The 72,089-nt window shown below is 42.1% G+C and overlaps 1 protein-coding gene across 2 annotated transcripts; it reads right to left on the bottom strand.

The window, feature by feature from the left end:
- Window positions 1–3,328: 3,328 nt before the first annotated feature.
- On the bottom strand, window positions 3,329–33,722 carry NDP (norrin cystine knot growth factor NDP). Of its 2 annotated transcripts, none has more exons than XM_048864844.2 (3): window positions 33,405–33,722; window positions 21,344–21,699; window positions 3,329–12,286 (listed from the first exon to the last, which is right to left on the bottom strand). In XM_048864844.2, exons 2-3 carry the CDS (start codon window positions 21,515–21,517, stop codon window positions 12,059–12,061), a joined length of 402 nt encoding a protein of 133 aa, XP_048720801.1. In that variant the 5' UTR covers window positions 21,518–21,699; window positions 33,405–33,722; the 3' UTR covers window positions 3,329–12,058. The 2 variants fall into 2 exon arrangements, with proteins under 2 accessions (XP_048720801.1, XP_048720811.1); XM_048864854.2 differs by lacking the exon at window positions 33,405–33,722 and adding an exon at window positions 32,305–32,529.
- Window positions 33,723–72,089: the final 38,367 nt, after the last annotated feature.

Consider the following 72,089-nt stretch of genomic DNA (forward strand, 5'->3'; position numbering starts at 1 on the left):
CAGTCTGTACCCGCTGCATTCTGCTCCTCCCCCACCATAGACTCCCAGTAGCCACTGCACTCAACACCCGTCCCTCTGCAGTTTAGCCCTGCTGAAGTACAGTACCCGCTGCCCTGTACTCCAAAGGAGAAGGTTGGATATGATACCTGGACATACAGAAATTTTTAATCATCCCGGGACCTTCCCTCTTCATGGGACCCAACCTTCCCCCGTCCCTCTCAGTGCTGGTGTGTTTTTTGTTTGTCTCGCTCCTCTGGTTGTTGTTTTTTAATAAAAGAATTGTGTTGGTTCTAAAGCACTCTATTCCATTAACTGAAAGCAAACAGAGCCCAGCAAAGCAACAGGCAATTTTCTTAAACCTTCACAGTGCATCGTCTGCACCAAGCACAATCACCTCCCAGCATTACAAGCACTGCACTCCCAAGCATAGCCACAAATATTAGTGGCTTTCAGCTTCAAATTGCTGCCTCAAGGCATCCCTGATCCTTATGGCCCTGTGCTGCGCCCCTCTAATAGCTGGTCTCCGACTGTTCAAATTCAACCTCCAGGTGCTGAGCCTCAGCGGTCCAGCCCTGAGTGAAGCTTTCACCCTTCCCTTCACAAATATCACGGAGTGTACAGCATGTGGCTGTAAGCATAGGAGTATTGTCATCGGCCAGGTCCCACCTCCTATATAGGCAGTACCTGTGGGCCTTTAAACAGCCAAAAGCACACTCAACAGCCATTCTGCACTTGCTCAGCCTGTTGTTGAACAGCTCTTTGCTGCTGTCAAGGTGCCTTGTGTGTGGCTTCATAAGCCACGACATTAAGGGGTAGGCAGGGTCTCCCGCGATCACAATGGGCATTTCAACTTCCCCTATGGTGATCTTCTGGTCCAGGAAGAAAGTCCCGGCTTGCAGCTTTTTGAACAGGCCAGTGTTCCGAAAGATGCATGTGTCATGCATCTTTCCTGGCCAGTCTGCGTTAATGTCAGTGAAACACCCACAGTGATCCACAAGCACCTGGAGAACCATAGAGAAATACCCCTTCCAATTAATGTACTTGGTGGCTATGTGGTCTGGTGCCAGAATTGGAATATGCGTGCCATCTATCGCCCCTCTGCAGTTAGGGAAGCCCATTTGTGCAAAGCCATCTGTAGTAAGATGAGGCCCTGAAACATAAACCCTTGATATCAAAGCCCCGCTATGGGACCTAAGGCCTGAGCTAAAGTAATGGTCAAGACGTTGCTAACATAAAGCAAAGTTAAGCTGTGAGCCAGAGGCAGGCCCTGCTCACAGAAGCTGGCAAGGAAAGGGCTGATGTTCCATAAACATATGCTGTTGCACAAACAAATGCCTAAAGTGGATTAGATATCAGAGCCGTACACAAATGGTACAAGAACATTCTTATACCGTCCACATAGATAACAAGGACAGAGGCAAAAGGCTAGTATGATGGATAGAGTTGTTTTGTTCGACCCACCATGTACAAGGTGAGAGGCAGCACCTTCCTGCGTAGAAGGGTGGTGCATTGTTACATAAAGGGGTTGCACCTCAATACGTCAGGAGTGTTATGTAACTTGGTTCTACCTGTGTATAAGAATACATCCCTGGGGCAGTGTCTTTTGTCCGGCCTAGGGGGCAGTGGAAAATCCTGCCACTGACTAAGCTGTGTCCATTGTCAGGGAGCACATAGGGACAAGCAACAAACTGTATATAAGTTATATGAATTGGGGAGTTAGAGATTGTGTTTCTCTTCGACAATAAACCTGGCCAACGTGCCTTTGTACCTTACTAGAGTTTGTGGTCACTGGGGGCTCTGTCAGGGTCTGCTGTGATAGCAATCTGCAGAGCCGGGGCAGCACACAGAGGGACTATACGCATGCAGCTAACTGATATCAATATCGAGCAAGAGCACATCACACCTGTGGCAACTGACAACACCATCCACAATGTCACACACGTTGCCCAGAGTCATGGTCTTTCGGAGCAGGATGCAATTAATGGCCCTACACACTTCCTTGAACACGCATCCAACAGTAGATTTTCCCACTCTGAACTGGTTAGCGACTGATTGGTAGCAGTCTGGAGTAGCCAGCTTCCACAGTGCAATTGCCACACACTTCTCCAATGGCAGGGCAGCTCTCATTTTCATGTCCTTGTGTCGCAGGGCTGGGGCGAGCTCATCACAAGGACCCATGAATGTGGCTTTCCTCATGCGAAAGTTCTGCAGCCACTGCTCGTCATCCCACACATGCATGATGCTGTGATCCCACCACTCAGTGCTTGTTTCCCAAGACCAAAAGCGGCGTTCTACTGTGGTCAGCACCTCCGTGAATGCCACAAGCAATCTTGTGTCGTAGCTACCATAGGCGCCAACTTCCCCACATTCCCCTGGGTGCTCGACCCCCCCCCCCCCGCCCCAGGTCCCACCCCCACTCCACCCCTTCCATGAAGCCATGCCCCTGCCCACCTCTCCCCACCCCTTCCCCACCCCCATTCCAACCCCTTTCCCAAAGTCCCCGCCCCAACTCCGCCCCCTCCCTGCCCCTATTCCAACTCCTTCCCCAAATCCCCACTCTCGCCCTGCCTCTTCCCCTCCTCCTCGTCCTCTGAGCATGCCACGTTCCTACTCCTCCCCTCCGCCCCCCCCCAGAGATGCTGTTGGCAGCAGCCGGGTGGGAAGCACTAGGAGGTAGGCGGAAGAGCAGGGACGCGGCACGCTCAGAGGACGAGGAGGGGGGGGGGGTGAGGGGAGCTTGGCTTCCAGTGGGTGCAGAGCATCCACAAATTTTTTCCCGTGGGTGCTCCAGCCCCGGAGCACCCACGGAGTCAGCGCCTATGGTAGCTACTACGAGTGGTGAGATCAATGTCGAACTCCTCTTGCCTCTGTAGTTTAAGGAATAACTCCACTGCCTCTCATGACACGTTAGTCAGAGCGAGCAGCATACTGGTCAACAGTGCGGGATCCATTCCTGCAGACCGAAGAGGCAGAGCACGCAGTACACAAACCGTTGAAAGATGTCACCAAATGCAGATGGAAGCACAGAGATTGCTGGGACACGAAGCAATGCATCATGGGGTATTGGGACAGGACCCAGGATGCCCCGCGACCCCCTCCACCTTCCCACAACTCTTAGCGGTGGAAGAGGAAGAGATGCTCTGTGGGGTAGCTGCCCAGAGTGCACCGCTCCGAATACCACTGCAAGTGCCACAAGTGCCATGCTATTGTGTAGACAGCTGATAGTGTGAACACACAACAGCGGTTTCCCTTCTGCGCTCTCTGAGCGGCACTGTAACTTTCAGTGATGTAACTCTGACAGTGTAGACATACATTGAGACATACAAACTGAGTTAAAGCCACTTTAATTCTAAATAAGAGTGTCCACACAGGGGTCCAAAGTGAATTAAGCGAAAGTGAATTAAGAGCACTTTAATCCTAAATAGGATCTTCCATAAAGGGGTTTAATATAGTTTAACTAATCCACTTTGAAAGTTAATTCAGATTAGCTTTCCTGAATGCCTCCATGTAGCCAGGCCCTTAGCGTTAATTCAGTTAGGGCTTGTCTAGGTTTACAGTTAGTGCAGGACAGACTGGGGTATAAATTTACACCGCGCAATGACTATCCATGTGGAACCGACTGCTCCAGAGTAAAAGTTTCCTAGTGCACTTTGATCTACCCTGCTTTGAAATGGGAGTAGATCAAAGCACACTAGGGTACTGTTAGTACGGGGCAGCAACATCCACGTGGGCAGTTAGTATGCAGCACACTAGTGTAAGGTAGATTTACACCCCAGTCTGCCACACATGAACTGTTCCTCTAGAAAAGCCCTTAGTGTTAATTAAGGAATCTTCTTGGGACAAGTCCCATACTCCATGTTCAATAGAACACAGAACACACTCTTATTGTCCCCAAATACACAGCCATTAATAATAAACTAAAGGAATTAGAGATCACTGTTCCTCCTGTGCCATCTTTGCCTTCCTATGGTTATAGTCAATGGGGAAAGAGCTGCACTTTTTAATATCACACAGGAGTTTAGATGAGGCACGGTTTCCAAATGCCCAGAGCAATAATTTTATTACAGAAGCAATAAACCATGCAAACATCCTGAAGTTATTAAAACAAAAATATCTGTGAATTGACTATAAGGAAGTGGACTAGAGAAAATATAGATTGTGAGTGTACCCACTAGGGACATGAGACTTCCTACAGGGTAAGAGTCTAACTCCTTTTCTCACAGTAAGTAGTGCCTTACTTCTTGAACAACTCACCTGCTTTCATTGAGACCGTTCAATAAGTTAGGTACTAGAGCACGGGAGCAAGGTTGCCCGGATTTGGCCCATACTGAAATTCGATGGATCAGAAGAATGGCTTCTACACTGATGGGCACACAAAGAGCCTGCGTCTCCTCTCAAACATCAGAAGTAACTGGATTAAAATCAGTGGAGTTATGCGGTTTAAAAGCAGTATGAGTGAGACCAGAATCCAGACCCAGTGAGCCGCCAAAAAAAAACTGCAGCGGCAGCTCTTGTGTAGCCACAGGAGACGGTAAGAAACTAAAATAACAACATATTTGAAAAATAGTTGGAGGCCTTCCTTTATCTATAATACTTTAACATACAAACACCTTCCATCACAAAAAAAATCACAAAACAGGTTTTCTACTTTTACAAATTGTCAACAGAGCACACAAAACATTTACTGGTCTATTGAAATAAATACTATCGTCTCAGTGACTGCGTGCTCAGGCCTGCCCTCCTGTACCCTGCTACATGTACATTATGCTGCAGCCATCTTGCTATGGCAACTGTGAAATTCAAACTTTATAGCCTGCGAGATTTCCCATATTTGAAACCTCAGTGCCAAACAGTGATGCTCCTGACAGGATAGTATTATGCACAAAGCCACCTCCAGGTGACCCAATCTGGCAGGTGGTTTTGGTCGTGGCAAGTCATTTTGCTCATGCAGCATTTATAACTCACAAAAGTGTAATTATTCTTTTTGCAAAAGCTCCTTAATTGTCACATGTTGTTATAGCTTTGCAACGTATCTGGCAGATAGCAATACAGTATATACATGTAAATGTGTTATGCACATAGATCCATTAACCTTATTGGCGTATGTAAACATCCCTCTTTCCAAAGCATTTAGAGCATTGTGTTTATATGGATCTAAGTATTTTACGAATGAGCATCAACATTAACCTCTTGCTCCCTAAACCAAAAGGGTTTGAGCGGCCTGAGGTTGTATTGCTCCCAGATCATGAGAATCTGAGCCTCATGTTGCTCAACAGTGACACCCGCTGGTCATTGAAGCAAAACATTGATAGAGCTAAGAGGGAGCTGCCGAGAGACGCCTCGAAAGAACAGACTCAACCATCTAAAAAATTCAGTATTACATATAGCAAGTCTCATTTTTAATGTTACCAAATTGCTTCTACATAAAACAGTGAACTGAGGCTGATTGTTCTTAAGAATCTTACTACTGCTGCAAAATTACAATATTGAAAACCACATATTGATTTCATATTAAAGGAATGGATGCTTTTATGTTTTCAGATGCTTTTTCTATTTGAAAGTAGAGTGCAGACAAAAGAGCCTAGTCCTGATGGAAAATTAGAAAATCATAAAATCCATGTAGCGCTCATGGTTACAGATAAAGGCAAACTGATCTATCTATAGACTAGCTCTTTAACTCTTCCTAGAAGAAGAATATTTGTAAACAGGGGCATCATTTCAGCAAAATTCTGGTGGGAGGCATTCTATGTGATTATGTTATACCCTGCAAAGCTGGGGCTGGGGGGGGGGGCGGGAAATGGAAAACATAATGAAGCAAATAGACCTATGAAAGTTGAGGGGGCAACTGCCCCTGAGTCCCCTAGCAAATGATGCTCTGGTTAGTAAATTACTCAGGGAGTTTTATATTTTTTTTAAATTTTGTTTTTTAAATGAGCCATGTTGTTATTGGTTAATTTTGGTCAGCTGGCTAAAGGAAGGGTTGATTTTTTTCACAGGTAAAAGATTTATGGTGTTTCTTTGAAATCCCTTTTAAATTCCTCACAATGTTCCAAAATGGTCTGTTAACAACATTGGTATTTCTGGAAGATGCATTTCTCTGTGAAGCCCCAATAGGAATGCTTATTCCTACCAATAAGACCCTTGAATGCTGGAGTACTGTCTTCTGATTTATGTAAAGCAGCTTTCTCCTAGCACAAATCACTGAAGGGCCCATATCTGTACAACACCCTGCCTGGCTAAGTAATTTGGAGGCTGTTGATTACCTGTCCAGAATTTCTTTGAGCCACATGTAAAGATTTTGACCCATTCCTCACAGAATACCAGGGATAGACTCATTATTCACATTTCCGACCACCCCTTTTTGCACTTGCACCATATAAGAAGCTGACCTACAGCTAGTTTAAAACACTCTGTACAGCATATTTGTAAGGGCACCTGTTACATCTGTAGTAGTGTAATATCTCTAGTAAAGTTGTCAATCACTTGTGCTGCACTAAGTTTTTTGTTTCAACCTTTGTGTTTCAAACATCTATCGAGTCAAAAAAGGTAAGAAAAATACAGGAGCTCAATATGCTCATGGTGATCTGTTTCAGTCTCCTGCTGGTACTCTGAATTTTTTAAGCTGTTTGGATTTTCTGAAAAATACCTATGCACAGAGCTAGAGGGCAAATTCCCTGCTACGCAGAGCTCTCTTTTCTTTAGGGCCTAATCCCATTCCTCTCAAACTGCATTGCAAACCTTCCATTGACTTTAGTAGCATAGGAAAACGGCACTGAAATACACCAGAAAAGGACACACCAGCATTCTAAGTAGCTCTTCTTCCCAAATCAGATTCTAAAAAGCAGAAGCAGTACTGAAGAAAGACACACACAAGAGCAGGAGACTGGAATATTCCATTGCTGCGGTAACTTCTATTTTTTATTCTTCTTGCCCGTTCACAAAAACACATTTAACTGAAAATTATACACCTCCGTCTGTGTGTCAGTGCAAATCTGCTAGAGTTGCCCTGTCGCACACCTGTCTCTGAGATTATAAAATGTTTTAATTTGTTATTTGATGGATAGTAAGAAGTGCTCATTTAGGTCCTGATCTGAAGCCCATCAAAGACGATGGACTCCCCTTAATGTCAATGAACTTCATATCAGGCCCCTTTATTGTACTTCGCATTGGACAAACAGCAGACACAGGCACTTGATTATGCCAAGCAGAGACAGACAGGCTCAAGGTCTCTTATTTGTAAAAGTTCTCCATGCTCACAAGCCAAGGAAAGGTGTAATTAATGTCCCTGTGGACATCTTCAGGAAAACAGTGAGCTCTTAAGTTAATTGTTATTATTTATATAGGGACTGACCCATCCAAAGCACTTAAACATGCATGTTACTTTAAGCAAACGAGTGGTCCCATTGAAGTGGGGCCATAGTACTCAACATATGCTAGATTATGGTATTTTTATTCTGACACGTTACAACTTCTTTTTAACGGGGTCTCTGATATACAACATTGGCTTATAATGCACTTCTTACACATAAAAAATCCTGATGAAGCTCTTTACTATAGTTCTTTTCCATGCTTCAAGTTTGTGTCTTTCTCTGTCTGGGCTCCATTAGTAAATCATTTTAATGCAATTAGCCCAATTCAAATTGAACTATAGCACTGCTGATACAGTAGTCTATGGTTTTAAAAAGTAAACTAGCATGATGCTGTGTACTGCACCATGGTAGATGTGGATACAGAAGAGATTGTTGGGGGTCTGATTTTGTGGCCCACACATTAGGAACATGATGAAGAGAAAGGAAGAAAGGGGAGGATGAGACAGGAAAGCAGAGAGAGGTGATGATGGCCTTTGGTTGTAGGAGCATCACTTGTTGGGCAAACCACAGAATGTTCTTGGAGGAAGCTGCCCATCCTGCAAGTCTGGTGGATCCTTCTTCAGTAAGGGTCAACCTCAGTGGAAAAAGAAAAACCACACAGACACACACATTCAGATGCTGAGGAGAGGACACTATTGCAAAGAACCTGCCCCTCCTCCTGCCCCTCCGCATTATCTAGACAATTGTCCCTTTCCCTTTCTGTTCTCAAGGAACAACATTATTATAGAGGTACTTAGAGTGTAGTCAAACCTTCAGAACATATCAGAGATGTATCAAGTACAATCTCATGCTAAGGAAAAGTCATTTAATTTTCATATTTTCTCACACGAGTCAAATCCTGTGGTCCTTCATGTTCAAAGATGGTTGCTCTATATGGGGCACTTGAATCCATATTGTTGCACATAACTGATGATTTGTGTACTTTGTTTAGTTGCCTAAAATGGATATAGGTGCTAAATATGGATTTAGGTGCTAAATTTTAGGCACTCATTTAGTGACAGCTACAGTCTGGCTGTAATGATAACCCCCAGGGATGTTAGAGGAGGGAGAATGAACTGTATGACCTTTTTCTTTCTAAACATCATTCAGCCACTGAGTTGTCATGAAGTCCACTATTAATAATCATTTCAATTGTCTAGGACTGGACAATTCCCATGCTACATGAAAACTGGGCCTTCGGCCCTTATCTTCTGAAGTCAATACGAGTTTTACCTGAGGAAGGGCTAAGCAAAAACTGAGTAAGAACTTAAAGATTTTGCTCAGAGTTTGTTATTTACCAATTCAACTTGCTTGCAAATAGGGTTGGCGCCTTCAAGTCCCAACTCTGTTATATTTATCTGACTCTGTAATTAAGTTAAAAAAACTTGAATTGACTCACAATTATTTGCCTGGCAACAGATTTTGAGGTCACAAGGAGATGACTTCACTATAGGATCAAGAGAAGGGGAAGGAATTTTGGGTGTGAGAGAAAGCTTTTGTTAAACCACAAATATCTTCTGAGACCAACTGTCGCAATAATAGCTCTTGCATTGTGATGGAAAAGGGACACAGGACTAAATATATCCCAATTTTTTCTCTCACTATAAATATTCTCTTTTTTCTAAGTTGGCTCTGGTGTGAAAGTCTTTCTTTAAATCCTTCCCCCTGCCCCCTTCTTACCAAAGAGAGAGAGAGCAACAGCACAACCAATGACTTTTTCAATGAGGTATTATTCATCAATCCAGTCCTGTCTAGCTTGAGACATTGGCTACTGTACAGTAAAAGCTCCAAGCAGCAGATCCCCAGCCTGTGTAAATTGTCAGAGCTCTGGTGTCTTCAGTGGAGCTAAGGATCTGCCCCTTGATGTCATGTGGTGGGGGAAAGGGGAGAGACACTGAATACCAGCAGCTGCCCTTAAAATTTTTCCAATCCCTTTGGTAACTAAATAACATGACTTCAGCTCATGCAGAATTCTCTATCTTAAGTACAGGGATACTTTGTATATTTTGAGGTAATAGTATGTAGTTATCAAAGACAAAACTGAAAATGTATTAGGGCAACCACTATAATTTTAGATTATTAATGGTTCAGATAATCAAGGGGATTTTTTACATAATTAATATGGAGACACGGTCCTGTTTTGGATAATGAAGCGTTTTAGGTAATGAAGCCTGGACACACAAAAATGTTCCTGAAGGAGGAGGGGGGGTCTTGTACAAACTAGTTAAGTGATAATACTCCGTACACACTCCTATCTGTCATGTTCAAACTATTCATCAGATATGAAAAGAATCACCATCAGAATGAAATAATGAATCACATCCAATGATCTCATTGTGGTCCTTCAGGCATGGTCCTGGCATTTGACTATGAGCTACACAGCTCATAACAATTTGATTCACGCTTCATCCACAGCTCTAAGAGTTCTTATTTTAAACTGGCCATCAATGACAAGATACTCTCCAGCAGACAGGGGATACTCTTTTCAGTCTATACCATCTATCTGTCACTAATATCTATAAGTGTCTGTGTACATTTGGCCCCAATCATTTTCTATTTTTACTGAATTATATCCTGCTCCAGAATTCAGCTGAGTATATGCCTGCCATTTGTCTCTACTTCCCATAGTGCTCCTGGGACGGTAATGGTCAAGGACATTGGATCTGCCTGGTCAACCACAATAATGCATATGTAATCCATGGAAATGCTCACTTCCCAATTTCAGGCCACTTAATCTGTTTCTTTATATTAGAGAAAGACCTTGGGGAGTCCTTGAGCATGCTCAATGGAATTCCTGTGATGTAATTGCCAAAAGCCTGGTTGCTATATATGGCAATTGTTCAAGACAGATTAGATGGCATACAACAGATGGGCTGTATTCTGGACTTGTCTACCCACTCCCAACCTCTGCCCCTCCTATTCATTATTGTGCAATGACGTTCAGATTACTGCTGGAGTAACACTGGACTTTATGCATATTCCATGTGGGTGTCAGTGTGGATTTGAAGCTGGACTGAATCATGGCATTATGAGCCATGAGCTCTCTACTTCTTTGGCTTTGACTATCTCACATGGAACACCTGTTTAGGTTGATCTGGGTTCAGGGAAGAGATTCTGTAGCAGGTTGACTATCCTACTCAGTATATCGCCATTAAAAGGAGCCAAGATCCAAATAAATTTATGTAGTTTCCATGTTGTGGAAGGCTATGGGTATTTATTGTTCAACTGACCCTCCCAAAAGCTAAATGTTTAAGAGCAGGGCCAGCTTTAACTACAAATAAAGTAATCTGTACCTTAGGGGCACCGTTTCTGAAACTTTGCAGAGATGACCCATGCCTTCCGATGCGGGGGGAGGGAGGTACAGTGAGGGCAGTGGCTTCAGCAGATGTTACTGACCATGCTCAGTCCATGTAAGCATGCTCATTTGCTCAGTACAAGCCAAGCAGCAAATTGGGAGGCCATGTGACCCCCCCCCCCCACACACACACATCATCTCTTTTTACATGCCAGGCAACCTCCTAACTCATGGGCTAGGCCTATTTCCTTGTCCAACAGTGGTCCTAGAGGGGAAGGCAACTGGTGGTCGGATCCTCCCTTGCAGAGAAGCAGCATGATCCAGTAATTAGTACACAGCTGGGATTCAGGCTCTGCCAAGGCCTTGTTGTAGGCAGATCAGTTAACTCCCCTGTGCCTCAGATTCTTTATCTTTAAAACAGGGATAGTGATACTTACTCACTTTGGATGAAGTACTTTGAGATCTATGGATACAAATTATTCCTACATATTGTTATTATTCTGGCAGCTCTGGGATCTGTTCCTCCTGAGGCCAGCCCAGTTTAAGAAGAGATTCTGTTTAAGAGGCTCCATTTTTAAATTGTAAACCAGTACTTAGTTTCTAGTTTTTAATTAGTGCATTTTGTGACAGCTACAGTCTGGCTATAATGATCACCCCTGGGGTATTAGAGGAGAAAGAATGAACTGCATGACCTTTTTCTTCCTAAACGTCACTCAGCCACCAAGTTGTGAGGCAATCCACTACAAATAATCATTTGAACCGTCTAGAGATGGACAATTCCCATGCCTCATTCGCTATCCAGTTTACTTTTCAATTATTTATTCATAATTTCAGCTAAACCACAGTTAAAATTGTCCAGAACTTGTCTGCCAGATCAAGTAACATATATCCCTTACCATCAACGCAGTTCATTTTGAAGGGCAATATAACTAAGAGACAGAGAATAAAATGACACAATAAGCAGTCATATGCAGGAATGGAGTGATCCTGCTTCCAAATGTTCACTTTTGTAGAATATAGTACCTCCAGCAGATGGACCCCCGTTGTTCTCTCTCTGTGTCTTTATTGTTCACTGGCAAAAAAAAAAACTCCCATCAGTCCTTATTCAAAACTCCCAGAGCAGAAGAAAGGCTGAGCCTGAAAATATACCCCCAAAGTATCCTTTCAGGGGGAAAAAAGGGTTCATGTCTCCAGGGTTTTGTCTTCAGCACAGACCAGCAGATGGATGTCTTTGTTTTCACAATCAGCACAATCCAGGGCCCCGGTGTCTTTCATTTTCTACTTCTCAAATCCAACCCAGCTTGATGAGTCCTGGTTGTAGGAATACTTTAATAGTGTGCTGGTGAGCTCTCAGTGGCTGCGATTGCTTTCTGGGAGCAGTGTCCCCCCTCTCCTCATTGCAACTGGTGTCCCCCTAGGAGTTGCACTCTTCACAATGGCAGGATAGGATGTAACGGTACGTAGCAGTGAGCCTCATGCCACCTGAGCAGCGCAACCTCATTGCTTTCAGCTTGGAGGTCTGGGGCCGGCAACAGTGGCAGGTAGAACGGAATGGTTGTTTTAGGACTGTGCTGAAGGAGACCATCGGCTCAGAGCGTGATGTCTGACTGCAGCGTCCCTCGCAGCGAGCCAGCAGCACCATCTGCAAGTTAGAACAGAGAAGAGTTAGGAAACGTACACACTGTGTTAGTGTGTGGCCAGGGAATACAGACATGGAGTTCAATCAAATGTAATTGAATTTAAGTGTCTCAGGATTAACTGGGAAACACCTGGTGGTGGCTCTTGACTACCTAGTATGATGCAGAACAGTAATAATGGACTATGTCCAGTCTAGATTGTTCAATGTTAAGTTGTATTTTATGTACAGTCGTTTAGAAGAAAGCATCATCAGCGTCCTTGAGTTCTGGACATCATCATCCATTGGGGATTTGGGGCCTGGTCTTCAGAAAGCCAGGGCTTGTGTTTCAAATACAGTTGTATGTGCAATTACTGCAACTGTGCCTTGGCCTGAGCTCTCTGAAAATCAAGCCCTGAAATCATAACTGACCAATCAGGTCGTGACTCTTAGTTGGCTAATATTTAGCATTTCTAGTTAATAAAACAGGTGGTCACCAGAGCTAGCTTTTACAGTCTGTGCATCCCTTAGAAAAATAAAGGAGAATTTCAACTTTCTTATTTTTTAAAGTAAGTTTCCAGACCTTTTCTTTGCAAAGATCTCCTTAAAGAGGTAAATCAATATAATGTAATGAAGATATAATGTAATGAAAATATAAACCAATATAAACTCTTTGCTGGGTTTGAAAGCTTATCACTGACTTTTCCTAACAATATTAAAGGCCCACTGGTCTTTCTCTTCTTCCACTGAATGAACTGTGAATAGACGAAGACATGTTACAGACCTGGAAAGAACTAAAGAGCTTCCATGGTGATTACCCATTTATTTCCCTTCCAAACAATCTACTGTCCAGCTGTGGAGAAGAGTAGAAACTGTGTTAGGCCCTGTCCAAAGGACAAAAAAAGGGTGCTTTTTAAAAGCATGTTAGCTAACTCGAGTTAAGGGTTATTTCAAACCACAGTACAGTAGTTAACAGTTTGTGTAGACACAGTCAGTATTTAACAACTTTAAACCTATACCATGGCCAACCAGCATGATTTTACAGCTGGTAATTGCTATGCTTACACGAGGTGTTTCAAACTAGATCAGCAAACTTCAGTTAGCCAAGACAGATTCATAGATTCCAAGGCCAGAAGGGACCATCGTGGTCATCTAGTCTAACACAAGCTATTGAACTTCCCAAAAATTCCTAACTTTGTCTAGCTCCAACTTCCAGCCACCAGACTGTGTTATACCTTTCTCTATTAGACTGAAGAGCCTTCTGTTATCAAATGTTTGTTTCCCACGTAGGTATTTATAGATTGCGATAAAATCACTCCCTAACATTCTCTTTGATTCGAAACAGATTGAGCTCCCTGAGGCACGTTTTCCAATTCTTTATCATTCTTGTTGCTCTTTTTCTGAACCCTCTCCAATTAACATTTTAAGTTTAATTTTTTCCCCAGAATCCTGAGAATGCCTAATTGTGCCACTATATCTTTTATCTGATTGCAAGAATTCTTTTTCAATGATTAATACAAAAGCATTTCAACTGAAATGTTACATGATCCATCATGGGATACATTACCATGTGGTGAAGAATAGCTGCAAATGATGGTGTTCTTAGCATGGGAATGTTTATACATTTTTGGCTCCACTGTCCTAAAAAACAAAATCTTTAATCTCACCTCTCTCTGCCTAATCCTGCCGGTGTCACCAGAAGCACCAGAAAACAATGGAACTGGAGAACGGAACTGGGGACAGGATAAAGATTACACAACATAACTGCAAAGCAGAATTTTTCATGTGCTCGCAAGAAATCTATTCAGAGCTGATACTAATACTAGTCTTCCACAAAAAAGACACTTTTTTTCAATAAAACTGCATTGTAATTGTTTAGTTAGCTTAATACATTTAACATAGTGATTTTAAAACAAAGCATCACATCACACTTTGCAGATCTTACCATTGCAAAATTTTGCTCAGGTATCAATGGAAAGATAGGCTTCCTAGTGCATGGTAATTTTTAAAACTATGTTTTTCCTTACAGCCCCTATTTATAGATTACAGTTGTACATTTTAAGAGTGGCACTGCATCATGGGAATCATAAACTTTGCTGGAAAAAAAAGTAATCAGAATTCACATTTAGATGGCCTTTTAAACTCTTGGACTAACCTGTAACTTAACCGACTCCTCTTAAATTCCCAAACAGCACCAGTATATTTTGGCAGGTGTGCAAATGAGCTGGAAATAGCATGTACTTCAGAAGCTTTGCTTTGCCATTTAATCAATTGCAGCAGCTGTTTATTGCATTGTATACTATAGTGAAATAGAGATTATTACTCCATTAAATAATTAGTAATGATATGATGGCACAGCACACTAACAGAGTAAGTATATATTTAGTAGAAATATATGGGTGTTTTATAACCCAATATCCAGGTGTGAGTTCTCCTCCTCCCCTACATAACCATGTACATGTCATATTTTAATGCTATTCCGGAAGTACTGGGGTGACCATATTTCCCTATGCTGAATATGGGACACCTGTAAATAAATAAATAAATAAATAAATAAAAATGACTCGTATTCAAGTGAGTTCAGTGGCAATCAATCAGAACTACACAGTACAAACATTCAAATTAAAATCAAGTTGACTGAGCCCCTGTTAAAAAGAAATACTGTGTAGTTGGATTCTTTTTATTTACCTTCTTATCTTTAAGGCTTTAGGGTTCACACGAGGAGGGGTGACATACACCCCTTAAATGCCCCACACACACATGAGGAGAGGAGACATACACACACTCCCGTACACCTCTCTCACATGGGGGGAAGGGGGTGATCGACCAACCCAAACCTCCCTGCCTGGTGCTCCCTGCCGTCCACACCTGGCTGGGCCCCCTGGACGGACCCGTCTCTCCTGGTGCCTGGTGCCATGTCTTCCTGAGGCAACACGTGGGGGGGGGCACACAGGGTCACATGCCCCCTGCCCCCGGATTTCTGCAAGGTTCACACCAGAATGTGGCCAGCAGCAGCCTTTCAGCACTGTGTGGGATGGAAGGGACGGGAGCTGCTTCCAGCCACAGGGGAGGAGGACAGGGGGAAGGGATAACCTAGTATGTATCTTTGCAGAGCTCATCTCTTCCCTCCCCCCACCCTCTGTGTGGCTGGAAGCAGCTTGTCCCTTCCTGCCCTCACAGTGTCGAAAGGCAGCTAATACCTCCAGGCTGCTGCTGGCCACCGACATAACCTAGTTTAATCCAACTACAGTGTGGGCAGGAAGGCTGCACTGTGCACCAGGGCCCAGGGAACCTGACTGAAGGGGCTTCAGTGAACCCGGCCAGAAAGGTGGCTCCGCAGGGGAGGGTGCCTAGGGGATGGTGCAGCCCCATGTTCCATGGAGGCAGGACCCAGGGTGGGGGCTGAGGTGCTAAACCCCTGCCCCAGTGGCTGCTGTGGAGCCTGAAATTGCTCCCCCCACCCACCCCCGCCACTCCAGAGCTTAGCTGAGGGGCGGAGAGGCTTCCCCGTGCCAGCGCTGTGCGGGGCTTTGGCACACACAGGGTTCGGCTCCTCCTGGCCAGCAGCCTGGTCCGGAGGGTCTTGGGCTTTCCTGAGGTGCCGGCCCAGCCAGAGGCAGTGGGGGAAGGAAGGAGCCTGCTGGCCAGGCTGTTGGTGAGCTCAGCGCTCTAACCGGGGGCTGGTTCCCCACACAGCACTGGGAGTGGGATGTGCCCCGCTGGGGGGGGCGGGAAATATGGAGGAGCAGCAGAGCGGGGGCGGGGGTGAAGGGGCAAAGCAGGGAGAGGACAGCAAGAGGGGAAGCACATAAAGGGCCGATGGGTGGGCAGCCAAGGCGACACGTAACTGGCTGCTGCCTGGCGCCTGCCCGCACACAACAGCCACTGCAGCGTGCAGCCAGCGCTGGCCAGAAATGGGATGAGGGGGAGCCCAGCTGGCCAAGAGCTGGCACGCAGAGGGACTGTGCTGAAGGACCAGCAGGGGGAGTGGCCATCCCCTCGCGCTGCAGCTTTGCCCCGCCACCAGCCTTGCATACCCACCCCCATCGTTGCCCACTGGACAACTGGATCTGGCCAGTAGTACTGATGGGGGGGGGAGACAGAAAATATGGGACAATTTGCCCGTTTTTAAGAACAACTCAGGACACCTGCAGGAGGGCTTAAATACAGGACTGGCCCTTTAAAAACAGGACGTCTGGTCACCCTAGGAAGTACAGTACCACTTTTCTAATGCAATATAGGAATGACGGGGAGGATCATGATTGCCCCTCTGTACTGGGATTGGATGAGCTAAGCAAAAACCCCATCCTAACTTACAGTCAGCAGAACTCAACTATTCTGAAGGTTGGTTGCAAGGAGCGGGAGTAGTTCTTATAACAAGTTCAGAGATAATTACAAAGGGGCCTAGAGCTTTTCCCTAACGCAAACCATATCCTTTTTGGAATTCAAGCTTTTATTAGTGGTAGTATTTCTCATTTGCACATTTCCCGTGACTGGCTGGGCCTGATGGTGGACATGCTGAAATATGTGTCCTAATTTTACGTCCATAGTACTTCTGGCCTGGCATCGAGCTGGGATTACTGCAAATCTCATGGGATCTTTTTCCACTACCACTATTATCTTAACCATACACTAAAAACTCTTCTTACAGTATGTCTGTATCCAGCCTGGCCTCATTATTCCCAGATGTCACTTGCAGCACTCTTTTGGCACATCCAGAAAGAGTGCCTTATGACAGTAAAGTAATTCAGGAGGTACTGATTTAAGAGTCATTGGGGATTCTGTGCCTTAGGGTCCAATAAGTCTTGGTGGCAGAGGTAAGATGGAAGCTAAGACTGGTCAGGGAATTCAATTCATTATGAGCTGAAACAAATGCTTTGCTTTAGGTCAAAATAGAAGAACCTTGTCTTTTAGGGTTGAATGACCTTCTAGTGCAGGGGTGGCCAACCTGAGCCTGAGAAGGAGCCAGAATTTACCAACTTACAGTGCCAAAGAGCCACCGTAATATGTCAGCAGCCCCGCATCAGCTCCCCCCGGCTCTTCTCCCAGAGCCTCCTGCCACCGGCAGCCCCGCCGATCAGCGCCTCCTCCTCCCTCCCTGCACCTCCTGATCAGCTGTTTAGTAGCATGCAGGAGGCTCGGGGGGGGGGGGGGGGCGAGCGAGGGCACAGCAGGCTCAAGGGAGGAGGTGGGAAGGGGTGGAGTGGGGGCAGGGCCTGTGGCAGAGCCAGGGGTTGAGCAGTGAGCAACCCCCAGCACATTGGAAAGTTGGCACGTGTAGCTCCAGCCCTGAAGTCGGTGCCTATACAACGAGCCACATATTAACTTCTGAAGAGCCGCTTGTGGCTCCGGAGCCACAGATTGGCCACCCCTGTTCTAGTGTCTCTTCTTGGTGTCTCTTCTACATACTGTATATAGCATATTACTATGCTAGTTTCTCAGTCCCGAGGCCTGTGTTCAACATCTGGTTGAGGTCACAAGTAAATGGGATTTGATCAACTGAATTGCATTCAATGGACATATTAAGTGTCACAGAAACACCTTCCAAATGGACCCAACTGGCAGCCTCGAAGGTGAAAACAAAGCACTTGATATATTTTAGGACATAATCCTGCATTAGCCCAGAATGGAGAAGAAAACCTAACAGGGATTTTCCATCTCTAATTTTGATGATTGTATGATGCAGTAGCAGGGTAACACAGATCAGGATATAGGCCCATTAGCAGAACTGTGCAGAAAAGGAGGTGTGCAGTGGAACAAAGCCATCACAGAAAAAAGGATACAAATCTATGGTTGAAATAGATTATCAGTCTGTGTTCTACAAAGAAACAGTACAAGGGGTAAAAAACACACAAAAAACACACAGCTAATCCAACAGAAACTCAGTGTTTCTACACTAAATATAAAGAACATACCATACCTATATATTTCAAACTACTATTTTATCAGACCATATTTTAAGACAGATTCTGAGGCCAATCTGCATAAGGGAATCTAATACTGTGCTAGTAGTGTATGGTAGCTTCAGAATAGTCACTCTCACAGTAGCAATGTCCTGGATCTACAAGATCTTAACAATATGAGCTGGTTGAAAAACAGTTTCATAGGAAATTTTCTTTTTTATTCCATTTTGCAGGGTTTGAAATGGACCCATTTTCCAGCTTACGTGAAAGTTCCCACAAGATTTTTATAGAAACTTTTAAATTCAAATGTTTAACAAAACCATTTTCAAAATTATTATGGAACTTAACGATTGCAAACAAAATTTTGATTAAAAAATAGATGAAGATGTCATGGAAGCTTTTGCGAAATGAAAAATTTCAAAGATGTCACCAATTGTTCCACAAGAAGTTCTGTTTTTGAAGACTCATTTTTCATCAGAAAACCTTTTTGTGCCAAAATATTCCCCCCAACTCTATTAATAGTTAAATAATAAATCTATTAATGAGGCCAGAAGAAAGCAGCACTACATCATCCCAGTGACCGTAAATGCATTATCCAATTAAAAGGGCTGGTATCCCTAAGGATTTAGTGTGAACACATTCCATTTACAATCAGAGAAATCAGATAAACTTTGCAAGATCTTGGACTGAAACCAGTATTGTCAACCTCAAAAATTGAAAAATCATGAGTCACAGCCCTGCCTCCCTACAAAAAATCATGCCATTGGCTTAAAAATAATGATTTTTTCTAAATTTGCCTTTTGATTTCTGAGTCTTTACAGTATACTCACTCCACATTGGCTTTTCTCTGCCACCTGGAGGACTAGAAATTTTTGCTTTCAAGTGAAAGCAGAGATTTTCGTGTGGTCTCTCATCTCCAACATTGGGGATTAAGAAAAACGTCACAATAAAATTGCAAAAGCTGGCAACATTATGAAACTCATACATTCCAATCCAGGATGCCCACAGGGTAAGGGCATAGCAGAAAGAGACACCCAAGCAATACTATAATGAAAACTGCTGGCTCCTTACTGGCAATGGAATTAATCCTGGTGGGCTCCAAAATCCCTGCAGCACAGGAAAGGGAAGGACTGCCAGAGGGGACATGGCTCAGGAGGGAATTAAAGGCTGTGAATGAGCAGGACTAGTAGGCAGGAGCAGCAGCCTAGGAGCTGTGGCTGAGGCTGGGCATTTTAGGTGTTGAAGGGCTGACAGCCTGGCTAGGAGGGACAAGTTGAAGCTGTGGCTGATGGTTAGGGGACCCGGGGACAGGCCTGAATGAAAGGACTAGACTCTTTCCAGGCGATCTGCAGGCCAGTATGTGATTGCCTCCAGGAGAGGGACAGCCTGATCGGAATATCCCCAGCCCGAGACCTGCGGAGCCTCACCTTTATACTCCTGTGCTGAATTGCCCTACAGGCTGAGTTGGGAACCTGTTGTGTTCATCATCTTTTGTTTGTAACTTGAACTGCACTTTGTATTTCTGGCAGCCCTAATAAAGCAACCCTTTCTTATTCATTAGCAACTGTGGGCATTTATGGAAACTCACTGAGGGGAGAGCTTGAAGGGCCTCTTCTCTTTTGTTGATCCAGGGAGCGGAGGAGGCCATTCAAGCAGCCAACAGAGAGCGGGGTGGTCAGCAGAGCTGGGTGAAAATTTTTGGACAAAATTTTTGCCAAAAAATGCAGATCTGGGTCAATCTAAACATTTTGTGAGTTTGTGTGGAATTCGCTAACTTGTTTCAGTTGAAAAACGAACAACAATTCTGAAAAAAATTAAACACTGACATTTTCAACATGACGTTTCTGTTGTTTTATTCAAAATGACTTCTTGTTTTGAATTTTTTGGCAATTTTATTTTTCAAAAAAAGGTTTAAAAAAGCCTCAAAAACACAATGGAACATTTCTTTTGACACAATTATTCCCGTTCCCTGTCCCCCCAATTTTTTGGTTCAGTCATTGAATTTAAAAAATCAGTTAGTCACGCAGTTCTAATGGTCAGACCATTGGCCACATGTTTGAATGCGTGCTGTGCTAACTTTTTCGAAGGAAATTAGGACAGGGAGAAAGGGATCAGTAATGGTTCTCTCACTCTATGTCTTTCTTCGTGCCTCACTTATAATTCATGTCAGAAGCTAATGTAGACTATATACAGAGGCTAATATAACACTTTGGCTCAAAGTTTTCCAAGCTTGAAATTTCAAATGAAAGACAGAAACATGAGTGAATGCAAAACAGCCTAAGCCAAAAGTAGTGATCCCTCTGAAATTTGGTGGAAAAGCAAAATTGAGAGGTGCAAAAATCACGAGAAACTAAATATTAAAAAAATTTGAGTAAAGTTTTTCAGAATCTTTTTCATTACTTTTATATAGCTTAATTCTTTACCTCAAGCACAGCCTGTCAAAATGCATGTCTTTATGCAATCCATATTAACTGAGCTTGACCCAAACCAAAACTGGATCAGAGTCTGTAGGAAGTTTGGACAGTGATGATATGACCTTCACAGCTAGACCCCTCCCTGTAATGGGCTGTGTCAAAATCCTGAGCAGTGTTAGCTAGTGGTCAGAGCACTGGACTTGGACTCAGGAGACCTGGATTCTATTCGTGGGTCTGCCAGCAGCCTGCTGGGTGACCTTGGGCAAGTCACTTCACTGCTCTGTGCCACAGTTTCCCCATCTGTAAAATGGGGATATTGATGCTGCCCTCCATGATAAAGTACTTTGAGATCTCCCAAGGAAGTTTCCTGGTACAGTCCCAACACCAAAGGACAGTTCAGATCTGGATGTGAATTCTGTGGCTCAGGTATCTGTCTACATATCACCATTTCTTCTCATTTCTTCAGAATCAAATATTCCCTCTGAGTGGAAAGTTGAAAGGTGATCTGAGATTCCAACCTTAGGAGCACTGTACAAGCAACTCAGCTTCAATCTTGCTCCTTTTAAAAGTGAATCTGATAACTATTTTGCACAAGTTCACATACTATGCTGTTGAGAAAGCACAGAACTTCTGATCTAAGCATTCAGGTTCCTGCTCTACGTTTTTTGGTACTAATATTTCACATCAGAATAATAATTATTATTAGTTGGTTTCAGAAATATTCTTGATAACAAAGTCCTGGTATCATATTTTAAACAGGTACTTACCTTTGAGTTACACTTGTACAATGGATGACTGATGGAATCAACATAATGATGCCTCATACAGCGACCTGGGTCTGAGTCAGTCATGAATGAACTGTCCGTTTTACTGTCTGTGTCTCCCATTATTGCAAGAAGAGAGAGCATGGAAATTGAAGCCGCTAGTACATGATTTCCCATTGCTGAAGAACTTCTCAATAATAACAGCAGAGGGAGGTAGAGTATTAAAAGAACTCTAAATGCTGGGACTCAGTTCCTTTCAAGGCAGATGAAAAACCTGGTTTAAGTCTCTTGGTTGTCATTGTTCTTTTTAAGTTGGAGTTTTGTTGGGGTTGTAATCCATCAAAGAATCTTCTATGTGGCTGGAACAAAAACAACATAAATTACAGTCCTGACCCCCCCAAAAGCCTGCAAGATAAAAACAAACATAAATAAGGCTCACAGGATTTCTGCTAGCCAAAATATTTTTCACTGCATGAACATCATTTTCACTGTAGGTACAGTATACGAGATGATGACGGAGAAGTTCAAGGCCCTGTTACTTTAAGCACTGCTCTATCATTTTAATAATGATGATATTAACTTTCATTATCACAAGTAATACCAATGCTTTTTACTTTATAATGTCTCCAGTGGGTTCATTTCAATACTGATGGTTTGTAACACAATTTAGGATTTCTGCAAATGAAAGAGCCTGCCTTCACTTAAAATGCTGAAGGGCATATTTCAAGGGACTAAAATAATCTATCTTCTGCATTAAAAGATGGAAATTCTGGCTCAGGTAGCATGTGAAAATGTATTTGGTGGTCTCATCCCCGTCTCTAGTGGTCAGACATCCACATCAACAAGCCATCATACAATTTGGAATAAGCGTCAGTCTCTATTCAAGAGAGGCCTGTGACTGGAATGGAGGGATGTTGCAGGTCAAAGCTGAGGTTACATTAGCAGTGTGCTCTCAGGGTATGTCTACACGGCAATTAAAAACCCCTGGCTGGCCCATGCCAGCTGACTCGGGCTCACAGGGCTTGGGCTAAGAAGCTGTTTAATTGTGGGGTAGATGTTCAGGCTCAGGCTGGATCCCAGGCCCTGGGACCCTCCCCTGCTGAGGGTTCTTGGAGGGGTGGGTCCCAGAGCCCAAGCTCCAGCCTGAGCCCAAGCATCTACCCCACAATTAAACAGCCCCTTAGCCCGAGCCAGTTGGCATGGGCCAGTCAGGGGTTTTTAATTGCAGTGTAGAGATACCCAACAGGGAAGGTTGCAGAGCACCTACCCACATATCTGGTTCTGGTTAGTGGTCTTGGATCTTCACTTTCATGAGCACCAAATTCACACACAGAAAGGTTTAATTTTTTTTTACTTGTTTGCTCATCTGGTTGCGCTTCCTGAGCTTTACTCTCTCCCTGCCATTACTTAAGGAACAAGATCTGAAAAATACATTGAACTGCATAACCTCCAAGTACATCCCAGCGATGCTTTGGGAATACATATCTGCAGATGAAGTCACACAGATAGCCACATGGTCATCTGGATTTCTGGTCCATGTTGGAAAATAGGAGAAATCCCCTGGACAAGAGAACATAGCACCCCCACCAAAACTGTCTGGAACAATGTCCTTACAAGGTAAGTATGACACTTCCCTAAACTTCTCCATCACAATCCCTTGAAAGATCTGTTATGAAGCCAATAGTCTTGAGCTGGCCATTTAATTTTATATTTATTACAGATATAACCTGATGAAACTGTAAATTATTGGACTAAACATAACTTTAGATAGCAAAGGAAGCTGGTAAGCAGCATTAAAATAGGTGGACTTTCTGAACAGATATAGTTGATGTGATAAAAAAAATATTTCTCACAGAGCTTGTTGCCCATTTGATAATATAACTTGGGTTTTTATTGCCTTTCTGCTTTGCTGACTATTTTGTTTAAAGGATGTTGTTAAAAAGATTTCAATATGAAATGAAATTGAAAGGCATCGAAGAACTGCAGAACTAAGTGTTTGTGTGTAGTCTTAGAGGCTGCTTTTACACTTTTGTAAAGAAAGGCGAGTGCATAGCTGTGGTGAGCTGTTCCAGAGTTTATATAAGTTTGCAGCCAATGTTCTTCAGGCTAAACCTGGACACATGAAGTCTCTACCTACAAAGAAATGTAATTCTAAAATGTGAAAAATATTAGTCGGGCTATTCTTGTATTAGATGTAAGGGAAAAAATGCTTTTTTGCTTTCACGGCAATGTTCACTTGCTGATAAAGAAAAGGAAGGATAACTTTAATGTAAACTTGCATATGTTACAGACACCAACTCTTTCCCTTGCCTTGAGATATTTCCCAAGCAAATGGTTTTCAGCTGACGAGAACTGACATTGAAAAAGAGATATTGTACAAGCAAAGCAAAAACTTGAAAACCCTAAAGTCTTTAGGAACTCAGATTTGTTTGTGAACTGTCCTACTGATGTCAATGAAACATTTGCCGAGAATTTAGCAAGATATGACCGAAATCCAAGACATTGAGCTGATCCCTGCGTAGAATAGGAATGTGCCATTGTTTGTCATTAAGATGATCCCTGAGCATTATTTATCACAAAGAATAGAGCACGCAGTCTTTTACTCTTCTTCTTAGCTCCCTCTGCTTACCTAACATAACCAAGCTGGCCAATATATTGTTCTTGGAAAGGTCTCTCTCCAAAATAATTAACTTGTATTACTCACTCAGAAATTCCCTCTCCACCCAAATACATTTACCTCTAACCCCACACCCCCATTTGCACCCCCAGTAAATATATGCCCAGAGGGCCTCAATTTCCACTATATGGGTCCCAACACATTTCCCACCTACGAGCTGCCTTCCATGTCTTCACATTGCTTTGCATGTAGAGTGGTATGACTGTTGAAGTTAATAACTATGGCTAAGACTCAAAGTCCAGACTTGATTTGGGAAGGCCCATCTCCCTGTTTTTTAAGAGATGCTTGGAGGACACAGAGACTAACTAGAAAAACACGACTCATGTAAGCCAGTATCATGGAAAGTAATAGATTGGAATGAAGGGGGAAAAACAGGAAAGGAGAAAATCTGTTAATAAAAGGATATTTTAGAATCTCCCTCCACATTGTCCACACAGAGATCACTTACCTGTAACTGAAGTCTCCTGTAGTCATCACTATACACAGACCTAGGCCCTCCTGTGTCCAAATTCAGCAGCCTGCATGGAACTGTTCCCTACCCCCACCTTTTTTGGGCCCCTGCATACCTTTCTGTCCTGGGACAGGATAGGCAGGGGACAGGAAGAAGAGGCCTACACATTATTTGTACCAACATAGTACACTATCCATGCAAAATGGTAATATAGCTCTCAGTTTGTATTAATATAGCTCTAATAAAGTGATAAAAGGGGAGCAACTATCTTAGGAAATCCTGGAGACACAGCTCCACTGGAACAAGAAGCTACATTTTAATTTGGATGTATGTAGAAGTACATATTTTAAAAAACAAACTAAAGCTATGAACTCATACCTGAAAAATATCTGATTAAAACTAGTTTTCAATGGAGCAGTCAAAAGCACTTCTCAATAAAGGCTAGTTCCCTGCCAAATTTAAATTCCCTGCTTGTCGTATTACAGGACTTTGGTATTATTCCTTTTAAGAGTTTGTGAGCCTTCTAGTGGCACTCAGTGTGTTCTAGGTTTTAGAAGCTGGCAGAACGCAGCCAGAGCAGCAGTTTGTATTCATACTGAGGCCTTGCATATTGGGTATATTTAGTAAACACAGTTATTTGGATCCCATCATGCCATGTGGTTCTTTCATTTTGAGTTTGTTGTGTACACAGCAAAAGACAAGACACTACTCAGAGTTGTGTCAACACTACAGCTGTACAGAAACAAAAAATGTCACAACATTTTCGTTATTATATAAAGAATATATTTTTCACTGTTCTTATACTCAGAAATGATGCACTGATTTTGGTCAGACTTTTTTTTTTTTTTTTTTTTTTTAATGACTTACGGGCAACTTTATTAAGCCTGGAAAAGCTTACATCAAAAAATTAAAGTTTTGGAAAGTTATAAACTCCCCAAATCTGGGTGAGAATGGAACTAGTTAGGCTGTCTAAATTATATAATATATAGTTTATATAGCTATAATTATTTCAAGAGCGAGGCCAGTTAAATAGGCATTATCAAGTTGCCTCATAATTCATTCTTTTAGGGTGCAATTCTCAGTTCCCATGCAAAGAGCAATTAAATGGGCTTGGGATTGGAGGGAGAGTGAAATTATACAGACGTTGAGATAGATAGAAGCAGGACATGGGATAACCATACCCCTTTCCACAGTTGCTGTTACAGTCAATTAGCCCCCAGTAGTGGCATAGCCCGTTGAGCCCCCATAAACTGGATTTGTGGCTAGTTGATCTATGCGGCTGGTAGACTTATAGATGGCCCTCCACAACTCTGCACTCCAACCTGTCCTGTATGCTCCCACAGTGAGCTACTGGGACTCAGCTTTGTGATGGGCTGCAGAGTCCCCAGCTGCAGCATCTCTATAGCCTTACTCCCACCACTGTACTGCTGCACTTGGTCCTTCTATCACCACAAGGGGGCAGCAGCAGCAGAATTTCCCCCTTACCAGATTTATTCTTTCAGTAGTTATCCACTTAAGGTGGGAGTCATTGCATATGTCTAATTCCGAGAATATGCATTTATATTTTAAAATATTGTACCCAATCCTGCCCTCCCTTAAATTAATGGCAAAATGCCCATTGACTTCTATGGACCCAGAGAGTTTATTTAAGTCTATAAATAGATGATGCTGTCTTTCCATTTATTTATTTTTGCATTTCAAATTGTTATGCCCTACAAGTCTCTATATGGTCAGGGATGTGATCAAAACCCCTGCCCTGTGTTGGAGTCAAATTTTAAAATGCCCAATGAGGTCATCTTAAATCAGCTGTGCTACACTCAGCATGAAACAGGTGAATATATAGAACTGACATGGTATAAAAAAGATTTCCATTCACAACTTAAATAGTTTTTCCCCCCCTACCTGAAATGGTGCAAATACCAAATTAAACATCTGAGGCCAGATCCTTGCTGGTGTAAACCAGCATCTCTTCATTGATGTCACGAGGCCTATACTCATTTACATCAGCTGAGATACTGGCCCCACACTGACACATGGCAATCCAGGATAAATTTTGGTTGAAATCCCGGCCTCATTGAAGTCAATGGGAGTTTTGCCATTTATTGCATGGAGCAAGGATTTTACCTATTGTATACAACATTTCAATCAGTGATACTCAGCCCTCAGTGGTTCAGGAACCAAATTAGTGATCAATGTTACCCAAAAGAACCACAGTAGTGTGAATTCATAGTTTTATTTACTATATATATATATAATTCTCGCCGCAGAATAGCTGACCGAGTATCTATTAACTACAATTGGTTAATAATGAAATCACATTGCTTTAATATCCTGGGCTGCAAAGAGCGGCAGGACACACATTAAAGAGGCACTTGCAGCTTGCAAGACTCAGTCTGAGTATCACTGCTTTAAATAATGCACATTTGTTTAGACTGTCCAAATGTGAAGGTCATATCTGCTGATTTCTGCCCACTCTGCTCTCTGTGACTACCCCTGCTCCGGTTTTAATAAACAGATTTCATTTTCCTCGGTAGTGTGCTTTTCAACATTCCTACCATGATTTTGTTTTTAATATATTGAAGTTGGTGGGCCTGATTCTCATTTGCACTAAGGCCACTTGACAACTGACAATGCCCTAGCCATGTAAAGGGCCGTATGTTGGGTATAAATAATTTACTTCCATTTTAACGCCCTGTAATACGAAATGGCCTTAGCGTAACTGAGAATCAGGTCCAGCAACTGTAGAAAAAGAGGCTACTCATTTTAAAATACTTTTTAAAGCCCCCTGCTCTGGAATGATGAAAATGTTAGACACATTAAAGCCTTTTGAGCACTGTGATTTTTGAAAGTCCGTCTCGGTATCTTTAGGAATCTAGTGAGGGACACCGAGAGCCTCAGTTTCCATCCTCTTGTACCAGTTTGAGTTCAGTGCCACCAGCAGAAAACCAGTGTAATGGAATAGTGAAAAAGGCACAAAGGCTCAATAAGGAAAAGACCACTAATTGAAAAGCCAGAGCAGAGAAAATAAGAGCTTGAAAGACAAATAAAGACAGGAGAAAGGTAAATGGGCTAAAGGATCGTCTCCTCTAGCAAAGGAAATACATCTTCTAGCAGTACTGCGACAGTACCATAATTTTCATTGTACCAAACAGTAAATGTAGAATGCTGGGCTTTTAAAAATGGGAAGAAATGATGGACTCTAATGCTGAAGATTCAGAAACTTGAATGTTATGACAGTAATTGAAAGAAACCTCACAGATTTCATTTTCTGATTCAAGGCTTATCTGCTATTCTAATATTGCAGTTCAAAATACCAGTGCATACACGTGGACTAGAAACATTAACAGCACTGTCATATTACAGTGAGAGGAGTGAGGGAAAAGTGAACAGTATTTGCAGCAAATATAGCACAGGGATCCCCGTGCTGCAAACACACATACACATAACTGTATGAACATGAGTTGTGCCATTGAATTTAACAATACTACTACCAAAGACAAAGTATAAGTGTTTACAGGTTTGGGGCCTAGTGCCTGAAGTGGGCCAAACTAAGGTGAATAGCTCTGGAACCAGCTGAATAGCATTCTTTTTAAGTTTGCAGGGGTATTGCCCATCCTTTTGTTGCTGTGGGAAACAGATACAGTCCTTCGTGACTGCAGTCTTGAAATGGTGACCAGAAGCGGGTACTATGGGCTGGCACACTGCCAGTGGACAGAGCCAGACAGAAATGTAGAAAGGGTTTTAATATACTCCCAAAGAAAACCATTGGTGGACAAAAGAGGGGTTGTATTTTTACCCTTTCCCTTCATGATGCCAGGAGTCTTTAAATAGATTCCCCTAGTGACTTGTATACAATAACTCCCATTACAGCCCAGGAGCTGGTCGAGCTTTGTGGCAAAGCCTCAGGCAAGTGCTAATTTTGATAGAGATGCACTAAACTTGTATACTTGTATTATTCTAATTTTGAATGAATTTGGGGCAGTTTAGTAAAGGGTGATCCAGCTCCCACAATGAGGAAAAGTAAAGGGAAGAATACATTTTCACACCTTTTAGTACAGAGGAAATGAACAGCATCATTTATGGGTGAAGCTCGGTGCATAGGATTGATTTTTTTTTTTAATAGGGAATTCTAGCCCTGCATTGAATACACTTCTTTACAATAACTCAGACAAGTGTCTGTTCTCCTAGTGAAAATATTTACATCCAAACTTTTACTTTGGCTTTAGTTTCTATAATTGCCTCTACTTTAGTCTAACAGCTCAACATAATATTTGTACAGTGCCTCTCACAATGGGGTCCTGGTGCCCCGAGGGTCCTGGGTGTGATGGTAATACAATTAATAAATAGTAATAATAATGTCATGAAAAAATACTGTTGACAGAGTTAAAAGTTGCCCTGAGGCCTAGCACTGCTTGACGGCATTCAAACATGTCTATGGTTTATTTTGGAGTGTTACAAAGAGATGGGAATTTCTGATTCTATGGTATTTATTAGGCTAGATGCCTGTTCAGAAAGATGTGATTTTATTTATTTATTTTTAGGTTCCGATCTTTAGTTATTAGCAGCCATCAGAAACACCTTTTCTTCTATCCTCTCCCTAACATGTTCGGGTCCAAATCCTGTACTCCTTAATACTCTCAGTCCTTATTCAGGAAAAATTCCCATTAGTGTCCATAAGAATTTGACCAAGTGAATAAAAAACTGATTAAGAACTGCAGGATTTGGCTCAGGATAGCAATTCATGCATTGTAATAAGAGGACCATCTAGTTCCCACTCAATTTGAATCCCACTGCTATGACAGTGATGCAAGTATCACTGTCCTGGTATGTTTAACCTTTGCCAAACCAAAGCTGGAGCATTAACTCCAATCCTAAACTCCCATGTCTTAAAGGGCAGCATAACCCACACCGCCTCTACATTGCCACTCTAAAGTGGTTTACAGCTCCGTTATAATATGCATGCAGATCTCAGCAGCAGAAACCTTAACAATGATTGATGTAAAAAAAACACGTTACTAGAATAATATTGGTCTTGTGGAATTTCTCATAGCTGTGTTTCCCTTATATCAGCTGGTCTAAGTACTCTTGCAGACAAATGGTGTGATACCGGAAGACAGACTATGTTGCCTACAATAGACGGGGACTCTAGTCAGATATACCACGCCGTATAAATGCAGTAAATAGGATGAGAGCTGATAGTGTTTAGAAGTGGTAGTACCAGTGCTGCCCGAGTTCTATTTGAATTGGATTATGTGAAAAAAGAAGGAATATATAGACTGCCAGCTGCTCAAAGGCTTACTACAACCTTGCTTTTATTGTTCTGCTAAGTTAGAGATGGGGCATCAGAGGGATTCCAAACATACCATTACTGAGAAATGTTAATATGTTCCACACTGACACAGATAAAAAGGAAATAACAGCTGATCAGAGTCAGAGCAGGAGACAGCACCTCTCAACATGCGTGTACAGAATTGTGGGAAATTAGGACAATCCGGTCATCCGCAGAGAGACATGTGAATGAATTAATCTGATTGCATCCAAACTTTTATCCAGGAATTAACATGAGTTAGAATGCAATAAGCATCCAGTGGAAAAGTCAGACAACAGTAAACAAAATAACAAAGGGTAGAGAGAATTTGAATTGGGCACTACTATTCACTCTCACATGAGCCAAGAACAGGAGGACATTCCATGAAATTGAAAGGCAGCAAATTTAAAACTGATGAAAAGGAAACACGCTTACAGCATACAAACAACATACAACCAGCCTGTGGAACTCGAGTCCCCAAGGTATCATTGAGGCCAAGAACTAAGAAGGGTTCAAGAAAGTTTTGGCCATTTATACAGCTAATGTGAGCATCCAGCATTATAATAATAAAGATTTTTAAAGACTTTTTGGAAGGATTACAAACCCTCATGCTTCAGGGCATAAACCAACCTTTAACTGATGAAGTTAGGAAGAAACTTTCCCTGTCGGCAGGTTATTACATAGCTGCTCACTACGGAGTTTTTGATACCTTCCTTTGAAGTAGATGGCTCTAGCTTCTGTCAGAGACAGAATACCCAATAAACTGGGCCAGTGGTCCAATCCAGAATAATCATTCCTATGGTACTAAAACCAAGAGTGCCAATTATCTCCCGAAAATGGCCAAAGTGCAAGGTATTAGAGGCACAGGGACTTTCAATTCAATTCAATTTGAAAAATATGTTTTTTTTTTAAATCTACTATAACATTTGTAAAGATAAATGGCCTGATGACTTAACAACAGCACTGCACTGCATGCTCGTGTCAGAGACATCCAGGTTCAGGAACAATCTCGAGCTTGTCACTTCCTCGTTCTTTTCAGAGCAGATAAATCAGAGAGGTGATGTGATCAGACCTCAGGGGATACAATGAATGGAGTTGACTACATGAGCACTTCTTGTTGAATGAGTCATTGAGCGTGCCTTACATCCCTCCCACCTAAAGGAATGGTGTTGCAATCCCACCAATCAAAGTACAAGGCAAGGATAACCTGGTGATTTCATTGACCCCTAAGGCACATCTGAACCTATGTGGGTTAGACCGACTGCTATTGTGCAGATTACCCATGCTTAGATGGCTGAATGGAAAACTACTACTATAAACAGTAAACAGTACTGGATATAATGAATGGTGATATTGCTATGCTATCCAAGCAAGGGTAATTTACATACATGCATCTGTTTAAAAATAAGTGGTGTGTGAAAAAACTGAATTCTAAGAAGCAGCACTGGCAGGCGATGATCTGAATAATGATCTCATAAAAGAGTGGCACAGTAGCTGGCTGACATCCATAGTTAATTGGCTTCATAATAATAAAATTCCATTTTCATTATGTAAACTTGTAGCAACAAAATCTATTTAATCCCCTTTATGTTTTATCTGAAAGATACTCAATAAGATATTTATCCTAGAACTAAGATTTCATTATTCCAGCAAGAGAATGTCATTTTATATGTCATATGGGCCAGATTGTGAATCTCTAATTCAAGCTGGTAAGCAGCTACTCACCAAAGTAGTTTCATTGAGGTCCATGGAGCTATTCATGTGCATAGCTGCTCATTAGCATGAGTCACAATCTGAGCAAAGTGAGTAGTACTAGCAATGAAAAAAGTAGATTCCACGAAAACAAGTTGTTCTTATAAATAAGGACAAATGCCAGAACAGTATCTGTTATACCCACATGTAGTGACCCTAACAGGCATCTGGGCTGCTTCCATTAGGAAATCATTACATGATGCAGCACTGGTATGAAGTGAATTTGTATTTACTGTTGTTTTAATTTATCACTTGAAATGTGCTCTTTAGTTCCAGTACACACTGTCCCTTGCATGCACCAGTTATGACAGGTTGCATTGGAAGTTACTACAAATTGCTAATAATACTTGGCAGCCATATGACACTCTTCTTCTTTAAAAAGCAGTACAGATATTAACAAATGAACCTTCCCAACACCCCGATGAGGTAGGTACCGTAGAGATGTACTATTATGCCCTTTTTTTTACAGACCAGGAAATTGAGGTAGAGAGTTTAAATCAGCTTCAGAACGAGATTAGAATTCTGGCCCCATGTCCCATGCCCTAATTGCCAGACCACCTCTCTCTCGCTCTCTCTCAAAAATGAATAGTCAACCCATGTAAAACACTTTTCTCACCCAAGCTTTCTTTGCAGGGCTGCTTCATGAATTCCAGGTAATTTCATTAATATAATTAAGGTGAAAATGGAATTCCACATTTTCAGCTGTACATCTCTGTTAGTGTGATTATTGCTATTTAATCTGCTGATTTCAACCTTCCCAGAATTCTTGCGCTCACCTGAATCTCCGCCGCTACGTGGGATTTTTTTCTTTAATCAAGTTCTAATTGGACTTTATCCATTACAATGGACGCCAGTTATACTGTATTCTGATATATTATTCGGTTCACAGCTATAGTCTTCTTTTGTCCCAAGCACATAGACAACAGTTATGTTCATGCTTCTTACAGTGACACTCTTCTTAAAGAGAAATTTTACTCTGCAAAGCAATGATTTCAGTGTACTGAAAGATCCTTTATACCTCCTGGCAAGTTTTTTGAGGTCTTGTAGATTGTCACTGAAAGCAGTGCCCTGCCTTAGCATCCTCCAATTGGAGCTACTGAACACACATCCACACTGCATTATTTGTTGTGCTGAAGGGGTAAGCTGACTACTAAATATACCCCTCTGTGCTCCAGCCAAGACAAACACTGTGGATTTCCTCGTCGCTTTTAGCCAATCAAATATGTACATTAAATCCATCCTAATCCATAACCAGTGCTATGCAATCCATGGCAAAGCTTCCCAGAAGTTTGGTTAAATAATAATGTGCAAATTAAAATTGCCCCTGCAAAGCATGACACACAAAGCTAGAAATAAATATTGCCTATTGTTTCAAATTATTCTAAGCACTCTGGCAGATGACTGGCAAGAGAGCAGCATATATAAGTAGTAATAAAAGTAAACAGTTCCATTTGAAACTAGCAGGCTTGCCTGTGTCCATGGAGCTCTATTGTAATGGGACAAAGACAGTCCTGGAGATACTATAGTTCTTTCTATGAATTCAGGACAGAATTGAGTGCCTCCCTTCCTCCCAAATTCATACAAATGAGAATCAGTGCAAAGTTACAGAAAGAAACGTATTTGATCATTTTATCCAAAACCACAGTACACTGCCTGTTTTTCTTCCCAGAGATTTCACATAGGCATCCTCAGACAGACGTGTAATTAAGGAAATAATAATAAGATGATGTAGGTAGTAGAACTGAAGTCATTTTTTAAATGAATACACTTTATTTCAAACATGCTATTTGGAGAACATGTATTTGTCAGATAAATAAATTAAATGCTCAGTTTAGTAATACCCAAAATATGAGTAAGTGCTTATTTGTGTGCTTACCTTTGGAAAATGTGCCTCTCCTTCCTTCCCTCACACTCTTCTGAGAGCGAAAGAGAGGTCCTGTTACTTCCAAATGCTTTTGTTCTTCTGTCCCTCTGTCACATGGCTTGCCTTTTATATTTGCAACACACAAAAGTTAGGGCTGTTGTTTGAGCGAGAGAGAGGGAGCGAGAGAGGGAGAGAGAATGTCAAATGGAAAAGTGCCATTGCAGTCATATATCAATCAGGCGAGCGGCAGCAGCAGCTCACTGGCAAATGGGAATTCCACAGAAATGTGAAGCTCTTGTTATCTGAGAAATCACTGAACACCACCAGCCAAGCTCGCCTCTTCGGGGACTTCTTATTGGAGAGCCAGGAAAGAAAAGTAAATGCACTTTTTCTCATTTAAATTCAAGCGCTATCTTGTTGTGGCATAAAAGGGAGTGCAGTAAATGTCCTGAATTTACTTCCCTCCTAAATGAACGTACAGTAGCTGAGGTAATACAATGAGCATGAGGTGTAAGATAATTAGAGCTTTGCAATACATAATTTGACAACTTAAGCCTCTGTTTGTGTTTGGAAAACATCCACAAGACAATTGAATTTCCCTGGGTTTATTCATTATCCTTTTTTTTTTTTTGGCCAAAAAATTTTTTTTGGAATTTTTTATTCTACGGACTGACTCCAGATATTCTAAATTCAAGCTGTGTGTTTTTACTGCAATTGGCCAGATAAGTCACACTGTGTTCTCTGATTGAATGAGCAGGCAAGTATTTCCAAAATAAATACATGTGTGTACCAATCTAAAATTCAGTTTCTGCAAATAATCTTCCCTGCAATTTTGAAATTTGCCCTCAAATGCTTGCATAAAGGACATAAGCATTGCCAAAGTGAATTTATTTAAAATTGCAAACAAATATTTTCATTTTTTTAAATTTTCCATTATTCACCCTCTTCTGAAGAGTGTAACCTTTGTTAAATGAAAAGGAGTACTTGTGGCACCTTAGAGACTAACACATTTATTTGAGCATAAGCTTTCGTGAGCTACAGCTATGCTCAAATAAATTGGTTAGTCTCTAAGGTGCCACAAGTACTCCTTTTCTTTTTGTGGATACAGACTAATATGGCTGCTACTCTGAAACCTTTGTTAAATGGTGATTCTTCAATCTGTTTTGTTTAGGCATTCTGACTGAGACATGCAAACATAACCATTCATTCCCTGAGAGACTGAAGACAGATCCAAACTACTGAAAAAATGACACAAATAACAAACGCATCATAAATTTGTCTAGTTACACTCATTTCAGTAGTTGTGAAATCATTGTCTTGCCTTCCCCTAAGGTAAAATATATGTTTCATTCCACTGCCACAGAATGTTAGGTTCCCTATTATTAATCCTATGACATTACAGAAGTACAACAATGCACAAGTAACAACAAAGCTATCTTGCTAATTAAAAATAAATTGATAACTTTGGCTATGGTTCCGGAGCACACCTAACCATTCACAAGATGTACTTGATCAGAATCAATGACGATAAGATGGATGGAGTCCTGAGTTGATAGTGTTTAAACACTAAAGGAAAGTTGGGATTTGATGGATGTTGTTATTAGCTAAATGTCTTATGCTGTAGAAGATCAAACAGCAGATGGAAGTTATGCCTTAAAAATAGAATAATCTAAAAGGGGGATGATTGATGTATGAATAAGCATCATGGCAACAATAAACAGTATTTGGCTTGATTTTCCTTGGAGTCAGATTTGGCTGGAGGTTAAACAACAAATGACTTTAGCTTTATATCCTCAGAATTTGAATTTCAGCCTGCTTTTTGTTTCTTATTTGTTCCTTTCTCTACATCAGCCCATCATTTCTCTCTGATGCCTTCTTGACAATTAACATGTGTGAACAAACTCTGTGACTCCCTCCCAGCTGTCGCCAATATAGTTCCATTGATTACCTCAGTATGGGAAGATGGAAAACATACCCTAGAATCTCTATCTAGAGCACCTTTCGTTTTATTTGAGTGCTGGTGCTTCAGTGATGCTCAGGTACCTCAATTAACCTGACTAGAATAGACTATGTTGTTTTCTAAACCTACCATTTTTATTTAATATAGTTCTTATGAACTTGTAAAACTAAATGTACTCAAAGATTTTTCTTGTTATTGTTGTCAGATCTATAATACAAATTCAGGTCTCTTCAGTTTTCCAATGGAAAGAGAGTGGTACAAGTTTCCATGCTCTGGCTGCTTGCCACAAAGGAATTGCAATATGGAAGATGAGAAACTATTTAAATATTATAAGAATGAAATCTTTCATAAGACATCAGAAACTCATGAGACAATCATTACTAAAAATAACTTTTCCTAGATTCTTGTTTCCTAGATTGATGTTATCTTGGTATGGAACCTTCATGTATCCTATAGCACAGCCTATCTACATGGACTGATAGTTGTCTATTAAGTGCCATGCACACTTATGGTATTAAGTAAATAATAATAGGGGTGTCAGTATTGCTGACATTTTTCACCTAATTTTTAAAAAAAGTTTCTAATTTTTCACCTCCAATTTAGCATCTATTTCTGGGCGCAAATGAGAACATATTGACATTTACCTACCTACCTGACCTTGAAAATCATGTGGTTAAGACTCAGTATATGATAATTTGCCATCCCAGAATTGCATTTCTAGATGATTGCAGGGACAAAATTAGTAGCACAAAATTAGAATCCCCTTTAAAAATATGGTCCATATTTGTTTACAACTCCTAGCTCTTCATGACCATCAATCATTGGTGCTAGTCCTACCATATAAAAAAGGAAATGAGGAGGAAACAAATTAAAAAGGAAGCCTCAAGGACTTGGGGACACATTTCTAAGGGTATTTAGGCACCTAAGATGCAGATGGATGGCTAGTAAGATTTTCAAAAGCACTTAAGTAGGTTAAATGCCTAATGCCCATTGAAATCTATCTGAAAAAATTGGCAATTTAAGTCCTGATCCTGCAATAAACATTCTGGTGGTGGACGCTGCATCCATACGCAGTCCCACTGACTGAAAGGATTCTGTCTACCCGGAGTTTCTTGCAGGATCAGGGCCTTATTTTCTGTTCCGGTACATTCTTCTGTGGCATATTCTTGTACTGGTAATAAACAACTCATATTAACCTATAGAAAGTCATTATTTCAGAATTGCCTATAGTACAGTAGGGTGAAATCCTGGTCCCCACTGATATCAACAGGGCCAAGATTTCACCTTCTGTGCCACAGATTTATTGTGGTATGCATTCAGACTTCTACAGACAAATCAATTTGTTTTTAATGTCAAGTAGTCTCCTACGTTGCCATTCCAAACCCTTTCCTGTGGCAATTTTCCTCTCTCAGCTGTAACATCTCTTTTTAGTTATGGAATTATTTCTCAGAACTAATACCAGGTGTGCTCAGATGGCAACCATTCATCTTGAAAGACGCTGGTGTAAGCGCCGGAGCAATTCAGTTACTCTGTCATGCTGCAGCATCACGAGTGGCTAAAAAGTCCAGTTCTCGAGCAACCGTTCTTGCCACAAATAGCTCAGGCACAAGGCGCAAGGCCAGAGGATGAAACCTGCATGCTACTAGCTTGAGGCCTACTGTACTCTCCTCTCTTTGCTTTCCTCTTGTAGGCTCTTTGACTCCCTGGCACAGTGCAACCCTCCAGCTAGCAAAGCTGCATCTTCTCAGCTTGAGGTGTTGACGCTGAAAGTTTTCAATTTCTTCTTGCAAATGCCCCTGAACCTGAGGCTAGGTCAACCCAGTGGCTTTGGAACATCTGCAAGTTCTCCACACAGGAGATCCTTTCGAATCTGCCCAATGTCCATCCAATGACAAAGCCAACAGAGACATCTGTATTTGAGAGTAGGGACTAGACTTGGCAATTTTACTTTCTCATGGACTTTGTTTTGTTTCCCACTTGATATTTAGAATACAGCCAACATAGGAAGGTGGAAGGTGTTTAGCCTTCTCTCATGCCTGCTGCAGGTAGTCCAGGTCTTGCCACCATACTGCAGAATGCTCAAAATGCACATCTGGTAGACCTGTTTCTTGGTTTTCAATGTTATCCCACGTACACACTTGGTCAGTTAGCCGAACGTGGTCGCTGCCTTTCTGATGTGAGAATTAAGCTAGTCATCTAGAGATAAGGGATCCAATACAGTTGATCATAGATAGCAGAACTTGTGCACAACTTCTATCATGGGGTTAGCTATTGAAATCACTGCAGCAGTCAACACACCTTGTGCCGTCATCATTGTCTTCTTTAGACTGCTGCTTAAGTCCAAATTCATCACAAACTACCACAAAGCTATTGCAAAGTTGCTGAAACTCCTCTTCACTGTGTGTGATAAGCACTGCATTGTCACCAAAAACCAACTTTCTTATCGGCAGGTGTTTGACTTTGCTTTTTTCTCCGATAAGTACAATTTTGAACAGTTTTCCACCTGATGTTGTATGTCAATGTACACCTTCAATGCTAGGTGAAGCAGTGGAGAAAAGAATATACTGAAGAGTGTTGATAGACATGCCTGTTTGACACCACTGTGGATTTCAAAGTTGTCAGATTGATCACCATCATATAAGACTGTAACCTTCATGCCATTATGGAAGGATCAAAATCAGACTGTGGAGGATGCGGGGTGGGGGGAGGCAAACAATTCTCTCTAGCAATTGATGACTAGTCTACAGCCATAGGTTTTAGAGCCCAGAGAATGGAAGGATTCAGATAACTAGTTATCAGTTGAGGAGCCTTTCAACTCTAAATCACTAATTCAAATCCATCCTAGGTCAATACTGACTCAAAGTTTTTCCCAAGGTGGAATATATGGAATCAGTATATTGTTGGTGTTTTCTTTCGTTAGAGAACAGCAGATCTCTACAGCATCCAAAGCACCATCATAACTGTTGTTAATCCATACACTTATTGGTTGCATCAGTAGAAAGGCCAAGAATTGGACAGATATACAGAGCTGTTTTTTAAAATGCAGAAATTCACTTATGCCAAGAAAAAAAATGCATGCCCAGAAAATAATGTGTGTACAATTGGTGCAAGCATTTGAAGATGGCAGGATATAGACGGGTAAGACATGTAGTGGAGTGAAATACTGGTTTGTTATTGAATTGATAAAGGGTGGATTGGGTTAGGGTTCTGAGGTTTGTTTAATTTGTATATCTAAATAATGGCAGGGCACGCAGTGCTCTTGGATGGGCTCTTTTCTATTATTGTTATAGATCCAAATAAATAAATACAATAACATTCCACATCTGCACTTGTACATGCAACTGCTACGACCATGTATACAAGTCAGATGTTGGCAGGTGTAAATATCTAGTTAGGAACCTAGATAATCATGTAAAAGTTGTATCATTCAGTTTGCACTCTCATTTAAATTGCAGTATAGTTGCATGTATATTCAGATCCCCAACTGCACATGAATTTTTGTGTATCCAATTAGGCCTCAGTTATTTGTACAGGCCCACAGGTATGCATTGAACGTCTATGAGTTTCCGAGGGGAGACGTCTACTTTTCAAAACTTCGGTAGAAGAAAGTGTTTTGAAGAATTTATTTAGCTGTCTATACATCTCCTATTAGTCAAGGAATAAGATTGCCCTGGATGACACTGGTGTGAAAGTTGGGTCTGTTCTTACTACTGCTTTCTTAGTACAGGGGCCTGTATTGCTACAAAAGTCAAGAATACCTATTACCTTTTCCAGATACCTGGAAACTCCACCTGTTTCTCACTTATAATTCAGACCCACTTTCACTAATCTCCTAACTGAGATTCCCTTTGAAAAGGAGGCTCCATCACTTCCAGAAAGAGGCTTTTCATTTGCTGTTTCAGACAGGAACAAGGGAGTCAGTTATTCACACCTTGCATGGAACATGCTGGCCAAAGGATACAAATGAAGATCTGTGTGTTGGTGTGTAAAGACAGATGGAGCACCCTCCTCACTAGGCCCATAATGTCTATGTGATGGGGCGGGACTCACCCTGTGGCACCGCCTGCCGGTCGTCCAGGGAATTAGCTCTTTCCAGCCCCGGAGCACCCTCTGCTGGTGTCCTGCCATCGCTGGCCCACGTGTCCCTTCCGGACCCCAGTGCCCTTTTACTTGGGGTGTTGCCCCCTTACAATACCCCCACACGCTTCCTGGGTCTCCCCTCCCTGGGGATCCTCCCACATCCTCTATGCCCACTGGGCCTCAGCCTATGGGCTACTGCCAGTCACCATCTAGCCCCCTTTCTCTGGGGCCAACTGCAGTCTGTACAAGCCAGTCATCCTAGGCAAGGGAGGTTTGGACCGGCTGCCTTCCTCTGGAACCCAGTACCTCTGTGGGGCCTTGAACAAGGCCCTGCACACTGGGGAGTTGCTGGCCTGGAGCTCACCAACCCCTCTGGCCTTTCCCCAGCCCCGCCTCACTCTAGGTACCCTTAGGCTTCCCCGGCAGCTAGGCCCATCTCCCTCCTTGGCTAGAGGGAGACTCCTCTCAGCTCCTGGCTTCCCTAGCCTTTCTAGGTTGAATTGCTGGCTCAAACTGAACCAGGCAAGATGGAGGTCATGCTAATCAGAAGGGGAAAATGTCTTGGAAAACAAGCCAAGTTGCTGACCTCCCTTCCCATCAAAGGCCTCTGTCCCCCATTTGTTAAAGTCAGGTTCTGCTGGACTCATCACGGAGCCTGAACAATCAGAACAAAAAATACATGAATAAAGATGTCATTTTCTGCCTTCATATGCTAGGACATTTGCCCCTTCCTCTCAGAAAGGGTCTAGCCATAGTGATCCATGTCCTCATCACCTCCAAAATGGATTCAGTAATTCATTTTATTTGGGGCTGAAGGTGAAGCAAGTGTCTTTAGCTTGAACTCAATGCAGCAGTCTGCCTCCTCAGTGGGACTAGCCACCATGAGCACATCACCCCTGTGGCTCTGCATCTTTGACTGGCTCCCAGTCTTCTTCAACTGCAAATTCAAGACTTGGGTCCTAAAGTTAAGTTCCTAAAGCCATATTCAGGAGCCTAATCTTAGGCACACAGATTTCAAATGTTGGCCAATATTTCTGTTATATAATGATTACGATTCCCACATTGATCATTGTTGTGTTATTCATTTAATGGGGGAAAGAAAAAGGTACTGCATGTCTATGAATAGGGGACTGAGACTTCTACAACCTCACTATGCCACGTTTTCCCTTCCACTATTCAACTGATGTCGCCTTCCTGAAGTTACCATGAAATAATCAAAATGGTGGAGGCATTAGTATCAGAAAGTAAAATCACCATTCCAATCTGACCAGGACTTTGTTTCACATGGTTGCTGCACATACAAAACCATACAATTCAACAGAAAACTAAAATCAGCCTCAGTTAAACAATTCAGGTTAAAATTGATAGCCCATTTGCACTGCCTACAATCATTGACATGAAGTGCTATTGGAGCAGGAAGTCAGTGATTCTTAATTGACATTAAATGGGAACATCTTTATTGTCAGCTGATATCAAGTGTGCACACTTGTACTTAATGTAAAATAATTAGAGGAAAGGAAATGTCTATCCTTTAAGTGAGTTGATATTATAGTTTATTTATTAATATTATTTAGACTATTAAAAATAATTGAAATTAAATTGTCAGACTTCCAAAATCACACTAGGCATATATGTGTGTAACCTGTGCATGTGAATACACACTGAGCCTTTGCCCTTCAGGTACTTGTACACACACATATGGCCAGTAAGGCACACTGAGAGAAATCTTGGCCCCACTGAAGTCAACAGCAAAATTCCCATTGACTTTAATACAGCCAGGTTTTCACTCACCCCTTATTGGCTATGCATGTGTGCAAATTCACAAAGTTCCGATCTTGCAGATGATCATGCAAGAGATTAACTTTATGCAGGGAGAAGAACACTGAGGTCAAATGGACTAAACACATGCATAACTGTTTGCAGGATCAGGGCCTCAATTTGTGTACATCTTGCCTTTGCACACATGAGCTTGATATGCTCAAATATTTGCACATAATGGCAAGCTTGCAAATCTGTCCCTTAGTGATTCAGACTATAGAAGATGACATTGTGAATCGGCAAAGCTTCATTGATTTCAACAGAATCGTGGAATTTTACACCAACTGAAGACAATGGCCATTGTTTTCTCTGTGACTACTGGATACTCTTATACCTATAGAGGTGAAAATCATTGAACTCTTTTGGAGTATTTCAATTTATTCAGTCAAAATAAAAATGTGAACTTAATTACTACATCATAATATAAGCCTAGAACAATGAATTGAGTAGAAGCTGTTCTGTGTTTCATTTCGAGTGAGTGACCTTTTTTGGCAGCTTGTCCAATTTTTATGAGAAATTTTCAATTTTCAAAGAAAAGGAAGAATATCTTTCCTTTTGACACAGAGTACCTCTCAAACTGCAGCCATAAATCAGAGACAGGCTTTAGGAAGAGAACCAGAATAAAGACTCACGTGACTATAAATGTAGGCATCTTTGAACTTCAAAAAAAAAGCACTTTAAAATAAGGCCACATGGTTGCTTTAAAAAAAACCAACGTGTTGTGACTTTAAGAAATTAGTGGGTTTCCATCCTTTTTGGCTTCCTAAGGGGCCAATCCTGTGAGGAGCTGTGCATGTCCTGAGAGGTTCTAGGGGCCCTCAAGCCCCATGACAGTTAACATTAGGACTCCTCGGTATCTCCCACAAGGTGCTGAGCACTGTGCTGGAGCTAGCTCTAAATCCCTCTCTCCGTGAGGTGCACCGCAAATCTCATAAGAAAACAACCCATTTCAAGTGTTCCGTTAAGGACAACTAAATACATACACTTTCAGTATCCCAGAGAGGAGATGTTGAGGTAAAAGCTGCCCTAAAGCTAGTGTAGCTATTCAGTGGAGGATTCACCTAGTGCAGGAGACTCCTCTGGTGGCACGGAGCCACCGTAGTAGCTCCTTCACCAGCCCTCATTCCTGCCTCTGGCGTAGTGGGCATGTGCAGGGAAAATGGGGCAGAGCAGGGGCATCCTTGCAGCTCGGTGATCCCAGGATACTGAACAGTGTCCGGTGGGAGCTGTTTAATTTAAACATAGTTTTGAGCAGCTCTGTACCCTGGACTGGATAAGAACAGATCCGGTCCAAAGATCAAAGGGAGTGCAAAAAGCACATGTTATCCTCCGCTCCTTCTCAGATTTGCCCATTGTTCCTCGGGCTCAGCTGAGAAACTGGCCCAGTGTATCTAAAAACGTATCGAATACCCCCTCGTCTGAGATTAGATCAGCAGCATTTTCATAGTAAATGACATTTTTCAGAGTTTTATAACTTGATCTTAAAATTCGCACCAGACTAAAGCTTGGAATAAAGTGTTACACATCCAACACAAATAGTTTGATGAATATAAAAAAAATGTTTTTGAAGTGCCACATTTTGCTCTCCTTATTCAATGGGAAATCTAGAGGATAAGGTGAGCAGGTTTTGGCCTTAAGGCTGAAAAACAGTTAGGACTAGATATACATCTGGTGTAAATCAGTTTACCTCTGTTGAAGTGTAATACCCACTTGGGATTTGCCAGCTCTTGGAACTCTGGACTGAGTGGAGTCCCTACCCTACTGACTACAAAAAATAATGGCTACCACAGCTGTTTGACACCATTTCCCAGCAGGCTTGTAGTCATGGGTGGGGGCAGAATGGACTAGGGATGGGTCTTGGGACCAATCTTATTTAACATTTTCATTAATGACCTTGGCACAAAAAGTTGGAGTGTGATAATAAAATCTGCAGATGACACAAAGATGAGAGGTATTGCCAGTACGGAGGAGGACTGGACTATCATACAAGATAGCTGGATGACCTTGAAAACTGGAGTAGTAGAAATGGAGTGAAATGTAATTGTGCAAAGGGCAAGGCCATGCATGTAGGGACTAACAACAAGAATTTTTGCTACAAGCTGGGGACATATCAGTTGGAAGCAAAAAAGGAGTAGAAAGACTAGGTGTATTGGTCGATCACAGGATAACTCTGAGCTGCTGATGTGATGCAAATATGAAAAAAAGGCTAATGGCATCCTGGGATGCATCAGGCGAGGTATTTCCAGTAGGGACAGGGAAGTGTTAGTACCATTGTACAAGGCACTGGTGAGCCCTCACCTGGAATACTGTGTGCAATTCCAGTCTCCCATGTTTAAGAAAGTTGAATTCAAACTGGAACAGGTGCAAAGAAGGATGACCAGAGGAATGGAGAACCTACCTTACAAGAGGAGACTTAAGAAGGCTTATTTAGCCTAACAAAACAAAGGCTGAGGGGAGATATGATCGCTCTCTATAAATACATCAGAGGGATAAATACCAGGGAGGGAGAGGAGTTATTTAAGTTAAGCGCCAGTGTTGGCACAAGAACAAATGAATATAATCTGGTCATCAACAAGTTTAGGCTTGAAATTAGATGAAGGTTTCTAACCATCAGAGCAGTGAAGTGAAACAACCTTCCTAGGGGAGCCGTGGGGGCAAAAACTTAACTGGCTTCAAGAATGAGTTTGATAAGTTTCTCGAGGGATGGTATGATGAGACTGCCTATCATGGCGTGACGCCCATCTGCGGCTGCTCGTACCAATAGCCCCAACAGCCGGTGATGGGACCCTACATGGGGAGGGCTCTCTACAGCGAATTCTTTCCCAGGTGTCGGGCTGGCGCTCAGGGTCTAACTGATCGCCATATTTGGGGTCGGGAAGGAATTTTCCCCCAGGTCAGCAACCCAGGTTTCTTTTTCACGTGCCTCTACAGCACGGGGAACGGGGCACTTGCTGGTTTAAACTAGTGTAAATAGTGGGGGGAGTTTTGTAACTTGAAGTCTTTAAACATGATTTGAGGACTTCAGTAACTCACCCAGAGGCTAGAGGGTCTATTACAGGGCTGGGTGGGTGAGGTTCTGTGACCTGCGACGCGCAGGAGGTCAGACTAGATGATCATGATGATCCCTTCTGGCCTTAAAGTCTATGAGTCTATGAAACTCCTGCTGAGGCCAAAGGGGATGTTTCTGCCTGGTGTGATATGGACAAGCAGTTTGATGGGCCAGAGATGAGCCAGGGCTACTCAGCCCCTCAGTGGCAGGAAACAGCCAGACTCAGAGACAAAGCCACTAATGTTAGTTTCAGCTTTGAGTTTGGGAGCTGAGGGGGAAGCAGAACAGCTCAGGGAGTCTCTGATTAACTCCCCTCCCCACAAAAGGTGACTTTGAATGGCTGTGGGATCTAGTGCATGGGTCAGGCAGTTCCAGCCCTGTGGAGACCAGCGGCCACAGTAGCAGAGATCTGACCTGGCACCAGCTACTGAGAACCGGTTGAGACTGCCACAGGACTCCAGACCAGAGATACAGGAGAGGACCCTGCCCGTCCCAGGGTGAAGACTCTGTCAGAGGACCCTTTTTTGTTTAAGCCGGCCAACATTCACAGGGCTGCAGCATTCATCTCCGGAATCATCCTCAGTGTAGCACCGACCTGGGAAGGTAGAAAGGAGGGAGCTGGGGGTTGGGGAGAGGTGTGAGTGGTGGGAGAAGAGGAATTGGTTGATTTGTTGATGGTTTAGTATTTATTAGTTAACCTAAACCTTTCCCAGACCCTATTTTCCTGCTCCCACTAAAGTCCCCACTTTGTTATGCTGTTATTTTGGGTGTGTCATTTCTTTGCTAGGGTTTGTGTTGAAGTACTTTGTTGTTTCCCGGGTACTGGGTTTTATACTTCTTGCCAGCAGTGATAGCATTGTTCATGCACCCTCGTGCACCGTGAGGAGTCACCTTGAGAGGAGGCATCAGGCTGCACAAAAACGAACCCAGAACCCATCCCTTGTGAGGAGAGGGGAGAAGTCACTCCAAAGAGCAAGGACCAGGCAGGAGGTTTGAGCCACACTTTATGAGTGGGGCTACACAAGTCAGTGGAACTTTGCCAAATACACCAGCTGAGAATCTGACCCTTTGTCTATACACAGATCCACTGAATGATGGTATTTTCAATATAAATTTGCCTAATAAATCAGAATGAAAGGAAAGGAGCAGTTATACTCTTTGGGTAAGACAGACCCAGATTTACCATGTAAGATGAGGTTTATCATGGCAGATTTGAGAGGAAATCATAGCAAGATCTAGGTTTCTTCAAAAAGTTCAGAAGCCATGGGCATCCTAATAATAGATATGGAAACTCATTCACATGTTTTGTACAGCTGATTGGAAAATGAAATTTTATTCCATGGTTACATTCCGATATTTTGGGGGAAAAAAAAAAAGTACTTTCCAAATCAGAGCAAAAAGCCAAAGTTTCAAAATTCCTGTGAGGTTCATATTCTGAAAAGTTTCTATTGACCATGAAAAATGCTTTGTTTCAATAATTTTGAAACATTATAATATTAAACATGAAATAGGATATTTTAATATAATATAAAAGTCAAGATGTAATTAATTACAATGACAAAAAGCTAAAGCTAACATTTTATCTTATTGAAACAAAATATTTCAGCATTGCCAAAACAAAATAAGAAATTCCAAATCATTGCAACTCTTTCCTATCAAAAATTTCTTTGAAATTGACACTTTCCTGCAAAATGTTTCGATTTCAATAAAACTGCATTTTCTGATGGAAAACTGTTCACATAAAAAGTATTGACCAACTCTAATGTTTTGTGATAGCAAAACTACAAGTCAGATCTTCAGCTGATGCAAATTAGCACAGTTCCATTTACTTCAATGGGCCAGTTTACAGCAGCTGAGAATCTGGCTCCATATTCACAGGCGTATCCAAATCACATTTCCATTTCAATTGTTTACATATTAAAGAAAAGCTGTCCTATTTTCATTAAGCATAGCAGCCTCAAACTCCTTACCATGCATGAGCATTAACACATCTCTAAAAACAATTGCATTAATTAAAATTGCCAGTTCTGATTTCCAGCAAAGGCAGCCACCTTGCTAAAATATGTATGTCATTTGTGATGCCGGCATTATGACGGCCCAATGTAAGTGACTATAAACCTGTTGAAGCATAATTCCTTGCACAAGGAGATGCACACTGATCAAGAAGGTTGTTGATAACCTGGAGAGGATTCAGAGAAGAGCCACGAGAATAATTACAGGATTAGAAAACATGCTATATAGTGATCGATTGCAGGAGCTCAATCGGTTTGTCTTACTAAAGAGAAGGTTAAGAGCTAACTTGGTTACAGTCTATAAGTACCTCCACAGGGAGGGAACAAATATTTAATAATGGGCTCTTCAATCTAGCAGAGAAATGATTGGAAATTGGAACTAGACAAATTCAGTCTGGAAATAAGGTGTAAATTGTTAATGGTGAGAGTAATTTACCATTGGAACAACTTTCCAAGGGTCATGGTCGATTCTCCATCACTGACAATTTTAAAATCAAGACTGGACGTTTTTTAAAAAGATGTTCTCTGGGAATTATTTTGGGAAGTTTCATGGCTTGTGTTATACAGGGGGTCAGACAAGTCCCTTCTGGCCTTCAAACCTATGAATTTCTGAATCAAAAAGTATTCCATCAACAAGGGCTGGTGGGAAGTCGTGCCAATAGCTTTGATGTTGTGCAGATCACCTGAAGTTTTCTCTGTGCAGATATTTTCTAAAAGAAAAGAGAGCCAATCAGAGCATCGCAGGAGTGGAATCAGAGAATATTTTCATAGGAAGCATAAAAAAAATCTCAGTTATGAAGGGGATTTAACAAGGAGAAATTACTTCTTCCATAACAACTGTTGTTCCCAGGACCTCGAGAGTGCCTTTATTTCTAAAGCTCAAAAGACAAGGACTTGTTGAGGTTGACAAGCCAGGATGACAGTTAAAATGGTAGGAAAAGAAAGATTACAAACTCTGATAAACAGCTATAAGATCCACCTAAGACTAGAAATCAGAGAGTGAAAAATAAAGCAAATAAAGCTAGCAATTTGTTCGTGTACAAAAGACACAGGTCTTCAAACACAGCCAGCACAATCTCTCCAAACACAAGAGAACAGGCAGGAGAAACATCAGACACAAGAGAAAGCAAGCTGCAGCGCTCATTCATATGCACAGCTCATAACAGTCTCTCTCTCTAACTCCTCAGTTACAGTTGCCACTCAATTAGTAATAAGTTCTAAAAGATAAAACCTGTTTTCCTTCACCAATGTCAAGACAGGCAGGGGCCAGATTAGACAGGAAGTAGGAAAAGCAGTGGCTGGTGCTGGGGAAGGGGAAGCCAAATGTTATGAGCTCAGCACCCTCCATCTCTGGGACTTGCATAGGCTGCAGTGGAGAGGCGATGGGAGTGAGAAGGATAGCCATTGCACAGCTTCTGAGCAACCCTGCAAATAGCAGCTTTTTAACTTGGTGTGCAGGCATTGTTGACCTCAGCTCAACTTTGCTGCAGTCAGATGGTCTGCTGCTGTCAGGATCCTCTACACCTGATGTGGGGAGTGCAAACAGGATTTGCCCTGGAGGGCTAAATCTTCCTCTCAGAGAAATCTGACCTCAGACCTCCTAACTCCCTGCAGATCTCTGCACAAGCAAGGCAAGCTGCCACGCTAGAACATGGATCTTCTTGTAGGTTTAGAGCACTTTTCTCACTTCCTCCCCAAATCTGAATCACGAGGGAGTTTTCAACTTCTCTTCACAATGGAAGAAGCAGCTGTCATATTAGGATTTAGTCGGGGGCAACTCATAACATTCAGGTTCCACTGCAACACCTGGTGTCCTCATGCCCTTCCAAACTTCACGCTGTAATGCTGTAACTTGTCTTGGTGTGTAGTGCACGAGAGGGAAGTGTCCTTCAATGCTGCCCAGCAGTACCTGTTTGGTTCCAACTGGTGCAGGCACCATGCCGTTCTTTATGAGGTGGGGTTTTGCTGTAAAGAACCTCAGAGGTAATCTTAGTAACTGCAGAAATAGTAGTAGTCTGTATTTTCTGGGCTTCTCTTCATTCCTGTTCTGTGCTGCACGGTCTGTGCTTTTATATCTGGGCTTATGACATGACGTCCTGTCTTCAATAGCAGGCCCATGCTTGGTTCCAGATCTCCTCTAGTAGTAGCAGTAGTAGGAGACATGGCAACAGCTTGTGAATCTAATTTAAAGTCTCTCCAGAGTTATCTCCTCTCCTCTGCTTTGTGCAAGGGGAAAAAAAGTCTTCTCAGGACTGATCCAGCCATCATGCTGAAAAATCTGATCAGGGCCCCACAATGTTAGACCAGTACAAGTTGATGAAAATCTGGCACTGTTAACCAGGTGTGTCATCCAACTGCTCTCTCCCCCATGATTGAACGTACCAGTAAAAAAACAGCTTCAACTGCTCTCCCCCAGGCCGTTCATCAGGACTGTTATCACCAACAAAATAGTGAATGCGATTCTGATGTCCAGATCCACTAACTGAAAAGAATATGCAGTTTTAAAAATTAATCAGATAGGCTCCCACTTGTGATGTGACCTGTATGGCCTGTTCAAATGATTGCTCTTCCTGCCATCCAGGAAAGGGTGAGTAAATGGAATTACTTCATGTTTTAACATTTCCAATGGAATGACTTCAGTGACCATCCCTTCCAATGGAGGTCCAAACACCCCATTGAGCAGAGGTGCTGAGCATTCAGTACTCCCAGTCACTTCAGTGAAAGCTAGTAAGTCTCTCAGTGCTTCTGAAAATTAGGTCACTTATTTAGTTATCTAAATATGTATTTAGGAGACTAGTTTTGGACATCTATTTTTGAAAAACTTGGTCTGTGTTCAACCACTTCACTTCTGTTTCCATTCAAGCTGCCCCCTAGATCAAATAAAAAGAGAGGCTAACTTCTCCTTCCCTCCCTTCCTGCATGCTGTGATATTTTCACACAGAACAATACATCAGACACTTCTAAATTACCCTAAAGCACAGTGTCAGTAACCATTAATGGAGATTACTCAACCGTGCCAAGTCAGCTGCTTTTTCCAGTAGATATTGCTTTTTTTAGTCCTTTCTGCTGGGAAGCCCAACCTACCTATTGTTGTTTATTTTTTCTGGTGCTGGGCTCCAGAGTTGATGCAGCAGATTTCATCTGAAATCAGAGTCATTTTTGCATGTTAGGAAATTGTCCAGGCACTAACATGCTTAAATGTCATCTTCTGTTTCTCTGATTTTTCTTGTAAATTACATTATCCAAATCCAGATTTCTTCACAAGACAAAATTCCAAGCTAATATATTTCATTTGTCCACTTTTCTCAGATTTCCGATTTCTGACGTTCAAGTTTGAAATTTGCTGTGAGAATGCCTTCGGGCAACCTCAGAATGGTTTATCTTGTTCCTGGGGTTCTGAGAACGAACTGTTTTGCAGGGGGCAAAAAACACAGAATTTTATTTATTGAATCCCTAATTCTCAAGCATCCAATGTCAAATTGTCATTACCAGCCCAGCTTGACATTTTCTTTTGACATTTGAAGATTAAGTAAGTGATATTTAAATTAGACGGGACCAAGAGACACCAGACACCAGCCAATCCACCCCTTCTTAGGACTTGTCACTATAAGCAAAACCATAGCAATATATTGGAAATATGGCATGGAATATACATATGTACAAGAGACTACAGTTATTAGGTAATCTCCTGTTTTAAGCAAGAGACTCAAAATATTCTCAGTCAATATAAGAAGACTATTTCAAGTGAGCAACTGATTTAATGGGGCCCATGTGTAGTTGCTTAATTATTATTGTTTTGTATTTGTATTAGGTTTCTATGTGTATGGGATGGATAAAATAGACATTTAACCATTATTCTTGGAACTATTTATGATTTTGTTTACTCTCACATTTTAACAGGGATACAATTACAGATGCCATTTATTTGTTTAAAAAATTAAAAGGCAACAATTAGATCCACCCTTTTGAGGAATCTGACCCATAATACTCAGCTGCAGCTTTACTGGAAAAAAAAAACAAAAAAATTTACCCAAAGATATTTCACTCTACAACTGTCTCTGGGATTCACTCAATTTTCACTTGCAAAAGCAACAGATGACTGTTTACTTCTATTTATTCGTTTACATTTTTATCCTGCTGCCTGTGGCTATGAATGCATTGCAGCAAACTGATTAGACTATACATTACCTGCATGAAAACATCTTTGCAGCTTTCTTTTAACTCAAAATTCTTATAGTACATGACAAATAAGAACAAATATATGTCACACTTTAATTTTTTAAAAAAGCACAGGTTGTTTTTATTATAACCTAGATTTAACATCAAACCTGAGCCAAGCCTTGGGGGCTTATAATAAGAGAACTACAGAGAGACCACGGTGATCTGATATAGCTTAAACTGTTTAGTAGCTTGCTAAAAATACAAATAGAAAGCAATGATAGCAGTATTGTCAAACTGTAAACTGTCTAGTGGAATGCGAGAATTATATAAAAAACCCATAATCCATATTGAAATTCATATATTTGTTGAATTTGTCAGCAAAGGGTCGGGGGTTGTTGATTAAATCAAGAAGAGGCATGTAAACACAGACTATTGGAAAGGGCATTCCATGGGGTGCCCTTTGGACAGGACAAGAAGTTGCAGGCTAAAAATAAAAACAAAACACCACCACCAAAACTTATTATATGAATCCACAATATTCTGAATATGCAAAATGTTAAGGGAAACAAACATCAAAAAGTCAGTTAATCTATAAGGATAACGAAAGGCAGATTTGGTCTGTTATACTTTGGTACCTTTTGCCTTTAACACATCTCAATCTACAGACAGTAGAGCCTACACAGGTAATATTGCCGGAAGGCAATGCCCTTACGAAACCTGTGGTGCCTGCAAATTGCAGCTGATTAGCCTAATTCCCTATCAAAAACTCTCATAGTATGTAATATTATACATGACTGGATAAACATAAGTGCGGGGGCATGTCGGAAATATCCAACCTGGCAGGCTACCCACTAGTATTACTAAAGACAAGTAACAGGGCCCTTAGTCAGGAAAGCATCCCTCCTCAAGAAACCATTTCAACATGTGTTTAAGTTAAGCATAGGCATAAGTGCTTTAATGAACTGGGGCCAGGTTAACAACACCCAGCTCCTATTCGCCCAATCACATACACGCTTCCTTCCGACAATAAACAGGAAAGGAGAGGGGTAGAAAATGCACTTAACTTGCAGTTGACTTTGTCTCTTTAATGGGTCCATTCTTAACCATTCCTATCCTAAGCAGAACCACCAACATGTAGCTTTTACTGTGGCTAGATCATGAATGCTACACTGACAGCGGTTTTACATCTGGCATACAGGTGTTTGATTTTGGATTTGCTACCAGATGGCTTTTTTGGAGGGAACTCCCAGAGCTGGGATGCAGGAACAAAGAGTGGGGAGAGAGAGAGGTTGATTACTATTCCTTACTATTATTACCTCTCTCTTAAGTCTTATGTTGTAAAATGCAAGACAAATGAGAGAGAAATAGCATATCAGACGTTTCTAAGACGCGAGTGGTGCAATACTAAATGCACTAAAAAAGATGCTGGGAACCAAGTAAGAAAAAGAACATCAGTACTATTACAATCTATATGTGATCATACCTGATGGGAGATCAGGGTATTGGCTGTAGCACTGCCAAAGGTTGGCTCTTTATTCACCTTGGCCATATATTCTGCACAAGTGTCTAGTGAGGGGCGCCTTGCACCATGTTTTAAGTAAAGATAGGCAAGGTGCCTGAACACTACATAGGAGTGTTGTTATGCATCTTCTGTATACCCTGAAGAGTCACCAGCATGGTAATTGCACAGAGCTTCACTTCAGCACTCAGAAAATTTAGCAGTAGCCAAGGGAAAAATCAGGTGTAGGCAGATTATCAACTACTCCATTGCATTCTCCCTCCCTTGGCACGAATTAGGAACGTACACTGTTCCTGCTTTCTACTCCTCATGGTCTATTTTAAAATATATTTTGGTCTTTCATCATATTTTTCTATTAAAGTCATGGGAAATTAGCGGAGTCCTCTGCACCAGGATCTAAAATGGAGCAGAGGGGTTTAAAGATGTTTGAACGTAAAGACACTGGCCCACCTGGTAATGCAGCGGCAGGCACAGCAGAAAGGTGCAAACCTAAAGGCTGCAAGGAACACGCAACTCCCTGTATCATGTTCTCTCCCCCATCAGATTGCCAGAAACCCTGGCACAACAGCGTAGATAGTAAAGCTGTGGAGATGAGGAACACATTCTGTAAGTACCAAGGACAAGACACAGGAAAGCAACCCATTAGTCTACAGCTGAACTAGAGATCCCAGGAGGCAGGCATATTAGAATCGAGGCATACAGTGTAGAGGAGCATCTTCTGTGCATGGGCAGAAGAGTTTCATAAAATTGGAAAATTATTATTTTTATCATTTTGACAGACATTGATGTTTATTTTTAAGCATTTTTCTCTATTTTATCCATTTCAATTTTCATGGTTGTACAGAATCCTGGGAGGCTGGTCAGACAATAATTATTTAATGACAGCATCCACTGAGATTTAAAACGTTAAAGCTTGACAACTGGTGCTTTAATGGCTGTAAATACCACATGTCAAATATATATAAGATAAATATCCTTGAATCAAACGCTAACAAAAATCCAGTCCTTCCAAGACTATTCATAAGCAACAAGTGATGTGACAGGCAGAGCTGTTGGAAAAAGCTCTTTACTAGGCATGCTGAGTGGCCAATATCATATGCTCATGTAATAGAGTTTGAGAGCAGGCAGTCAGGCCTCTGCACACTTGAGTCCTCTGGTTCCACACCACAGTAGATCGCTCCTGACACCTTGCTCTCTTTCTCTAGTTCCATTCATCATAGGACTGGAAGGGACCTCAAGAGGTCATCTAGTCCAGTCCCCTGCACTCATGGCAGAATTAAGTATTATCTAGACCATCCCTGACAAGTGTTTGTCTAACCTGCTCTTAAAAATCTCCAATGATGGAGATTCCACAACCTCCCTAGAGAATTTATTCCACTGCTTAACCACCTTGACAGTGAGGAAGTTTTTCCTAATGTCCAGCCTAAACCACCCTCGCTGCAATGTAAGCCCATTGCTTCTTGTCCTATCCTCACAGGTTAAGAAGAACAATTTTTCACCCTCTTCCTTGTAACAACCTTTTATGTACTTGAAAACTGTTATCATGTCCCCACTCAGTCTTCTCTTTTCCAGACTAAACAAACCCATTTTTTTCAGTCTTCCCTCATAAGTCATGTTTCCTAGACCTTTAATCATTTTTGTTGCTCCTCTCTAGACTTTCTCCAATTTGCCCACATCTTTCCTGAAATGTGGTGCCCAGAACTGGATTAGTTGAGGCCTATTCAGCGCAGAGTACAGCGGAAGAATTATTTCTTTTGTCTTGCTTACAACACTCCTGCGAATACATCCCAGAATGATGTTCCCTTTTTTTGCAAGTGTTACACTGTTGTCTCATATTCAGCTTGTGATCCAGTCTAACCCCCAGATCCCTTTCTGCAGTCCTCCTTCCTAGGCAGTCATTTCCCATTTTGTATGTGTGCAACTGATTGTTCCTTCCTAAGTGGAGTACTTTGCATTTGTCCTTATTGAATTTCATCCTATTTCCTTCAGACCATTTCTTCAGTTTGTCCAGATGCTACAGGAAAGATGACTGCAGCCCCTCCCTGGGCGGATACAAATGCTGGACAAAAGGAAAACAAACAAGAAGTCAGCAATGGGTGGAGGTTACTGAATGAGCCAGGGCAGATTGGTTAGTTGTGTATGATGGCTGATACAGTGTTTTACCGTCTTACCCTTGGGTCTCATTAACTAACAGATGCATTCCTTGTTTACAGCAACAATTAACTAAATGGGATTTTAAATAGCAGATTCAAGCATAACGTCCTCTGTCTGTGTGTCAGTGCTCACTCCTCAGTCACTGGATTATAAAGGAATACACTTTGTTTTAGGGGAGTAAAGGGGCACACAGACAGAAACGCCACAGTATTCAGTAATCAATAGTACCCAGCTGCAGCTTCTTCCTAGAGTTTCTGAGAGTAACTCTAGGGTGTTTGCAAAGCCATTGCATATATTCTGTGATAAACAGACTCATCCACACCTTGGAGTCTGATCATTGGAAATATCTCCCCCATCAGGCCTACGGCACAGATCTGCTCTGCTGCAAGGGAGGCCCAGGAGCACTAGTCACAGCTTCATTGTGCCAAGACACTTAACGCACTGAAGCTTTCTTCGGTTGCTCTTAAATAAATGAGAACAAGTGCTGCCCTTTCAAGTAAGTTCTAGATTGCCTGGTGCAAATCAGGGGTTCATTTGCACGTCTCACTGCCGCAGGCATAGAGAGCGTAATAATGTTCAGTTGATGGTAGCACGTCATTTTTACTTCCGGTGCCATGTGGATTTGAACACGGCAAAGGTTACCCTCTCTGCCAGGTGGGGGGGGAGGAGAGACCTTTGTCCACTACCATGATGACATCTCCTAACCAAGTTAGTAGGAAGCTGTGCTCAAAATGGTTCCTCCTTTCAGCTGAAGGAGATTGTTTCAGCACCATTTCTGGGCAGGGAGCCCTCAGTAGACTTTCTCTAGAGGGGGTGGAGGATGAGCGTAAAGAAGGAGAAATGCAGCATGTCAAATGAAGCTGCGAGGCCAAAGACCCGACACCCGGTTCTGTGCACGTGCACACACACACACGCTGTTTAGTTCCTGGATTTTGGTTCCTGAAGGATGTCAGCCAGCTGCTCAATTGCACGGGGTTATGGAAGCCACATAGTCAATGAGGTTTCCCCTGACAGAAAAAAATACCAATATAGTAATGCATTTGGAATACTGTACTTCACACCCTTTGTGTATATACCCTTCATACCATGACAGCTCATCTTGGCCTGTTGCTGAAAAACTCAGCCACACATGAGCTTTGCTACGAGGCCCAGTGTCAAACTGAGCAGCTGTGGATAAACAGTGTTATGTTCTGTAGAAAAGGCAAGTGTGATTTAATCTTATAGGGATGGATGGGCACCTTGCAAAAAAAAAAAAATAGTTACACTCCTCCCAGAGCAGAACAGGGACCAAATTGTGAATCTGGTCCCTGCTTCCAGTTCTGGCTCCAGGGGGAAGAACTTGGCCCAGCCCTTTGCTGGCACTGCATTCTCCCCTGCTCCTGCTGGCCAAGCAAGACTGGCTGGTGCAGATGGGGACAGACCCAAAATTCCACCCATTCCCCACATTTGCCTTCCCTCTTGCACAGGAAGGAAAGGAGCTTGCCAGCAGTGGCTGCTCTCCCAGCCAACTCCATGCACTGTGTGATGATGGGGCCTCTGAACTCCCCTGCGCTGGTGCCTTAGGTGGCTCATGACCTGTAAAAAAACAACAACAAAAAAGCCTATTCTGACTGTGGAAGAATGGAGGAAATGCAAATAGCAACAATCCTCACTGTCCCCTGATTTAGTATTGTGGTCAGTGAAATACCAGCTCTCAACAATTCGCTCGCACGTAAGGGATCGGAAAACAAGTCAATTGCCTAATTTTTATCAACAGATCTGTTTTCTAAGTACATTAGCCAAGAACACTGCAGTTTTCATAGAAGGGTCCACAGGCCTGTCCATAAAAAAAACAATGTTGGCAAGTCTAGACATGTGAATCATTAATATATGGGAGCTGCACCAAAAATTGGGCCTGATTCACCACGGTGTTGATGTCAATAGAGTTCCCCTGGCTGAAAGATGGAGTAATGCCGTGATGAATAAGTCTATAATCTATACTGAAAGCATCAGGCACACCTCGACATTATATAAGGAACACAATAACATATTAATAATAATCAATATTTTGGGGCACATTCCCTCTAGAGAGATGACATTTTTGCATCCACACAGTCTTGATTGCAGTAGATTGATTGAAATGTACGGAGAATGTGGTGCTCCAGTTACTCTTAGGAATGAGCCTCTATCCCGGATGAAGCAAAAAAAGAAAAAGTAATCTGAATTTGCATCTGTATTAATGTTTGCATAGGCATGCCTGCCTCTAACCTGTCCGTATGCCAATACTAGACCTGCCAAGTCCAAAGCAAATCTGTAAGCTTGAAGGACTCATTTTCACGTTCCCCTGTGGAGAATGGGAAAAAGGGGGCGGACAGAGATGGCCAAATTCTCTGTTGGCTCAGTGTGTCGTCCCCCCACCCTTGTGCCTAATCTCCATGGGACAAGTGGTCTGACTAGTCTGCTAGGTGTTGCTCTCGCTTGCAAGCTTACAGCTATTTTGAACTTTACTAGGTCTATGGTAGATAATAGAATTATGCCAGCAGAGAATTTGGCCCAGAAAGTGCACTGGTTTATAAATCAGAATCGAAAGGGCTGTTTTAGATATACAAACCACTTGGAGATAGGTTACATGCTCTCAGACTCTGTATCCCGTGTAAGTAGATCTGTGGGGAATCACTTCTTAGTTAAGAACACATTTTACTTAATGAGCCACTAGTAAAAGATTTGTATCTGCTTGGACTCCAATAAAAAATGTCATATCTTGGATCTTGAGTGCTTTCACCAGATAAGCAGCAAATCACCAGACCAGAAACATTTCTGAACAACAGATACACCACCATCCAGCTGGTACATTGTCAGGCAAGGCACACTTGCAGCTCTTCTACTGATGCTTTCAGAAAGGAGAAAAGATTCCGGTTTCTAACAAAAAGCTGTGGGCAGTGAGCCAGCTTTCAAGTCTCTAAACCCAGAGAATGGTTAAAGGCTGCTTCTCTGAGAGAGGAGACCAAGAAGTATGGGCCCGGACCAGACAATGAGAGATTTAACCCTTTGGGGTGCTGATAGAGACCCACAGAGAAGATGAGCATGCCCTAGGTGAATACTAAAATTCACTAAAGATGCAGTTTCTCTCTTTAAGAAGCTGACAATGCTGGACTTTTTTCAGTCCTGCCCTCATGCAGTGAGTTCAAGACAGATTGGGACGTGATAGAAGATAGCCATCAGTGTATGAACGTGCAGTACAATGTCATGGCAAACAATGCTATTTGAATATAGATAAACATTTTAATAGCACCACTCTACATAGCTCTTGTGCAACAGCACAGACAATACCATACACAGTTTCTGGTCCCTACAGTTTAATAAGGGTATAGAAAACGTTGAGAAATTACAAAGAAATTACAAAATGATACGGTAATTAGAATGTAAGACAGACAATAAGAGCCTGAGGGAACTAAATGTCTATAATCTAGGAAAGGTAAGGCGCAATGAGGACTTGATCTGAATCTATACATACCTTCAGGAAACATACACGCAGAAAAGGAATGCTTCCGTCTCTGAAGGTGGCACAACAAGACACAATGGTTAAGAAAGGAAACCTAGATAAGAAGCTATGAAAATGTTCTTCTCTGAACGTTCAGCTGGGTAGCATTAAGGGAAGTGACCCCAGGATTATTGCCACAGATATTAAAAATCAGGCTAGACTTGGCTCTTGGCTCATCCCATGCCTTTCCCTGCTTTGACATGCCTGCCCCAACCTCTCACCTTCATCATTTTCACCCCTTCATAATTTCACAATTTCTGTCACGCTGGAACAGGCCTGCCCTGAGAACAATCTTCCCATTAATGGGTGAAAAGCATCCTCCTTCACTGCACTTTAAAAGCTCCTGAAAACTCACTCTTCTGAGGGAGTGTTCTTTCTCCATTGTCCACTTGCCCCTCTGTGATTGTCTACTGAGCACTTACCTTTCCTAAAGCTATGAACTGACAATAATAACAAATGTTATCTGGCAATAACAGTGATTTTGGGCTAAATAAATACAGACATTAATAGACTAAGACAGGAAATGATCATTCTTCTTTATTAATGCTGAACAAATAAATTATGACAGAAGCCTATGCAGAGAGCCTTGCACCATAGATGTCCATACTCAACTTTCTCTTAAGAAAGACAGAGGAATCAATTTTAGTACTGCCAATGCAGCAAATTTTAGAAGCGTCAAATTCACATTACATTACAATGTCATTTAATCACTTTTTTAAAAAAGTAATTGATAGAATAAAATTTCCAATTACCAAAGAAATGGGCACAACCAATAGTCAATATTTATTCTGTGATCTAATATTAGTATGTCAATTGTGTCATTGCATAGGACAAGGGGCATTATGTCAGTACTGTATATTTTTAGCATATAGCCCTGACAAAAAATGTTTCTGTTGCACCTTGTATTATACACTATGGTAAGTGTACCAATGGTCCAATTCATATAGAAAAACTTTACCTCTGGGTAAATTCCAGAGCACAGGTAAAAATTTAGCATTTTTGGAAATCAAATCCTAGGTATAAAATGAGTTTGCCTAGATCCAGATGAGTGTTAATGAGTTTGAATGCCTTTGAGAGTAATGTGGTGTTTTATTATTATTATTATTATAACATATGTTTGTCTTTTAAAATAGCAGTTGTATAGATATAGCACATAAAACTACAGTAAGGTGGGTGATGGATTAGGAAGCTGAGGGAACCAGGATAACATCAAGTAAATTACACTCTCTCAAATTCAGAAATAAGTTTCAAGTGAACCAGGCTAATTCCACCAGTGGTGAAGGGAAGGATATTGCATAAACGTTTTAGGAGAGTCAAGTCCCTGTGACATTTTTCGACAGAGTATAGCGTTCTCCTGCAGTTTGACTGATCAGCATGGAAATTATTCCAATATCAAAGCATTACACTTTATCCTGTACTGATCCAGCCCTAATTAGAAAAATTCAGCACTCAGATTTATGTACTGGAACTTGACTCCAATATTCTGTAGCAATATTCTGGTTTTTTCATCAACAAGAGGAAGACAAACTATATGGCTATCAATAGTCGCAAAGTAACCATAAGCGTGGACAGAGAAACATTAATAGAAGTCAATCATTTTACCTGTCTAGAGAGTGAGATGTGCAACAATGGTGACACCAGGCTAGATGTCAAGCAATTAATATCAAAAGCAGCAAACAACTTTCATAAACGTGAAAAGATTTGGAAAAGCAGCATGATTGGCCCTGACATAAAAATATGAATGTTTAACCCAGCATCATGTCTATTCTATTTATGGAGCAGAGTAATGAAAAACTAGAATGGAAATTGGTAAGAAGATCAACTCATTCCAAAGTAAATGCCTTTGGAAGATCTTCAGAGTCCATTGGAAAGAGTTTCTTGGAACATCAGAAATTCTAAGCAGAGCAAACCAATCTAAAATATTAAATATGGTAAGACGATGATGAATAACATATTTAGGATACGCTTTAAGGTTGCTGCCAACATGACTTCTGTGGCAAGTGGTAATATGGACACCACTTGGAAAGAGAAAACCTAGAGAAACTTTATGTAGAACAATAGAGAAAGAGGCCAAATCCATCAACATGACTCTCAAAGTCTGAACATCCAAACACAAGACTGAAATAAATAGCAGAATCTGGGGGTGCAGGAGAGGAAGAAAGAATAAGATTCAGAGCAGTCCTCCTTTCCAAGAGAGCCTATCTGCTGTGTGTTGAAGGGAAACATAGTCCGGTTTAGGAACACACAGTTGCCTGAGGTCTGCCCACAAGAAAGGATCCTGTACTTATTCATTAGGTATTGCTTATTGTCCTTTAGCAGGTTTCCAGTTGACAGGACAGTGCACATATCTAGACAGATGTGAATTAATTTTGAGAGTGAGATTTCATGCAGTTTTAAAATTGAAATCCAAATACTTTATATTTGTTGCTTTCCCTTCATCCACTCTTTTAGAGCAAAGACGATGGCCTGGGTTTATTATATAGCTTTCTAAGAGTGTGGGAGAGACTAAGACACATCCTCTACACTCCCCCAATGTGGCTTCCCAAGTTCACCACTCAGAGGGGGCACAACAAGTTCAGGAGAACCATTCCATCCCCCATTCAGGTGGAGAGAGCATAGGCGGATAGGCACACAGATAAGATAGAGACTTGATTTTGCCCCTCAAAGTACCAACCAGCACAGCTGAGCTGGTGCAGGGGGACAAGTAGTCTGCTTACTGGTAAAGGGCAGGAGCTGATTACCTCTCTCTGAAAGCAAGCAGGGAGGGAACCATATTAACTCTGTAATTAAGTAATCAGATTAGTCTGTTAAAGTATGTTCTTTATAAACCCATGATCCTTATTGTTCAAGGTACTATTATTCTCTAGATTTTAAATTATTTTTTCTGTTAATGTTTAATCCATTAATTTACTGGGATAGAAATTCAATTTATATTATGGTAATTGCCAGGATCACACTTCCCTCTTTATTTTATTTTTGAAGATTGGTATTTCATCTGCTTAGCTCCAGCCTTCCATTACTTTCTCAGTTTTCCATGACTTTGCAAAAATAATTTTCAACCACAGCTTCAGAAGGTGCTCAGAACAGTTGGTCTGAAAATGGAAAAGAAATGGCATTTGTTTTGTTTCTGATTTATATCAAAATGTTGTTTTCATTGCCATTTTCTGGGCAGCTCTATTCTTTATTCTAGAATGGAGTCAGACTGCAGAATATCATCTCACTCAGATATTGCGATAGCCTGAGGCAAGTGCAGACCTTCTGGTCCATGCATTATACATCTTACATAAGAATTCTCAGGACTGGTCTACACTAAAAAGTTAGGTCGACCCAGCTACATCACTCACAGGTGTGAAAAAAAGCTGACCCAACCCCTGGAGTAGACAGCGCTTGGTTAATGGAAAAATTCTTCCATCGAACTAGCTACCAGCTCTCGGGGAGGTGGATTACCTCTGCCGACAGAAGAACCTCTCCCATCAACGTAGGTAGTGTCTACATTGAAGCACTACTGTAGTTGTCCCACTGTACTGTTTCACATGTAGCCAAGCTCGGTTTTTCCTAGAAACCACCAGGATTCTGCTGTAAATCTGTATGGCCAAAGATGTGATCCTACATTGGATGAACATGTCATTCCCATCAAAGGAAATGACTGGCTCCACAGATCATCTGCACTTCTAAGCTATGTAAATGTAAGCAGTGTCAGGATGGGCTCCACCCTGACATCTGGTGGTGAGGTGTGGCAAGTTGTGGAAAAGAACTTCAGGGGCCAATCTCATTTGCCTAGGCACACCCACCCCGCCTAGAATGAGGCCATAGCTGCCCAAATGGTCACTTTGGCTGCTGTGGGATCCCCAGTGTCTCTGTTATTGGGGCAGGAAGAATAAATTGATATTACCCTGATTATGGGAATCAAGGACAGGGAACTGTACTTGGCCTTTTGTTATTATGGAGGGACTCACCATCAACTAAGTAGCACTCGCTAGGCAAGGGTCATGGGTTCCAAAACTCTGTGAATTGAGACAGGTTGGGGACAAGTATTAATACTTGGTGGCATGGGCCCCTTGGTGAGGGCCTTACATACTAATTGCACTTCCCCCTCTCTCCACTGTGGAATAGCAGAGCTAATTTTGATTCTATTAGGAGTCTAGTTACAGGCTGCTGAGCTTACTTTGGGCTAATGGTGCACCAGCACTGAGGCTCCCCTACTACAAGCTGAATTCACCTAAGAGCTGAAATCGCTGAGTGTTGTGTTAAGTAGTGGGGGAGGCTGAAGATATATTGTGGGACACGGAGCAGTTTGTGGGATGGCAGGAGCTGCTTGTGGGCCGCGGAGCCGAGCCGAGCGAAGCAGTTCGTGGGGCGGCTGGCGGAGCGGAGCGAAGGCCTATGGAGCTGTGGGGTGGTCAGCTTCAGATCATGTAAGGTGCCCCTTACCTCTCTCTCTCCCCTCCCCCCATCTCCACCGAGGTTGGGAGGTAAAGCTCTGCAGATAAACTTTTGAACTCTGGGGCTGCCCTGGCCAGGGACAGAGACTTTTGGGTCATTGGACTTTTGGGACTTTGGGTGATTTGGGGTTGCTGGACTCAAGAGCCAAAGGGAAAGGACACGCCCCAATTTGCTTGGGGTGGGTTTTTTGCTCATGAGTTGTGTTATGAATCCTGTTGGTGGTGTTTCCCCAACATAATGCCACATTATTTCTCTCTGTTATTAAAAGGCTTTTTGCTACACTCAGACTATGTGCTTGCGAGAGGGGAAGTATTGCCTCTTGGAGGCGCCCAGCGGGGGTGGTATATATTTGTCCCAGGTCACTGGGTGGGGGCTCGAGCCAGTTTGCATTGTGTTATTGGAATGGATCCCCTAGATATTGAACCCGGCCCTTGTTGCTGCCAACTCTGACAGGCAGAAGGGTTACATAAAGCATCATGTATTACCACTAATACACAATTCTGGGGTTGTGCATCTCTTTGGATGCCTTTAAAAGGTTTCTACTCATAAGTAGCAAAAATATCCTCAATTAATCGAAATACCCTCCACTTTTTTCTTCCTCAGGAACAAAACAGCTCCTGCAGATGAGGCCCAAATAAAAAATATTACCAGGATTTTTCAAAACAGAAAAGAGGTATGTGATATTGCACAGTATCTGTTTATTCTACTTCCCATCTTATGTGTTTGTTTCTTATAGCTGTCCACCATTTCAGACCAAGCCAAAGATTTGATTAGCATTCTCAGAATCCTGTTCCACTGTGTGTGGGTACTACTACCACAGGACAGAACCAATAAACAGAAAGCATTGTGGACCTCACAGTCCATGGATACACCCTGGATTGAGCAAAAGCAAACAGGGATGACATAGATCAGTAAGGTTAGCCAAACAGCTCAGGAGTCACAATTAACACAGATGCTGTTTCTAATAAAGTCCTTTCATCCAGTTGATTAAGGTGCTATATAAAACTCCCTTTGGGGTATGGCAGAATTCCTTTTACATTCCTGGCAACATCTCTGCACTCAAGTGGTGGATTAAATATTCAGGATTATGTAACAACTGTTCCTTGCTCTCCTTTTTGTGAGCTTGTTTTGTTGTGGTATTATGCTCCTCTTGTGCTTCATTTAATGGTGCACAGAGAGAACACACTGAGGCAGATCCTCACTGTATACCGGAGTCATTCCACTGAAGTCAGTGGAGCAGCATTGATGTACACCAGCTGAGGGTCTGAGCTTGTGCAATGTACTGATGTACCAAAAGGAAATATGAAGCTGACAGATAAGTTAATCCTCCAGTGTAGGTATCCTTCTGTCTCTATATTACATGTCTGAGGAAAAGGCTTAAATCAAATGGTGTCACAGATATCTTTGTGAAAACTGTAAGTCAGGCCATTAGTTTTTAATCAAAAAATAATATAAATTGCAGATAAAAAAATCCTATTAGGTCATCTTTTCCTTCTCCTTCTACCACAGCTCTTTTCCCGACAATATATATAAAATATTACAGTATAATATGCATTATACAATAAAATATGTATTGTGTAAAACAATATGCATTATACATTTTTAATAACCAATTGATTAATTTTCATTAAAATCCCATAACTGTATGGTAACTTTCCATTGCATATCACATTTCATATAAAGGCATAGTCATAGGTGTATTCTTCTTTTTTTTTCTTCTTCTTCTCTAGGACCTGACTGAAATACAGTTATGACTAAATTCAAGGTGACCTGTAAACAGAGCTGGCCTTACCATAAGGCGAATGGAGGCAGCCGCCTCAGGTCCCAGATTGTGGTGGGGGGTGCCACTAGGACCCAGAGTGTAGAAAATTGTGTCTGCTGCTGGGCCATATGTATTCTCTCTGCTCTAGATGCACATAGATGGTGGAGCGCTGTGCTGGAGGAAGGAGGGCACAAGAGACATGACAGGCAGGCAGGAGAAAAGGTGAGAGGGAATAACAGAAAGCAGCAGGAGCTGCAGGGAGAGAGAGGAGGAGGAGCCTTTTATGTACCTCTCTAGCACCCCCAGGAGCCTGGACTGATTAACACCAGCTTCTCAGGGAGCTTCCTGTTTCCTGCTGCTTCCCTGAACCCACTTGAGAAGAACAGGCAGTCAACTGAAGTAGTAGGAGCCAGTTAGGCCCTTAAGACGCTGATATCTTCCCTCACTCAGGCCCTGCTACCAGCCTGCTTATTTGTCCCCTTCAGTTGAGTGTTGAGAGCCACTATAGCTGGCACAGAACAGCAGTCATAAGTGAAAGAAGAAAACACCCCTCTGGGGCAGCATTCTGTTAAGGAAAAGTTAGCATATGTGCATATGTGACTTCATTTTGGTTTGGGGCCCACCATTGTCTAAAAGCAAACACATCATGCACCAGGAGGAGTGTTCCTTAGATACTGCATTCCTGTGAAAACCTGCCCCCCCTTGTTTCCAGCCTGTCTCAACTCCCAGTTTCTGTTCTTTGTCTGTTCCTAACTCCCTGCCTCCTGGCCTTGATGCGAGCCTCCCATCCTGATAAGAAAGGCTACTGGTGCATTGCTTTAGGACCATGTTGTGCAGTTGAAGTAATGGTTTAGCACGGGGGATGCACTTAGCAGGGATAGGTGGTAGATAAGGGAAGGGTTTGTCTATTGGCTAAGGTTTCCGATGCACGAGGCCAACATGCTGTGCTAAAAGGTATATAATCTCTGTATAACCTGCATTCAGGGTCCCCTCCTGATTAGCAGGGGGGCACCATGCTCGAGAGTAATAAACTTAGTATCTTTGGGAACTCTGCAGTTGTGGACTTTGTTCATGTGCCTCAGCCTAGACTCGAACTGTGCGTGACCTATCGGGTATAATTCGCAGCAGTTCTTGTGCGTGACCTATCAGGTGTAATTCGCAGCAGTTTGTGTGAGTGACCTGTGAGGTATAATTTGCAGCAGCTTGTGTGCGTGACCAGTGAGGTATAATTTGCAGCAGTTTGTGTGCGTGACCAATTAGGTATAATTCGTAACAATTCAGAAAAAGAAAGAAAGCAAAGGAAGCTTTTCTATCTAAGCAGGAAGGAGTTCTCCTGAGATACATAGACATGAACGTTCACAGTGAGCCTTCTAGCCGCAGTGAGGATGTGAGTGGTGAGGAGATACCTGATCTTCCAGTTAGTCAGAGTGCAGGTGACCTGGCAGCTACTGCAGCATCCATATCTACATCTCAAATGGATGTAACCATGCACATTCCTGAAGAAAAGTGTAGATAAGAGAGGAATGTGGTGGAGGTGCAAGAAACAGCTTCTGCTAAGTTTAGTTCCTTAAGTCTAGATGATCCAGGACTGTGGGCCAACTTGAGCAGTAGCCTGAGGGACTTCCTTGTACTGCATGGGCCACAGCAAGTGAAAAACTTCATGTTCCCCAAAGACAATGAAAATAGAAGTTTCCATCCAACACATTGCTGGCGTGACATCCCCAATGGTGACAAAGTGGAGAGTCCATGGCTTATGTACTCAAAAACCCAGAATGCTGCATACTGTTTTTGTTGCAAACTCTTCCAGTCTAATGTTCCAGCCACATTGGGCTCTACAGGAACAAAGGACTGGAAAAATCTGGCTAGAAATCTGGCATGCCATGAGAAGGCAGCAAATCACCACAGAGCATTCCATAGATGGAAAGAGCTTGAGATGAGACTAAGGTTAAAGGCCACCATAGATGATCAGCATCAAGAGAAGATTGCATCAGAGTCTCTTTATTGGCAAAATGTTCTGAAAAGGCTCATTGCCATTCTGAGAATGCTTGCTACCCAAAACCTAGCACTGCGTGGCACTTCAGATCAGCTGTATGTGCCAAACAATGGAAGCTTTCTTAAAATTGTGGAGCTGATGGCTGAGTTTGATGCTGTTCTCCAGGAGCATCTAAGAAGAGTCACCACCCAAGAAATGTACACACACCACTACCTTGGAAAAACAATTCGAAATGAGACCATTACAGTTACTGGCAACAAAAGTCAAAACAGAAGATTGTGGCAGATCTGAAGTCAGCAAGATATTACTCTGTTATTCTGGACTGCACACCTGACATCAGCCATATGGAACAAATGACTTTAACGGTGCGTTTTGTAACAACAACAGAACCTAGTGAAAATGTCCCTGCAATGGTGACTGTCAGAGAGCATTTTCTAGAATGTATTGACATTGATGATACTACAGGAGATGGTATGACAAATGTGCTTCTTAAAAAGCTGGAAGATAACGGGAATTGCGATAGCTGACATGAGAGGTCAGGGCTACGATAATGGTGCCAACATGAGAGGAAAGAAGAGAGGCGTGCAGACACGGATCCGTGAGTTAAACCCTCGAGCTTTTTTTGTCCCATGCAGTTCTCATTCATTGAACTTGGTGGTCAGTGATGCAGCATCAGCTTCTAGTGAGGCTGCTGAATTTTTTAATGTAATTCAAAGCTTCTATGTATTTTTCTCTGCATCAACTCATTGATGGCAAATTTTGAAGCAACATCTGGGAACATCCTCTCTGACACTGAAACCACTGAGTGCCAAACGATGGGAAAGTTGAGTGGTGGCGATAAAGCCTATCAAACACCAAATTGAGACGATAGATGATGCCATAGTTGCCATTATGGAGGATAATGCTATGACAGGAACTGTTTGTGGGAGAACAGTGGCAGAGGGAAATGGAATCACCAGAATAATACATAGTTTCAAATTTCTGTGTAGCTTACTGTTGTGGCATGACATACTGTTTGGAATAAATGTTGTAAACAAGAGACTCCAAGGTGTTGACCTTGATATATCTGGAGCAATGGAACAACTGGGCAAAGCAAAGTCTTCCCTACAGTCTTACTGGTCAGATGAGGGATTTCAAAACATTCTGAAGAGTGCACAGAAGTTGGCAGAGGAACTTCACACTGAAGCTATTTTCCCACCCATTCAAGAATACAAGAATCACTGAAGAAGAAGACATTTTGATTACGAGGCATGGGATAATCCCATAAGAGACCCCAAACAACAATTTGAAGTTGAATTCTTTAACCAGGTGTTAGATTGTGCAATACAGTCAGTTGAAGAATGTTTCATGCAGCTCAAGGAACACAGCAGTATATTTGGGATGTTGTAGGATATTCCAAAACTCCTCACTATACCTGAAGAAGACCTACACGAGTGATTTAGGTGATGAACTGAAAGCCCTTTCAAGATACATTTCAGCAGGGTCAACTCCAAAGGCTGCTCTGGAATATATGTGCACAAATAAGATGACCACCCTCTTTTCAAATGCTTTTGTTGCTCTGCGCATACTTCTAACACTTCCTGTAACAGTTGCCAGTGGAGAACGCAGCTTCTCCAAGCTGACGTTAATAAAAACACATCTACGCTCCACAATGACACAGGAGAGGCTGGTCAGTCTTGCAACCATCTCAGTAGAGCATGGGCTGGCCCAAACTGTGGACCTTCAGCAGGAAGCAGTTCAAATCTTTGCAACCAAGAAGGCATGGAAAGCACCACTTTGATTATTCAAACAGCTAAAAATGTCAGTGTTTACTATGCAGACAAGAAAAGTTACATTTGCTCTTCAGGCGTTTGAAAGTTAAGCGTTACTTAAAAATTTTGAACGAGGCATTTTAAGTTGTTAGTTCTCCTTTATTGGGATAAGTAGCAGAGCAGTACCATGAGAGGAGTAGACCAGGAAGAAGTCAGAATTGAGACCTTTCAAAGTTTTGGCCCAAGTGAGGGGGCATGGGGGCGTCATTTGAGCTCCCCGCCTCAGGTGCCAAAATGTTGTGGGCCGGCTCTGCTTACACAGGATTATTTTTTAAATTGGGCTTTTATCCCTTTTAACTTCTGATGTATAAGAAAGGCCAGAAAGAGTTTGAAGATTTTTTTCTGCTTATTTCTTACCTTAGAAATATCAGAAATGTTAGATTTGGTCTTCCTTTGTTTTGTTGGAAGACCCTCAAGGCCTTTGGGAATAAAGATGGTTTTAGTGAACTCTAACACCTTATTGGAAAGGGTGCAAGGTTTGGCTCTTTTACAGCGGCTACTTTTGTCCAAAATGTTAAGTAATCATTGAAGTTCAATATAAGTTAACTAAAAACAAAAAGCTAAATTCTCTGCTGGTGTCCGAGGGTGAAAAGTGTAAATTCATGGAGTAGAACCCATTTATACCAGCAGAAAATATGGCCCAAAGAATTCTAATGAGGCATCCTTTCCCGTCTCAGTCCCTCAGCTGTCACTCTCTTGGTTGTTGTGATGTCACCGTTTCACTACATCTCCAGTCATACAGGTGAGGGGTTGGAGAGAAGAGTAGTATAGGAAGCTTCTTCCTTTCCCACCCACAGTGGAGCTGTTACCTATACCTGACAATGGGGCGGGTGGGGAGGATATCACTCCAGATTGAAGGCCTGGCCAGGTTTTGATGGCCACTCCCTGCACACCTGCTAGCAGCAGGCAGAAGGCACTAATAGGAGCTAAGCCTGCTCTTTTCAAATGCAGCTGAAAGGCATGTAATGCGGGGTATATTCCCCCTGCCTGCCCTATACAGTCAGAATGCCACAGAACACAGATGTTTGGTCAGAGCAGTTCCACACGCCTTTCGCAGCCCCTCCCACTGTCCCCTTCACACACCTAGCTTAGTGCCCCAAAGAGGAGTGAGGAAACCAACTGAGCCTTTTAGTCCTGAGAGCTGTAAAACATGCCACATCGAAAGTCATACCTTACAAGCAAAGTCAGACACTATGCTTTAGAAAAGAGGGCAGCAGAAGGGTTTTTGTGGAAGGGGATGGTTAAAAGAGATAGGGACTATGATTGTTCCTCAATTAACCTATAACCTCTCAGGTCCGTATATTGTGTGCAGCACATTTTGTATGTGGTAAAAAAAGAACTTGGGGATGAAAGGTTAAATATATACAATTGTAAAGTGTTGCTTGCTAGCATGCCCCTAAAGGAGAGTGGTATCTATGGCATATATATCCTAAGAGAAATTTGTCAGGCTCATTGTATATTTATTTCTAATTCTTCAAAGCCTGTCTCTATTCAGTGTAGACTCTCATTCAACTAATTCACTGTTACGCACAGCTAATGGTGCTGAAAAATATTACCATATCAAACAAATGGTGATTATCACATGAGAAATATTTGCAGTTGTGTGTGTCAGATATTCCAGTCACATCTTATGTAACACAGACTGAATTTAGGGAGAGTAAAGGACTGGTTTAAAATGCGATGGGTGTGCAATGGTTATATATCACATTTTTTCTTATCTTTTCACAAATTTTTGTTTTCATGGAAGATTTCTATTTTCTTGCCAACTTTTAAAAATGTATATGCACAGCATACAAATAATTGCATTTCCTTTGCTATTGCTTCAGATGATGTAAGTAGCACTAGAATTTGTTCTTTCATAATCCAGTTCCTCCTTCAATTTGATCCTACAGTGAAGTAAGAATCCAGCATTTGTGTCTTGATAATTTTGCCATGGAAATGATGTAAGTGTGATTCCACTCTGAAAAGTGAATCTCTGAAAGTGGCATGGGAGGGTTCTGTGTTTATAGTCTCACAGATCAAGGGCCCAATCCAATTTCCAATGAAATCATTGGAAATTGGATCAGGCCCATAATTTGCTTGGTTTATATATAAAAGAAGGCAGGTGAAATCCTGGTTCCATTAGCATCAATGGCAAATCTCCCACTGACTTTAGTAGTACCAAGATTTCACCCTGTGTGTATTTCCAAACTGCCTCCTACGCAACTTTACTTGAAAATCAAGCTGGGTTCTTTCTGGCTTAGTCATCATCAACAGCTCAAGAGTCTATAAGCCAAATTGTGCTCACTTACACCTGTGGAAAGCCATCATCTTCAATGGGGTTGCACAGCTGGTTCTGCAAATGGAATTTTGTTAACAATTATTTGGATGATGTACAAACCAGAATAGACTCCAGCTCACTCTCACAGAGCTGTGCTGGCATTTCAGAGTTAACAGGAGGAAAAAGTGGTAAAAACTTATATTTGTCACTAATGTCAGCCAGCATGACTTTGAATGAACACAGGGAGCAGACAGTCACTTTTCAGAGCAGAACTGCACGTTAATGTTTCATTGGAAGAATACCCAAGGGGAAGAATTGTGCTTGCTTAAAAACAAGTGTCAAACATGGCAGGAAAATGAGTGGGAAACTACAGCTAAAGTGTGATATGTTTGAAGGCTTCCCACAATACGACTTAAAATTAGGCTGCTAATAGTATATATTGAAGTTTGAAGGAACCTTACACAATCAAAGAGAGAAATCAGAGTAATTTGCTCATTCTGGGAGGTTCACTCTGCTTTCTCATGATCCGCGTCCTTTGTTGTCTAGTATTCATCCAAACAAGAAAATATGATTTGGGGTTTAATCAGCTGTCTTGCTTCACTTATCTGAAAAGAGACCCAGTACGGCACTGAGGGCAGCGTAAATCTCTAAACTGGTAACTGGTGAGCAGGTGCTGCATTCCCTCATGCTTCCCAGGAGGCTGAGCGGCCAACCATGGAAGTGAGAGAGCCTATTGTTCCCTAAAATTCAATGTCTCCCATGACATTATGATGAGCCACCTGTACTACCAGTGAGTTTCCCTGGCCACATGTTTTATAGTGAGTTATCACTATCTTTTAATTTTTTTGACTAGGAGGGAAATAAGTCAGACCTTAAATATGGACAGTGAGTGCTTTTCCCCTTCTTAGTGGTGGTGGGTGAAGATTTCAGCTGGAAAATACTGTCCCTAACAACCTGATGTGACTTCTTTTATTATTCTGATTAAATTTAGAAGCCTCATTATTTTCCCTGGATGCTGAGAGCCCAAGTCTCCGCTGGCTGTCATCTCAGTCAGTCTGTTATACCCGTGCAGAGTTAGTGCAAAAATTGCCATATCAGAATGGCAGTTTTTCACACCCACTTTCCACAGCTGTAATGCCCCAGTCCTGCAAATGTATTCCCTTATTTTTGAAAGCTTCTCCATTCAGTTTAATGAAATGTCACCCATCTGCCAGTCTTCCTTTGGTCAGACTACAGTGTATTTCATCCACGCCTTGCTATTGTTCTGACATTCACCAAGACCAACTTGTCCCTTTGCCATGGCACTTTGTAACATTCGGCACAGCCACTTCAAATGCAAACAGCTGTGGTGGCCGCCACTGTTCAGTAGGAACAGCAAGTAAAAGGTCAGCCCTAATAATAAGCAAATAGAATGGATGGTTGTGTCAATAAAAACAATCAGCCATCCCAAGACAGGCTCTAGACAACAGGGATCAGGCCAAGGCTCCTTGCAGCTTCCAGACAGTCCATAATTTTCATGCTTTTTTCATCCCCGTCTACCAGGGATCACTGCAGCTTGGCAAAGCACAACCCTCTGAACCCGTTTCCTGTATCAGACACAACAGCACTGCTTGCAACCGAAATTCTCTAGTTCAGGTCAGCAAAGTGTTATTAGCATCCCCTCTCATTCAGCATCTCTGCACCATGATTGTTCCTGACTGTCTGTTGCTTCCAGACCTGAGGAACCAGGAAGCAGGAGCCAGATATAATAGAGAGATCCCACTGGGCCACAGTGCCTTGCCGTTTCAGCTCAGGGTAGAAGGTTTAGCTGGCTTTTCATGTAAATCAATGGCCTTTCAGCCTTTCACATTGTAGATGCTGCTGTGAGACATCTACTTCATTCCCCACTACCGTGATCTGGACATGACTTACTGCCTCTAGGAGGAGCAGGAAGATGACATATAAATCTTAGCTGTGGAAAAAATTAAAAGGTACTCTCAGAAGTTGTAAGTTTTTCCCCAAAAGCTTGACCAAGGAAGTAATATCTTAAGTCATAGACCCAGAGCCAGTCCTGCTTTTGGTGCCTCACAGAGGTCACGTGCTGTGTGCAGATTCTGAAGGAGAGCCAGAAGACAGGAATGTGAGCATGAACAGGACAGGACAGTGAAGACCAAGA

Source organism: Caretta caretta, chromosome 1, assembly GCF_965140235.1.
Source record: "Caretta caretta isolate rCarCar2 chromosome 1, rCarCar1.hap1, whole genome shotgun sequence".
Classification (NCBI taxonomy): Eukaryota; Metazoa; Chordata; order Testudines; family Cheloniidae; genus Caretta; species Caretta caretta.

Excerpts from the sequence above, each read along its gene's own strand:
- NDP (XM_048864844.2), bottom strand. The coding sequence starts at position 21,517 with ATGGGAAATCATGTACTAGCGGCTTCAATTTCCATGCTCTCTCTTCTT. Across the intron at positions 12,287-21,343 it reads TGTACAAGTGTAACTCAAAG|ATGGTGCTGCTGGCTCGCTG; the intron begins GTAAGTACCTGT and ends TCTAACTTGCAG.